The 60,948-nt window shown below is 38.1% G+C and overlaps 3 protein-coding genes and 1 pseudogene across 6 annotated transcripts; all 4 read right to left on the bottom strand.

The window, feature by feature from the left end:
* Positions 1–3,350: 3,350 nt before the first annotated feature.
* LOC137742562 (capsanthin/capsorubin synthase, chromoplastic) lies at positions 3,351–5,108 on the bottom strand. Its single transcript, XM_068482468.2, has one exon. The coding sequence runs from the start codon at positions 5,026–5,028 to the stop codon at positions 3,538–3,540; it is 1,491 nt and encodes a 496-aa protein (XP_068338569.2). The 5' UTR covers positions 5,029–5,108; the 3' UTR covers positions 3,351–3,537.
* A 7,081-nt stretch (positions 5,109–12,189) lies between these two features.
* Positions 12,190–14,481, bottom strand: LOC137742602 (vesicle-associated membrane protein 714). Of its 3 annotated transcripts, none has more exons than XM_068482510.2 (4): positions 13,974–14,481; positions 13,669–13,859; positions 13,167–13,330; positions 12,190–12,509 (listed from the first exon to the last, which is right to left on the bottom strand). In XM_068482510.2, the coding sequence occupies exons 1-4, from the start codon at positions 14,188–14,190 to the stop codon at positions 12,419–12,421; spliced, it is 663 nt and encodes a 220-aa protein (XP_068338611.2). In that variant the 5' UTR covers positions 14,191–14,481; the 3' UTR covers positions 12,190–12,418. The 3 variants fall into 3 exon arrangements, with proteins under 3 accessions (XP_068338611.2, XP_088536026.1, XP_088536025.1); XM_088679900.1 differs by lacking the exon at positions 12,190–12,509 and adding an exon at positions 12,574–12,967 and having other exon boundaries at positions 13,974–14,457; XM_088679899.1 differs by lacking the exon at positions 12,190–12,509 and adding an exon at positions 12,574–12,951 and having other exon boundaries at positions 13,974–14,457.
* A 2,355-nt stretch (positions 14,482–16,836) lies between these two features.
* LOC137742992 (uncharacterized) lies at positions 16,837–18,422 on the bottom strand. The gene is made up of 3 exons (XM_068482917.2): positions 17,928–18,422; positions 17,333–17,542; positions 16,837–17,127 (listed from the first exon to the last, which is right to left on the bottom strand). Exons 1-3 carry the CDS (start codon positions 18,420–18,422, stop codon positions 16,837–16,839), a joined length of 996 nt encoding a protein of 331 aa, XP_068339018.2.
* Positions 18,423–24,499: 6,077 nt separating this feature from the next.
* LOC137743859 (NAC domain-containing protein 90-like) lies at positions 24,500–25,895 on the bottom strand (annotated as a pseudogene). The gene is made up of 3 exons (XR_015952966.1): positions 25,695–25,895; positions 25,235–25,521; positions 24,500–25,046 (listed from the first exon to the last, which is right to left on the bottom strand). The product of XR_015952966.1 is annotated as an NAC domain-containing protein 90-like (transcript).
* Between the last annotated feature and the right edge of the window lie 35,053 nt (positions 25,896–60,948).

Here is a 60,948-nt window from a genome sequence, read left to right as displayed (position 1 = left end):
ACTTTTCGCTACCTTATCAGTTTGGTAGTTTTTGAAAAACTGAGTATGCGGCTGATGGAAGTAGTAACTGCATATCTCTATGGGGATCTTGATACGGAAATTTATATGAAGGTTCCCAAAGAACTTACTTTGACTGGATCAAATATTTCCAAACCCTAGAACACGCTCTCAATTTGGCTGAGGCGTTCACTCTATGGCTTGAAACAATCTGAAAGAATGTGGTATAATCGTTTAAGTGAGTATTTGACTAGTCAAGGATATGTGAACAACAAACTATGCTCTTGTGTGTTCATTAAGAACTCACATTCCAGTTTTGTGATTATTGCTAATATATGTCGATGACATGAACCTTATCGAAACTCTTAAAGAGCTCGATAGAACTGCCATGTACCTGAAGTCGGAATTTGAGATGAAAGATCTAAGAAAGACTAGATACTGTCTCGATCTCGAGATAGAGCATTGTTCAAATGTAATCTTAGTACATCAAACGAACTACACCTAGAAGGTGTTGCGCTGCTTTAATGAGGATAAAGCGAAGTCTTCGAGTACTATTATAGTCGTTCGTTCGGTATATGCAAAACGAGATCCTTTCCGGCCGAAGGAAAATGATGAAGAGATTTTGGACCCTGAAGTTCCTTATCTAAGTGTGATACGCGCTTTATTGTACTTAGCCCAGTGCACTAGACTCGACATCTCCTTCGCTATTAATCTTTTGGCAAGATACAATAATGCACCAACACGCAGACACTGGACTGTTATTAAAGACATTCTTCACTACCTTAAGGGTAATACGGATTTGTTCCATCTTTATGGATCCTCGAGTGATGCCGCACCCCTTTATCTCAAGTCGATTCTCGCCTTGTTGGTTATGCCAATGCAAGATACTTATTTGATCCACACAAGGCGCGTTCTTAAACGGGTTGTCTTCACCGTTGGAGGCACCGTAATCTCTTAGAGGTCAACTAAACAGACCTTAGTTGCCACTTCGTCTAACCATGTTGAAATTCTCACCTTACATGAAGTAACTCGAGAATGCTTTTGGTTGAGCGCAGCTGTGGGCCATATTCAAAGCTCTTGTGATCTTTACCCCGTCATTGATGTCTCGACGACAATTTATGAAGACAATGCAACAAGCATCGAACAACTCAGAAGGGTTGCATCAAAAGAGACAACACCAAGTGCATTGCGTCGAAGTTCTTCTTCTCACATCAAGATCATCAGAAGATTGAAGTCATGCAAAATCCATTCACAAGACAATCTGGCTAACCTCTTCACCAAAATCACTACCGAAGGCGAGGTTTCAGAAGCTTGTTCAAGAAATTGGTATGCATAAACTTTTCGAGTTGTAACATTGTTAGTTCTCTTTGGAATTGTGTCAAACTCAGGGGGAGTATCCTGAAATATACTTGCTTGATCTTAACGTACTTTTTTTTTCCTACAATTAGGAGCATTTTCCCCACTGGGTTTTTGCTACCTAACTAGGTTTTAATGAGACACCCACCTTGGGTTGATCATATCCCTGATGACGTCCCGTAGATGTTTCATTTGACTTTGCATTACTCACGCATTTTCCCTTAGACTATGGATTTTGCCCCTACTTGGGTTTTTACCATAGCCATAGGGTTTTTTGTGAGACTTACTTCCTTATGCAAGTTCCTACCTTATTGAGAATAGCGTGTTCCTAGAATCAGTGTCCCTCAATATTTATACACTCAAGGGGGAGTGTTGTAAACTTCTAATTTAAGTATGATTGTGTAAATCCTAGATTAGACTTGATTCTAGTTATTGTTTCCTATATGGACTTGTATTCCTTTGAGGAGAATGATTTCTTCTCTCTCTTATTACTATAAATAAAGGCACTGCGTAGGCGAAATAACGCACACATTCCTCTACACAACCCTACAAACACATGTCTCTCTATTTTCTCTCTTTGTGCCGCCAACCCCCTTCCTTTGTCAGATAAAATAGGCCATAACAATATAAATAAAAATTACTAACAAAAGATCTTTCATTACGTTAGGCAAATAAAACGCATTTGCTGATGGGAAGAAAATAGGATTGCAACGATGTGACACAAGATCTAGTTTGATTTGAGGAATTTTTGGATGTAATTGTTTATTTGTTACTTAGCAAAGGATAGAATTTATTTGTAATTTGGGGCAGGACATTCTTTTTCTCTTCAACCGGATTAAATCATTATTCAGCCCAAATAAAGACACCATATATTACACTTACTTATTTCCCCATTAGTTGATATTGTAGTTATGTAAAAACAAGTCGCCACTTAGTATCACAGTTTAGTGAAATTCATTTTCACTTATAAGTGAGAGATCTTAGATTCAGATTTCACCAAAGACGAAGTTGAACCTTATTATTATGGCAATCCCATTATAAGACTTAGGCCACTCATCAACCATGTAGATACTATTGTTTGTTCCAAAAAAAAAAAAAAAATATGTCAATAGAACATACTTAAGCTTTGTTCGTATAGACGCACACACGATGAACGATTTTAGAAAAGTTTTGAAAGATACGTCCCATGAACTTTCTTCAAGGTGTGTACCGTAACCATTTCCTAATAAAAGTACAAAATTGATCAGAGTATTCAACTCTCTCTTTCCAAACCCTCCGCAGATAAACACAGATTTTTTATTTTGAAACGTAAACACACAGATTTATTCATGATATATATGACCTTGTTACCAGAGTTTTAACCCCAATTTAGTTCTAATATATACGAAATTGTAAATCCAAGGGACCTTCCTATGTTCCCACAACTTGCAAAAGAATGGTTTGAAAAAATGCCAACGGGAGAGGCTCCGCTGTTGCACTGACAAAAAAAAGATGGATTTTGAAGGAACAAATTCTTGTATTAGTCGATTGTCGAAAATGATTTGCTCTGTAATTCACAATGATAATGTGTAGCGTGATATGTTGCTCAAATTTGAAAACCCTTACTAAGTCTTTCCTTGTTGACAGTTGAATCCAGAATTGAGATCCACCATAAAAATCAATTAACAATATGGAGAGAGAGAAATCAAGGTAGGCCCGGGACCATTCTGGTCGCTTCATGGCTCCGCCCATGTTAATTGAGTGACTCCCCTTTGAGTTTATGCACATCATCAAGCCTTCTCCTCCGGTACATCTGTTCATGTTATGCTGCAATGTTTCCTTCGTTTCGGACTCTCATTTTCAATGGATACCTGCGGTCTTCTATCAATAAGTTTTCGAGGTAAAATACGTAGCAAGTCAATTTTATCAGGTATGAGTGAAATGGAAAACGTAGAAATGAAGTTACATATAAAGAGAATGGCCTTCCGGAAGGAAATATTGAAAAGAAACAGAAGAAATTAAGAAAGAAGGACTAGCATAACCAACTACAGATTAAGAAATTGGGGAATTAAGTATACCATCCAAATAGCATTTTACACATGCTCTGTGTCTCAGCTGATCATTTGACAAGAGGATCACTTGTAAAATCAATGGAACGAAAACCAAACTCTTGTTACTCAACTAAATATTCCAAGTGTTACATTGCTATGTAGCTTCAAGTGCGAGATTGCCCATCAGTTTAACCAAGGGAACAGGACACTTTGTAACAATATCAAACCTAGATGGGGCAGAGGCTCGGGTAAACAGAGATAAACTCAACAACGCGAGCTCTCTCAGAGACAACCTTGACGACAGAAAGCCTTGCCAGTAATAAGGATTCAAGTCAAAGAAAGCGTCAAAGAAGCTTCTACTCCCATTCAGATCAAGCTTCAACAAAGTCTCCATACCAAATGAGTAAAAGTCCCTCGTGCATCTCCTCTCAATTGGCCACAAGGCATTCCATGCTCTATGATAAAGCGGTTGCCCTCGGATCATTCGGGTTGAACCAAGGCACTCTGCAATGGCCTCAGCCAACACCGGGGCTAGAGACATGGTTCTAGCCACCATGTACCCTGTTGAAGGGTGAACAACCCCAGAAGTCCCTCCAATTGACATCACTCTTTGGGGGATCCGAGGAAGCGGACCTCCCATTGGGATCAAACACTTCTCGTTTTCAATCACCCTCTTCACTCTAATCCCCAAATGCCTTAGCCTCGCAACCATTCGTTTCTTAATCTCCATATAAGACAACACGGGCCTACTAACAAGCGAAGTTTCTTCCAGAAACACCAAGTTTGAATCAAACGGCATTGCATATAAAAAAGTTGGGAATCTAGAATTACTAGTGCGCAAATAAGGCTCGTTATCGAGATGGGAATCTCTCCAATCCATTAGAAGCATCTTGTCCAAATCAAACGGGTGTTCTTCCACTTCAGCCAAAATACCATGAGCAATCTGATAGCCATGGTTCCTAGGCTTCTCATACTCTATGAAACTGCTTGCAAACCCACTAGCATCAACAATCAAGCTTGCCTTGAGCTCATTCCCATCATCGCACAAAATAGAGGACTCGAACTCTTCGTGTTCGATTTTCCAAACCTTAGCCTTATGAAATTGAACCCCATTGGAGAGACACCTCTCCAACAATAAAGTCTTGAGTTTCTTCCTACTAACTCTACCATAAGGGCGGTCCAAATACTTTGTCTTACTATCGTTCACATGAACAGAAGCCATAGGCCACGTTTTGTCCAAGCAACTTTCAAGATTCAAGCTTTCAAATTCATCAACCCAAACTCCATAGTTATTTGGCCACATAGAAAGAGGAGAAGGATCAACACAGCATACCTTAATGCCGTAGCGGGAAACTTGCTCCGCAAGGCGAAGCCCGGCCGGGCCGGTCCCGATAATGATCACATCTAAGCGAGACCGGGTTGACGGGTCGAATTGGTGGAGATCGAAGTGCAAAGACTCGGGTTTTGCCTCTGGTTTTAAGTCGAGAAAATTGCCGAACCTGCTGCTGTGGAATTTGGAGAGAGATTTTTTTGGAGATGGGTGATGGGTTTTTGGAAAAGGGAGTGGAGGGGTGGATGAGTGGAGGAATTGGGAAGTTTCGGCCGCTGCCGGCGGCGGTGGAAATGGCCAGAGAAGGGTGGCCATTAGAGCGAGAAATGAAGGTCAACGGGAAGTAGTAAGCAGTGTTATTAATAGATGCAGAACAAGAGAGAGCGACAGAAGGAATCTAATGTTTACTGTTAACAAGATACCTTTTCATGTTTTTGGTGGATTGCCTAATTTTTTAAGCAAAACTAATTAAAAGAGTTTAAAAATTTTGTGTTTTAACAATAAGAATAAAATAAAAGGTAAAGTGAATAGTACCAGGATTGACTTTTTAGTGTAAAAATGTGGTTTTTCGTTAACATAAATAGTACCAGGAGTTTTTCGTTAAAGTTCCTAACTTTTTATCAACAGATCTTGAAGAACCAAAGGAGAATTTTGATGATTAAATAATTTCTTTATAAGAATTTTTATTCTAAAACTTGAAACAAATGAAATCCTTAATAATTAAGTTTGTGTTGGGGGCCTATTTTACTGAGGAATTATACAAAGAGAGAGAAGAGCCGGCAACATGAGAGAGAAGAGAGAATTGGTGAATTCTGTGGCATGTACTTCTTACTATACCTTTATTTGTAGTAGTAAGAAAGTAAAAATATTTGCTTTTCAAGTAATACGTTATAACTAGGAAACTATACTATAGAATCCTATAAGAATTTATACAATCACATTTCTAACTACTTTAAGACTGCAACACTTCTCCTTGAGTGTGTAAATACTTGATAAATGTCTCATTAGGTTTTCAACAACGAAGTAGGAGCAGTTGATGAAGTCATCGACACAAGAGCGAATGCGAGTATCAAAACAAAAGGAAGAATGCACAAAGAGTTGAACTCACAAAACCTTGCTATGGTAAAATCCAGGGTTGGATAAAAAACCCATAGTCTAAGGAGAAAAATGAGACTTGCATTAAGTCAAAACTAAACGCCTTCAGGTTGCAAGTATAACGCACATAAAAGTATGACCAGCCAGGATGGGTGCCTCGTTAAAACCTCGTCAGGTAGCAAAAATCTAAAGGAAAATAGTACATTAAGATCAAATGAGTCTACTTCTGGATGCTTCCATGAGTTTGACAAAATTTATCAAGTGAGTCTACTTCTGGATGCTTCCATGAGTTTGACAAAACTTCCAAATGAGAACTACAAGCAATTCAACTCAAATAGTTTACGCATACCACTTCCTTGAACAAGCTTCTGGAAAGTAAACTTCGGTAGTGACTTTGTAAAGTGGTCGGCAAGGTAGTCCTAGGAACGGATTTCCTTGAATTCAATCTTTTGATACTCTTGTTGCTGATGTGAGAAGAAGAATTTCGGCGCAATATGCTTGGTGTTGTCTCCTTTAATGTATCTCTTCTTAATTTGGACGATACAGGTGGCGGCGTCTTCATAAATCATTGTAAGGACGTCAACAACAGAAGAAAGTATGCTAGTACTTCAAATATGCTCCATAATGGATCTAAGCTGAAAGCATTCATGCGTAGCTTCACGAAGAGTGAGAATTTCAGCATTGTTTGAAGAAGTTGCAACTAAGGTATGCTTGGTTGACCTCCAAGATATTGTGGTGTTTTCAACAATAAAGACATAACTTGATTATAGAGAGATGAGAGGGGTTAGCGGTTAAAGAAAGAAGAGAGAATTGATGAATTATGTGGTTTGTATTTCTCACCCCATTGTGTTTTTATTTATAGTAGTAAGAAATGGAGAATCCTTGCCTTTCAAGTAATACATTACAACTAAATAACTATCAAAAGATACTAAAGAATTCTATAAGGATTTACACAAAGGCATTCCTAACTAATTTAGGATTGCTAACAGTTTGATAATTGTAAAACATTTTAAGGCCTAAAAAATAAATTTCTTAGGTATATTGTATACACTAATATGTATTAGATGCTATCATCAAGTATTTCATATCCAGCTCCATTAAGTGAGAGGTTTTATATTTGACTCTCGTAAAATTACATTTTACCCCCCTCCAGTTTGGATATAATTACAACCTCATATATCATTTCTGAAACATTTTAATCTCATACATTCACTATTAATTCATTTCAATTTCATAATCAATTAGTCAATCCCTCAATTTGACTATTAAGTGATGACGTAACACTTATAAGGCCCACATTTTTGCTAACGTGGATGCCACTAACATGCCACATATGCTAATATATTTTTTTAGAACATAATAGACCCCACTAGGGCTGGGCATGGGCCGGGACCAAATTTGGAGGAACTTGACCCTACCTAGTTTTAAAATGTAACGGGGCGGGCCATGCTGGGTAAAGGGATTTTGAGTTTAGGAATCAGACCTAACTTGGCCCGTTTCAAACAGGTCGATCGGGGTGGGTCCACGAGTCCAATTACTTTTTTATTTTCAGTTTTAGGCATACTAAGATTAAAGCATAATGAGGAGCAGTTCTGGTGCAGATCGCGACAAAGACTTTGAAGTCGCCGAGCTGTTTCACGAGTTGATCGCCGAGCTGGACCGCGAGCGGCAAGTTCGCAAGGCGGTGGAGAATTCGAAGTCGGATTTGCAGGTTCAGTTTAACCTACATACTCGCCATTGCCCTACTCATCGTCGAACTAACGCCACTGGTCGTCTTCCTCACCACAGTCTTGCTAACCAAGTATCTCTCACTTGACGGCCTCACCACAAAGGTCGAGAACCCATTACCATCTCCCTCATCGTCAAACGACGCTCGCTTGAAGTCGTGCAACCTCTTTGTGGTTTGATTTCGATCGGGCTTGATGATCATTGTACCAAAATCGCAAGCCGTTTTCGTCTTCCTCTTCGTCGTCAAAGTAATCGATTAAGGCTCCGTCGTCGAAGTCCTTGGGAAGGCATTTGAGGAGCGAATGGAGAGAGGTGTCGTCGTCTTCGTCTTCGTCGGCATTACCCTTATAGACCATGATGGCATATAGGTCGGGTTCTGGGTCGGAGCTCTTGTGCTTGCTCTGTCGATCAGACTCGGAGTCATCTTCGTCGTGGATGACTACCGTTGAGTAATCAAGTTTGGGTGGGATTTTTTGGGTCTGATGAGTGGTAGGGATCAGATCCAGTTCCGATTGGGAGTGAAAGATAGGAAGATAGAGAGAGAAAAAATGTGTTAGCTAGAGTCTGAGAAACATACTCTAGACTTGCATAGATAAGAAGGGTGAGAGAGTGAGTTGTAGAGGCGATGTCGTTAATGACTCGAGGTTGTTGGACCGTCCATTGCAATTACAAACGGGCTGGTCTAGGGTCCCCTTTTCCTATACATCTAGAACCGCCCCACCACTAAAATTTCAAAACCCTGCCCAACCCCGCCCCGCCCAGTTTCTCTTATTAAAAAATTGGAATTGGCCTGTACCCACCCTAAACCTTGATTACCCGCCCCCGACCCACGGTTTTTATACCCATTTGCCCACCCCTAGGCCCTGCCCCACCTCTACTACTATTCACCTTCAACCTGCTCCCCTCCCTCGCAAAATGCGGAATTCATATTCTCCACGTCATCACTTAACAATTAACTCAACAAATTTTCTAACAGATATATGAAATTAAAATGAATTAATAGTAAATGTATAAGAATGAAATGTTTTAAATATTTTAAATATTTTGTATGAGTTTACAATTGATCCCAAAGTTAAGTAAGTAATATGTAATTTACCGTTTAAATTATTATAACTAGTTAATCCCAGTCAGTATGTAAATCTCGCCACAAATTCGAACTCTAAAACCTTCATTTCACCGATTTCTCCCAAAAATCCTCTGCTCATTTTCCACCGAATCCCCATCAAACCTCCCAAATTCACATCAATCCATAAGCTTCAGTTTCCCTCTAGGGTTTTCGGAGCTATGTAATTGTAGAGATAGAAAGTGGGTAGTCGTCAAAATGCTAGGAGGGTTGTACAGGGACCTTCCTCTGTCCTCTTCGACAGAGAAATAGAAGCCCTGCAATAGTGCGGTGTGGTTGAACAACACGAAAATGGCTGCACATACCCTCGGGAAGTCGTCGTCGATTTTGCCCTGCTGCAGACGATTTAATTGTAGAACACTATTTCGCATAGAAGAGGGCTATGCCCTTTTATTTTTGTTTTCGATATTTCCAAGATGGAGAAGGATTTGGATATTTTCAAGATAGATATTAAAGACTTTATATATATATATATATATATATATATATATATTTTTTTTTAGTTTGATATTAAATATAAGATCCCACATCGCCCAGGGGTATATTCTCATCTCTACCTAGTACGAGGCCTTTTGGGAGCTCACTGGCTTCGGGTTTTATAGGAACTCCGAAGTTAAGCGACTAGTGCACGAGAGCACTCCCATGATGGGTGACCCATTGGGAAGTTCTTGTGTGAGTTCCCAGAAACAAAACCGTAAGGATGTGCTGGGGGCCCAAAGCGGACAATATCGTGCTATGGTGGTGGAGTAGGCCCGGGAAGTGGTCCTTCCGGGCCGGGATGTGACAATTTGGTATCAAAGCCTAACCCTAGCCGCATATGTGCCGACAAGAACGTCGAGCCCCTAAGGGGGGTGGATTGTAAGATCCCACATCGCCCAGGGGAGTGATCCTTATATGTATATTCTCATCTCTACCTAGCACGAGGCCTTTTGGGAGCTCACTGTCTTCGGGTTCCATAGGAACTCCGAAGTTAAGCGAGTAGCGCGCGAGAGCACTCCCATGATGGGTGACCCACTGGAAAGTTCTCGTGTGAGTTCTCAAAAACAAAACCGTAAGGGTGTGCTGGAGGCCTAAAGCGGATAATATCGTGCTACGATAGAGTCGGGCTCAAGAAGTGATCCCGTCCGGGTCAGGATGTGACATTAAAAGACTTGGAATCCACAAAATTAATTTTCATAAAAATATGGAATCAATAATATTAATCTTCATAACAGTTTTAATCAGAAAGAAATTAAAATAAACATTAATTTAGTCCATCTCCGAGCAAACACCAAATTGAAAATAATATTTTTTTTCATTATCCTGCCCTTTAGTCCTACACTGCACCAAACGCTTCACTAGTTTAGTCCAACTTATTCTAGTCTAAACCAGTCTAGCTTAGTCTCTAAAGCTAATCCAATCCAAGATAATCCAGTACAACAAACACACCCTAAAACTCATTATCAATCATATTAAATAACCCTGCCCACTTTTATTATTTTCAAATTTTCTATCTAAAATTCCTAACTTAATCATCAATTAGGCCTTAAAAATAGGAATTTTATTTCTACAAATCAAATTTCGCAATTTAAAATGGAAGACTTTTTTTGTTTGTTAAAAAAAATGGAAGACTTTTTAAAATATTTTGCTAAGGAGAATTAAACTATATAAAAATTTATACAGACAATCATAAAACCAAACAAATAAACTAATATGCAAACACAATAAACAATATAGATAATAAAGGTACATGAATATATATATATATATATGTAGGTGCATATATATAGGTATACATTTACATAGGTTCATATATATAGGTGCTTATATATAGGTACACATATATACAAAAGTTCATATGTATAGGCACACAAATGTAAATATAGGAGCATATATATATATATATATATATATATATATATATATATTGATACATAAATATGGATTTATGTACATATGCATAGGTACACAAATTATGTATTTATACACATGCATATATGTACTGTTACCACTTCAGCAATTTTTTACACGTATTGAATACACATTAAGTAAAAATCTTTTATTTAAAATACTAAAATTAAAACAAAACAAAAGTTAATGATTATTAGCTAGATTTTGGTGATATATAAAGTCAAAGGACCAAAATCAGTATTTAATCTTACACCCAACTTTAATGTAAAATAGATCTTATTTAGGGATTATAGTCTAGTTTCCTATATAATTATTTTATTTTTTTCTGTTTTTTGTTTTTTCAAATTAAAAAAAAAAAAAAAAAAACCAATTACCACACGCATACTAGTATATAGATAATGTATCATGATTATAGTGTCAATATAACAAAAATGGTGAACTGTCAATTCCTAAATTATCACATGAGTAAAAATTAAATCCCTAAACTGTTATTTTTTTTTTCGGAAACATCAATCTTTGAATTATAAAAATTTGCCAATTACAACCCTAATATTAAATACAAAACTACTATTTTCAATTTTCTGTCAATTTAAGTCACGTCACTTGCATGTGATATGGGTAGATTGGCAATTTTTCATAAAAAACAATGTATGGGTTTAACTTTGGAGGGTAAATTAGATGTTTGGTTTACAACCTATATGAAACGTTAAGAGCTTCTAGATGAGCAAAGGACGGTATTACACTCTAAAATGTGTTAAGTGACTCAAGTTGATGAAAAATTGGATACAATAACTATGACTATAATAGTAGGGATGCAATTAGCAATTTTGAATGAATTTAGGAACTTATTTTACCGAAAAAATAATTCAGGAACCTAAATTTCACTGAAGTGATAGTTCAAGCTATATCTGCACTTCACCCTAATAGAAATACATCAATACGAGTCATGCTCAAACCATGCCAATCATGTCTTAAGGTCAGTCCACATCTGTATGGTCATGGCAGAATCTACAGCAAGGGATATTGAACACGAGTAAAACTTACGGTGCGGCTCAACGCAATGTTCACTAAAAATGAAATGATCACCTTTCTGGCGAAGAATATGTAAGACAGGCTTGACATCACAGAGTATGAAGTTCTAGACAAAGCCACTCGAAGAATAGGTAGGCTGCTTTCGACCAAAGGAGAAAATAATATGTAGGTCTGCTTATAAACGAAATGCTGCATTGCAGAAGCACTACTAGGTTGCACAGAGGTTATCAAAATCAGTCTCATTAACATAAACAGAAAACAGAAGACACCAAACCAGCGCTTAGCTAGGAAGGTAGAAGTTTATATGACACAACCACCACTCATTTACTCCCTTGTCAAGGCATCTCCAATGCAAACAACCTCCTACACGACTAACAACTGAGATGCTGCATATATAGGGTTTTATAACGGCAGTAGAAGATGACGTAAAATGTGTATTGAGGAGGTTTATCTGCAGATACTGGAACCTCGTGGTGGAATATGCATTTTGGTACCATCCACACCTTAGAAATCGTCAAAGATACCAATTAGTAGTATGTAAGTTTTCACAATCAATAACAATTTACTAATTACCAAAGTGTTTAAAAGTTACGGAGATGATATGAGACTGTTAGAACAACTTGACAAGCTTCCTAAAAAATATCAGCAATTCACTCCAAGTGCACAATCTACAGGATTATTACTGGTACATTGCAAAGCTAAGATATTTCACTTCCATATACACACAAAGAATTTGAACCATCAAGCACTGGAACCCCTTTCCGTACATATTGACTTGGATTATCTCAAAAGTAATTGTTCCATACCTCAGCAGAATTTGAACAACAAACGAATTAGTCAAGACCTGCAGGAAGGTAGTGTGATGCCTCCACAACAAGCAGCAATTATGATGTACAGAAGGATGACAATCAAGCATGTCAACAGGGCCCTGTAACAATTAGACAACCTTCAATGCACTGAACTGGAAATGGCAATACCAAACAAACAAATCAAAACACGATATAATATCATGCAGCTTCATCTTTACAACATTTGGGAAGTACAAAGGCTATACAGCTCAGCAAGGAAAAGCATTCAGTGCTTATGGACCCAAGGATTTTGGAGTCGAACATGAAATCAAAATATTTGATCTTGTTACAAAGTCGATGTCATCTTCAGAAGGCAGTGTGCATAATAGATTATAATAAACTTAGAGTATGATATTATGAACAGTGAAATTAAATTTATAGCCATTGAGTGATCTTGCTAAGCTTTCTCGACCATTACTTTATTAACAATGTCGGCTTCAACTATTGTAGGAGTTATCTTGCTCTTCAAGGTTTTAGATTCAGGCTTGTGATTGCAGATGGATACCATTACTACAGGCATACCTGCAACAGATTTCCTCTGTTTTTTCTCAATCAAATACATAGCCTTTATCTGGTCTGAGAAAAATTATTCAGAAAAGAGAAATTTAATGTTTGGTTTCGTTACTTAATGTTGAATTCTGACCACTTCTAATGATCTTTATGTTACCTTTTCTTCTTCCCAGAATATACGCCAACCATTCTACATCATATCATATTTGTAAATCAAAATGACTTACAAGAGCTTTGCATTTTTCATCCACAGAGCTCGACGAAGGCGTTTAGACTGCTTCTTGAAGTGAAATGCACTATCTTGCATAGTTGCAGTTTTGTCAACAAGTAGCTCAATCCGGTCACCCCTCTCCAATATCTTTTCGATGTTGTCCACCATTATAGTTCGTATCTAGATACCAGAAAATGACTGTTAGAACAAAATAAACATAAACTAGAAAGGCATTGAAGAACGAAACATCAACCTAGCAAATGAACAGAGTGCCGTATAACTTTGAACGCTACAAATTAAATGCTTCGGTATAATATTTTGTTCACCGAGACTGCAAACTATCTTGTGATGCCTCAGAAATTATTAGGTTAACAACACCAACTGACTTGCTTTCAGATAACAGATGTGTTCTCCTAAAACACTCATTTTACCCCCAACCAGTATAACGGGCAAATTGCGAAACAAGTAAGATAAGACGACCAAATGATCAAAATGCCAGAGAAGCACAGCAAAATTACCTCACCAACTTCGCTCCTCACACGGTTGAGAGTGTCGGCACTAGGATTACTGGAGAAAAACTCCATTTGTTGATGCAACACCCTCGAAAACTCGTCGTTCATTGCATAAGCCGGAGCATAAGGGGCAATTCTGCCATAATTCTTCATGAATCTCATATGAATATCCTCCAAGTACGAAAAGGGTATTCTTCCTGGATCAATAGCAATTCACCAACACACTAAAAATCCACAAAACCCACAAAAAAAAAAATGGAAGTTCCCAAATCAAAATTGAAGAACATAATCGAAGGAAATACGTTACGCACTGCCGAAGGTGTCGTTGGCCATGCAGAGGAAAGTGAGGCCATCGGCTCTAAGTATGTGGAAGATGTATCGATCTTGAGAGAAGCAAACCCTAGATTCGGCCTCCGACGGAAGCTTTTCGCAGATCCGCCGAGCCACAGCCCCCGTGTTCCCTGTAACCGCGCTGAACTCGGCCAAAACCACCGTGCCTCGAGCCACCACCGCGTAGAGTATCGCCATCGACGGTTCGTATCGTCGGGAGTTGGGGTCTGGGGCTCCGCAAGCTCTCTACTTCGATCGCGATCGAAGTCTCATGGAGCTGTTTGAATTCTGATTTACTGATTATTTTGTTTTTTTTATTGTTTGTTTTTTTGTTTTTTTGTTTTTTTTTTTTTGTTTTTTTGTTTTTTGGTTTTTGTTATTGTGAAGGTGAAGACCGGGAAGTAGACGATGTTTGCTGTCACCGGTGGCCGGTGAGTCCAACGAGACATTGGGGTTTCGTGTTTGATAAAATAAGAAGGAATCGTACACACCCTTGGTCCTACTAGTGTTTCGAAATTTGTTTCCATGTCCCTGTTAGTTTGTGTTTCTGTTAAGACTTGCAAACCAATTGAATTCTGATCAATTTACTGTTATTCATATTCGAATTCATTTCTAATCTAATTATTTATGCTTAAATGTTAAAATGGTTCATGTGTTTTAGTCATTCGGTTAATTTAATTCTTATGTTTTCAATTTGGTCAATTTGGTCATTGTGTTTATCTTCGTGAGCCAATTAAGCACATTTCCACCTAATTCATGTAAAAAAATTTACAAATTATTATAAACATATTTATAAAATTATAATTTATTTGATTTAAAATGTTTAAAATGAAATAAAATTAAAAATTAAAAGAAAAATTATCCTCCTCATAACATTACACCCTCTCTTTTCTGTGTCACAACCTTAATCAATTTTTAGATTGCAAGTTTTATTTTTTATATGTGTTATTTCTCATTAATTTGTATTTTTCTGTAAAAAGAAAGCGTAATTATTTCTTATATGATTTTTCTTATGAATTTCTTAAAAGAGATTGCATTAAATGTCCTTAATTGACTAACAGAGACAAACATGCGGACTAAATAAGCTAAATCGAAAACATGGGGACTAAATTGGTTATATGACTATAACATAGGGACCATTTTGACATTTAAGCCATTATTTTAAAATGGATCGAATTGATGAGCATCAAATCCGATTGTTGTTGTACTATTTATAAATAGTACGATAATCTATGCTATTTCATTTAAACTACGAGAAGAGATTCGAACACATAATTTTAAGTGCAAGGATAAATTCGCTTAACTAACTGACCACAACTCATTGTCGCATAAAATGGATTCTTTTACTATCCAAGAATTTTTTTAATACTTCCATGTATATAATAATAAAAAGATTATAAGAGTATTTTGCATGGGAAAGGGATCATCTCCATATCCCTTCCTCCTAATCCACCAAATCAAGGAATCCATACCGTTAAAATCTAATCCAACGGCTGAAGTTATTATAACTTTTAAAGTAGACCCCTATTTGTAGTCATTTGATCAAATTTCAACGGCACGGGTTCCCTAATTTGGTGGATTAGGAGGAAGGGATCTGAAGAGGATCCATTTCCTTTTGCATGCATAAAATAATTATATATACACACACACACACACACACACACACACACACACATATATATATATATATATATATTTTATTTTATTTTTTTAATGCAATAACATTATGAAACGTGAGGGTAAAGCCACTAATACAACAAAGACTCGTAAAATCAAACAAGTAGTAGAACTAATAGAGCATTGATAAGTACATAAATACCCTTATATATATATATATATATATATATATATTTTTTTTTTTTTTTGCCAAAGAGAAGAATATTATTAGTTACGAATAGAAATGTTTACATCAATAGCCTGAGCATTAAACAACCACTCTGGTTTAAAGCAATCCCACAAGTGAGAACCCAGCATACGTGTGACATAATTCGCCACCAAATGCACAGCCCATTACAGGCACGAGGAGTAAAGAGAAATTCTACATAACTCAATTGCTGTCAGATATGACCAATGTCCCATAACACACCTTTAATGCTAGCCTCCGGTAATAAAAGACCATTTAACATATCCACGAGCATCTTCGAATTAGTTTCAATCTAACCATCCTATAACCTTTCTCCATACATGCCAACAAAGCCCCCATCACCGCTTCCGCTTCCGCCATCTAGCTAGATTCACACAAAACATTCCCCACACCTTCGGCTCCTTGAAAAATCCCTGCAAAATCTCTAGCAACCCATCCAAATCTACCCCTCCCCGTTTAAGTGTACCAAGCTTCATCACAATTAACCTTAATTGTGCGAAATTGAGGCTTCACCTACCTTTCCTGAACCGTCCCCCCTACTCGACACTGTTGTCCATCTAACTGCACTTGATCCCCTCCACATTCCTCAATCTCACTCCATTGTCGCTGCAGAAGCTCTAAAGCAACTCGAGGCTCCACTATGCTCTTCTCAAATACCACACTATATCTACATTTCCAAATATGCCACAAACCACACACCACCTACCACATAAGTTTGTCTGCCTCCACCTCGTCACTATATTTCTTACTCAACCATTTCCAACATTCCAAAAAATCCCCACCCTCCACTGAAACCACATCCAACTGTAATGTCAAGCCAAACCAAAAAATTCTAGCAAACGAACATTTGAAAAAGAGATGTACTGTGTCTCCATGTCCTCCCCACAATGTGGACACCAAGTCTCCAACCAAACACCTCGACGTTGTAGATTAGATCGAATCGCAAGGATATTTTTGCGACCCTTCTGAAGAACTGGCAACTACCACACAACTAACCAAATAGGATCTTTAAGATGATCCTCACATGACTGACCCGTACCTTTTCGTCCCAGCTCACCATTCCACTCCATCTCTTGAGCCACCTTATATCCCGATTTGACCGAGTACATCCCATTCCGTGTATAGTGCCAAATGATACGATCCAGGCCTCCAAATTGACTAAACGGTAAACTTAAGATGATGCAGGCTTCCTCATTATTGAAACATCGATCAATCACATCTATTTCCCATTTACCATCAGGAACCATGAGTTCTTCAGCCCTTTGTGGCATCTTCGTAGAACATGAGATAGGGATAAAAGTACACGAAATAGGTAACCTTTAGAATTCGAATACTCCGTCCGTCTCCAACCCACCATCGTATGCCTCATTTCAAAATATTTTGTCCCTACAAAATACCCTTCTAACCCCAAGAAGTTCCTCTTTCCACTGGTGCATCCAAAAAAGAAGAGGAAGGGTAATATTTTGCTTAAAGAACCTTTGCCAACAGAGAGTCCGGATTACAGATAATACACCACCCAACCTCCGCTAGCATGGCTAAGTTAAAAGCAATAATTTCCTTGAACCCAAGCCCTCCAAATGTCATACCTTTCGCCACTTTCCTCCAAGCCATCCAATGAACCCCCTTCTGTGTTTTCTGGTCCCTCCACCAAAAGCGAACAATTACTTGTTCAATTTCCCTTGCCAACTGAATGGGTAATTGAAAACAGGACATAGTATAATTAGGCAAAGCAGTCGCTACATTTTTAAAAAGTACCTTTTTCCCAGAAAACCGATAAAAACTTTTCCGCCCATCCATTAATTCTCTCTTCTAACCTATTCCATATATCTTCAAACACCTTCTTTTTTTAGACCCCAAAATCCTCTTGGGTACCCAAATATTTACTGAAGTTCTCTTGATATTTAATCCCTAACACCTCTAATAGCCGAATCCTTAAAGCTTGCAGACAACAAGAACTAAAGTATGTCGAGATTTTCTCCAAATTCACGAATTGGCTCGACCCATTAGCATATTTTTTTAGTACACCATTAACATGTAACGCCTTTGTTGTTGTTGCTTGACAAAATAGCACCGAGTCATTCGCAAAGAAAACATGAGAAAGAGACTCGGCAATATGGCTAACAGTCATGCCCCGAATGCACCTAACCTTCTCTTCATTTTTTAGTAAGGCAGAAAGAACTTCAGCACAAATTAAAAACAGAAACGGCGATAGAGGGTCCCCTTGGCGGTTGACCCCTGCAAGGTGTGATGTTCCCCAAAGCTTCCCCTTTACTACCACACTATAAAAAATAGTTTGTACACACTCCATCACCCACTCACAAAAAGTCTCATCAAATCCCAATTTATGCAACATAGCATTCAAAAACAGCCATTCAACACAATCATAAGCCTTAGCCATATCCAGCTTCAACGCCATGAAATTGATCCCTTCCTCACTCCCTTGCTTCATAGAGTGAAGCAATTCATAAACCATCAGTATATTATCTGAAATTTGTCTCACTGCCATAAACGCCGACTGATTCAGACTAATTACCTTAGGAATCACTTTTTTTAATCGATTCGTCATCACTTCTGAAATAATCTTGTACACCACATTACATAAGGATATTGGTTGAAATTGGGACATTTTCCTTGGATTGTCCACGTTTGGAATAAGCACAATATTTGTGTGATTCAACTCTTTTAGCATTCAGCCAATTTGAAAGAAAGTTTTAACCATGCCTAGCACCACACCACCCACTATTTCCCAATGATGATGAAAGAACCCAACATTAAACCCATCTGGACCTGGTGATTTGGTTGGGTGCATTTGATACATAGCATGCTCAATCTCCGCATCGGTCACCCGAGCAATCAATAAATTATTTTCCAACCCTCCTATTCTACTCGGCACACATGATATAATATTCATGAATTAGATGCCCTGGCCGAAGAGAACAAAGATTGAATGTATTGCGCTGCAATACCTTGAATACTCTTATAGGTCATGCCTCCTTAGTCTAAAAGATTTGTCTTCCATTTTTTGAGCCTCTTGTGGGTAAGTAGGCTATAGGTGATGGCCATAATACAGTAATGGGATCTTCTCATGATCCTTTCCATCTGGATTCGGAGGATCCTTTCAATCTTAGTTGTCCAAAAGAAAATCGAACAGTCAGGAAAATGTTTAGTCACTATCGGAATAGGAAAAAGCTACGATGGTAACAATGGCCATCGGATCCTTTGCATCGAATTCCCCGTGATGGTGTTGACGACATGAGGGGTTGAGAGGGTGCAGAGGTGGAGGAGACGACAACGTTGTCAGAATTGTAGTCAAGATCGATAATTTCAAGGTCCTGTTCGAGGCAAGGTTGAGATTGTGGCTTTATGGACCTATTCGAGGAAGAAGATGAAGCTGCGATTGCTTCACGGCTGTGCTGGAGGTAGGCTTGCAGGCAAAATTTAGGATTTGAAGGATCCGGTTAGGAGGAATCCGGAGATGATCCTTTCCCATATAGGAATAAAATCCTCTTTGGATCCCTTCCATCTGGATTCAGAGGATCCTTCAATCTTAGTTATCCAAAAGAAATCCAAACGATCAGGAAAACGTTTTCCCGCCATCGAAATAAGAAGAAGTTGCGATGGCAGTAATGATCATCGAATCCCCGGTAATGGTGTTGACAACATGAGGGGTTAAGAGGGTGCAAAGGTGGAGGAGATGACGGTGCTTTTAGAATTGTAGTCAAGATTGATAGCTTCACGATCCTGTTCGAGCCAAGGTTGAGATCGTGGCTTTGTGGACTTATTCAAGGAAAAAGATGAAGTTGCGATAGCTTCGCGGCTGTGCTGGAGGCAAGGCTTGCAGGCAAAAATCATGATCCAAAAGATTTTGTTGGGAGGAATCCAGAGAGGATCATTTCGCCCTAATACAGGATTTCTTCCGTATCCATTACTGACATGTGGTGCAGAGTTGATAGTTGAGTATGCCTTCTACTTCATGGGTAAAAAATGCTTAGTTGTGGAGATCAAAAAGTGACCAAGGTCAAGCGCTTTAGTTAGACAATACGCTCAGTTTGAAACCTCTCTAGTTAATGTTGTGGGCCTTGCCACCTAGATAACCCATTACTAGTTTAGGTCTCTGTGGATTTCTTTAGGAGGCCCATTTTAGTGAAATAGTTTTTACTTTTTAATAAGGCCGAAAAAGCCATTTATTAACATAACTAAGAAGCATATGATCCAAAAAGTAAAAGTCTTGAATGAATCTTCAAAACTTCGAAATAGTATCTACCATAAAATTAACTTCTCTATGAACGTGTTTCTAAGTGATGTAGGTGAAGTGATTGGAATTCTAGATTTTTCAGGGCAGGTTGGTGTTGACTTGCCTTTGTTAGGCAGGTTGGTGTGACAATTTAAGAAGGGTTCGCACACCTTGCATTCAATCGAAGGACGCTTATTACCTATTGAGTTTGCGCGCCACGTAGGCTAAGTAGTCTTTAGAGTCAACAAATTTATAACAATTTTTTGTGCTCATATGTTATTGTGATCAACCTCCACATCTTTTGAGCATAAAAATAAGTGAGGATCCTTGTGATATCCCGTCCCTAAAATTATTATTTTATTTTATTCTTGACGTATTTCGAAGATTTGATTGGAACTAGTTCTTTATTTCTCCAAATTTAAGAAAACAAAGTGAGGGGTACTTTAGTCATTTCTAATTTTCTCAACCTTTTAGGTCAACTCTTGAATTGGTTAGGTAGAGTTCGATTCCATGAGCGCGTAGGCGTAAACAGATCTTATTTTTGAGTCCGAACGGAGAAGTTAGAGTCGTTTGAAGTTGGTGGCATTTTGGTAATATTACCAAATTGCTATAAATTAAATGGGAGGGAAACCTCCAGAAAGGAGGGAGAGTTTTTCGGAAAAATGGGGGGGAAGAGCTGCCTAACCCGTTTTTAGGGAGAAATTGACCCATAAACCCACCAAACTTGACCCGCTTGTATATTTTTCATCCGAGCTCCGTTTTGGATGATCTTGGTGTCCTTGGAAAGCTCTTGACGAGCCCTACATCTCTGTGATGTTAGATTTTCCATTTCTTTTCCATCTTTGCAGTTCGAGGTCTCAAAGTCCACGACTTTTCCGACGGTTTTATCATTTTTCCGGTGATTCCGGCAATGATTTCCTTTGAGTGAGGTATGAAACTTCATCTACTCTTCATAATCTTCAAGTGGGTATGCTTAGTTTGTGCTTTCGTATTCGTTTTAGAGTTGGGTGTTTAGAACACCTAGAAATCCGGTTTTCTCCGGTGAAATTGGACGGTTTCCGGTTAGAATTTATCGTCGGCCTAGTTGTGAAAAGTGTTTCCCTTGTTGAGCTCTAGCTACCACGTAAATTTGAGCTCCTCTAGTTAATGTTGAAATTGGGGGTTTGTAAAACCTCCATCTTGACTTCCACCGCGTGTGGCGGTGCGTGGGATCGTTCACGAGTGTTGTCTAGGTTTTAAATACCTTCTAGTGACCATGTGAACCTATGTTTAGCTTGGTTTCCAAAGATTCAATTGTTTGGTGTGGTGATCATTTTGGACCGCCACTTGTTTGTGTGATTGATGACAATTCGACCATTGGATCATAATGAAACTTTAGTATGTTATCCTCGAAGCATAATGTGGACTTTGGAAAGTTATGGATCATAAATTGGATTTGCGGATTGTTGTGGACCCCATCGTTGACCGAGAGTTGATTTATGGTCAACATGTCTCGGAATGTTCTAAATAATAAAATTAGTACCATGGGAGACTTAAGTGAAGTCTAGTGGGCCTACATTGGTTAGAGAGTGACTTGAACATGTGTGATATGGTTATTACCTTGATTTCTTATATTGGTATCATTTGTGAATTTGACTTGGTCTTATAATGTGATTCTAGTGAAATGTGATTATATATATATATATATATATATATATATATATATATATATATTTAGCCATAGACCTATGTTTATCAATCATGATTTGGCTTGTGTACTGATGATGATCGTGGTTTGTGAATTGACGTGCATATTCGAAAGGTGTTTGAATTACATAGATGGTATGTTATGATGAAATGTGATGTGAATATGAAATGGTTTTATAATCATTTTTCCTATAAATTGTTAATTTTCATATTTAGCCAATGATATAGTTATATGAAGTGGGATTTGACGTGCATATTGGAAACATGGTTTGTTTTGTATGATTGGCTTGATTTGATGAGGTGAGGGCTAGTGGTGGACCGTTAACCCATTGTCATGGGGTTTGTTGCTTTGAAAGATGTGTCAATGCTCGTTTCATTATTTCATTTCTTGTTTCGTTGAGCCTTTATAACTTGAGTAACTTGATTCATGTGTTGTTTCATTGATTGGTGGTTATGCAATGTACTCCGCGATTCCGTTGAGTGATGGTCCGGAATCGTATCCTGGTTTTGGTTCCGTTGAGTGGTCCGGAACCCAATGTTGTTGGATTCCGTTGAGTGGTCCGGAATCCTTGCTCTTGTTCATTCCGTAAGGTGATCTTAGGATCCTAAATTCGAGTAGATGGGAATTACCCACAATAGATATTGTGAAAATAAATTAGAATCGCCATGTTATTATTCATAACCCAAGTTGGGAATTATGTAGAGTTCATTAACTAAATTCGTGAAATGATATGTTATCTCACTGATTGATTAACGTAATTAAGTATTAATATTGTGCTTTGTGATTCCTTGATATGTTACAAGCTTTGTATTGAGATATAATGTTGGAAGTATAGTGATTGGTAAGATGAAGTGAAATGTGATTTGACTGGTGTATGGGAAATAGTTGTGACAAGTGATTGAAATGCATATTAAATTGCTTGGGAGATGTGAGGTCTAGTAATTGGCCGATAACCCATTGTGATGTGGATTTGTTGCTCGATATTGTTTCGTTTCGTTGAGTTTTTGGGAATTGAGTAGCTTGAATCATGTCTTGTTCATTCGAGCCGTTGTTATGTTTCTTGGACTTCCGTTCAATTCGGTTGGGTGGATTGGAACTGAGTTCTGTTTGGATTCCGTTGAGTGATGGTCCGGAATCCCCTTTGGAGCCTTGGTCTGTTGGGTGGTTCAAAAAAATCTCCTTTTCCAAAGATGTAGTCATCAACTGAATTGTGTTGCTCTAGCCTTGCGTTTCGACTTGTTGTATGTGTTATTGATTGATGTGATTATGGAATGACGTTGGATATGAGTGGAGTTATCATGACTATTTTAGTTGATTAATATTTCTAGAGAATAGTATGTACTTTGTTAATTCTTAAATATGCTACACGCTATGAAACGCGAATTTATGTGGGAAACGTGGTGATTTATGTGATGGATGAAGTGGAAATGTTAATCGTTATGTGGGATTGTTATGTTGGATATCATTGTTATTGTTATAATTAGACTTGTTGATAAATGTGGCTCGAGAATGGTATTGTACATCATTGGTTCTTTGAAATGATATATGTTGTGAATTGTGGTATCATGTTGTGACATAATGACCTATATATTGATGGAGGGGAAATCATGATTTTCAGATGGGTTGTTATGTAACCCTGAGTCTAGTATTTTCATGCTTGTCAAGTTCTATTGATTGATTGAGAAATGTTATACCTTTCGACTTAATCGGACTGTGTTATATGTCAATTATTGTGCATGACGAACTACGAATGGCTTGATCCCTGTTTAGGGTACGTAGGCAGTCTAATGGGGAGGTTAGATGCAGCCATAAAGCATACGAAAAATAACTATGTGATTCGATTATTGAGTTGTGCTTGCCCATATCTCGGAGGTGAGGTATGATAGATACGGATTTTTGGTGACGTCACGTGTCAATTCTGGACGTATGTCGGGATTGGGGCGTGACAATCCTCGCTGGATCCTTTAATCACATTTGGTCATCGTACATCGTGCGGCTAATTTTTGTTAGATACTATTTATATTCAATTTTAAATATAAAATTTTACAATGATTTCTGACTGCACAATGTACGATGAATGGACCTAATTGAAGGATTCTCAGGATCTTCACAAAGAGGATCCAGCAAGGATCCTCTTGGCATAAAAATGCTTTGCACTGTGTCTTGGTGGTTGGATGCGGTTCATTTGTAATTTGCTAACGTTTTTTTCCATGCAAGGAACCAGACAACGGAACGCTTTTATTTCTTTTGAGTTAACAAGCCCGTGTGAAAGATTAACTATCTTGGTTATCTGATGTGCTGTAATTTTTTTTTCTTTTAATTACTAAGCATCCTTTAAAAAAAATAAAAAAATAAGCTGGTATTCTTCAGAGTTCTAACTATGATCTGCCATTTTATCTATATGGTTGAAAGGGTCAAGATTCAAGTGTCTCTTCTCCCCATCTCTCACCCACTTCTTGACTTTCTCCAATACAATTTTATTCTCTTCTGAAATTACTTTAGAAATGTAACCTAATGACGAAATCGAAATGAGTTGGAGTGCCAGCGCAACTCTATTTGATTTGTTTATTGACATTATTTCCATTTTCTTTCAGATTTCGAAGACTTTCTTTTTCTTGACCAACTGATAATATATTAATAAAAAAAAAAGAGATTACAAAGGAACAATGCTTTTTAACTCTATAAGTAAAATTATAATAGGAACAAAGTACAGATGGTCATCTCCAAAGTCAAATATCAGCCTCAACTAATCTAACTATTTATTTTACATGAATTTGAATGGTTGACTTTCTTCTAATTTTTCGCTCTCATTCTTCTCTTATACTTGACAATGGAGTAGTCACAAAAAATTTACATTTTACTGCATCTAAATTAAGTTATACCTATGCTTTGCTTCCTCTAATAGCTTAGCTTGATGCCTAATCCAACTGATGCATGTTTAAAAGTTGGTTTTGGGCTGCTTATGAGAGAAAATTTAGTTGTTCCCATTCCCATAGAGGTTCTTCAAAACCTTCATTAATCTCCCAGTTACTAATATTAATCCCTGCTGACGTCTCCGGGAGATCACCAAGCTCTCCTGAATGTGAATAAGTTTCATCTGATGCGCTTGCTTTCTCCATCATTGTAGTCTTCAAAGAAGAAGTACTTGCTCCTGTAGAGTCACTAAATTTTTGTTGTGCCTCTCCGACTGGATCCAATGGCCGTCTGTCAAATGCTCGAGAACTCCCAGATACCACGTACACTCGACACAATCTGAATTCATGCCCCAACTATAGGGAATAAAATGTTATTAAGCGTGATGTGAAGAAAATTTGAAAATGATAATGTAATAATGTGATTGGTTCTGATAATTTTGAATCCAGACCTCGAGTGCAGAAGCGAATGCTCTTAAGTCATATCTAATTGAGCTGCAAATGCATTACTGTTCGTATTGTCAATTGAATTATCGTGCACATACCTTGGGTGTATTGGTAGTTGAGTTGTCTACTTCAATGGCTCTATACTCATTCATCTTCCATTTGGTTTTTCTTCCAGTTGGAGCTTTGCCTTTATAGAAAACCATGGTTTTCTTCACTCCAATCACCTTGTTATCTGAAGAGTAAACGTAGCCAGGTGAGCCGGTGGCCTTCCAGTACCCAGAGCCAGTAGTCCTGTTGGGCCTCCCTCCTTGAGCTTCTCGTTGTTGCCTCGGCGTAAAGAAAAACCATTGCTCTTTGTCTCCACGGCACAACTCCCCCGATGACACTACAACATATATAGAACAAACTTACTCACATAAGCACTAGCTACCATTATATTAGTATGTCGTGTTGGATTGAACTACATATCCAATCATCCAGTACTCTGGTGCATGCCATGCAATTGAGCATAGTAGAACATATATAAGAGTGTACGGATTAATTGAAGATAGAATGTACTTGGAAGGTCCCAAGGCTCTTTACTGTAAATTTCTACAGTGGGGATTACGCGGCAAGTATCTTCTCGCTTCCCTTGGAGCTTGTTATGCAGATAGAAGGAGACCAGTTCTTCTTCTGTTGGATAGAAGCGATAACCTGGTAGCAGCTCCTCCATGTTTTTTGTGTTATTCTGTATGTGTATATATTTTAGTTTGATATCCGTGTGCTTGGTAAGGGAGCTATTTATATAGATGGAGAGGTACAAAATAAAAAATAATGGGGAGAAAGAGACAGTCACCGAGTTAGATTGGAAAAATGGGGAGGCCTGTGGATCGGTGGAAACGTTCACGCGTTTAGGTCAGAAAATAATTGCTACTTTTTTATTTAATGTAGACATGATTATTCAGCTAATAAAATCTCCTTTGAACTAGTCAGCTATACTATTCAGTTTAACTCTATCAAGAAAGGAAAACAATTAAAGGTCCAATTCTTTTGTGGGTTTGTGGTCCATACGACGTAACGTTTCCAACATGGTCACCGCCAATTTTAATAATAAATGCAATTTGTAGAATTGAAGTTAATCTTGATATCTGTGGTTTTCTGGACGCAAATATGTGACCTGAGTTTTAGTAGAGTTATTTGGATTTTTCTTTAATACTATATATTACCGATGATACGTACCATTGAACTCAAATTTGAACTATTCACTAAATAATGTAACCATGGGTCTATTGCTTAAATTTAAACTCACTCTCCTCTCCTCCCCTGGTGAAAAAGAAAAAAATCTAATCTCTAGTGGACACAACACAAGGTGGTAGACAAAATTAAATAATATTACAAAAATAATGAATATATTGAAGATTTATTTATGCTATTTATCTTTACTTACAAGCATAATGTTTTAAGTTTAATTTTCGTGAACGGTAAGTTTGATATTTAATTATAATGGCTAAGTCATTGTGTGACAACTCAAATCTCCCCCTTTTTAATGTAAATGCATCGTCGTATGAAAACAATATATATATTAAAATTTTAAAGTTGTCTTAACTTCTTTGCATATAAATAAGAAAACATTAAATTTATAACTCTAGTTTTGTTGGTGAGATGATGCATCTTTGTGTACATTTGATGAGGTAGCATTGTAGGCTTTTCCATACATAAGCTCTTTATGAAAATCATAATTTAAAGAAAAATTGACATACCCCGACCGAGATCAAGGCGTGTTGGCCGTCACGTGGAAGTGACGTAGCCACGTGCACAGTGCGGAAGCTAATAAAATAGTAATACAAATAGTATGAATAAATAAAAACTAGCAACATAAGGTGATAAAACAAGTGCTAGCGTAGGTGAGACGCTAAGTTCAGAGCAACAAGCCTACAGCAGTCCAAAAGAAAAATGATTGGACAACAGTACACCCGAAGGTGACCTTACGCTGGTGATCGTCTATCAGAAATGCCGGGAAAGCCCTCTGGGAAACCACCGAACCTGCTAGACAACTAGAACCTGGAGGGGCGCAAAACAAAAGCGTGAGTGGGCAAAAACAAAGCTTTTCGAAAACCATTTAGTAAAATACATTCTAACCCCTCGCCGTAAAACCTATATACTTCCCAGAAAATAAACATGTATACGTATGTATAGATATGCCAAATATGCTCAAGAATATGCCATGTCGGAATCTCAGAATGAAATGCAAGTGCTCAGGTATAAATCATAACAATAACATATAATCTGGCAACCGGAGTCACCTAACGTGACTTGTACGGCTGCATGTAGAGCTCAAATCTCAAACTCAATAACTGAACCTGCCCATGAGTCGGAACCACCTAAAGTGGTCTGTACGACAGGCCTGGGTGTAACATATATATACGCTCAAGTGCTACGATCACGTGAAGGCTGTGCGAATAATCGCGGGTCACCTACAAGTCGGAACCACCTAATGTGGTCTGTACGACAGGACTGTGCACCTAACTTGGATCCAAGCTGAGCATGTGGTGCGGGAGGTGAACATCACGTGAAGGACTGTGCCCTACACTGGGCGAGAGCACTAACACCGGGGGTGCAGGTTATGAGCTCTCTAAGCATCTCAAACCACTACTGAAATATAAACATGAATAACACTTACCTGGTACTTACCTGTGCGTCCACAGCTCCCAATATGCATATGTATATATATAACCAATTGATAATGCAACTAACGACGCATAAACAATGATAATGTATTGCATGGCATATAACTAATAAACATTTAAATCAATTTCTAGGAAAAATATAGTATATAGGTATATACGGAAAACCAAAAGCCCATTCACTGGTATGTGGAAGGGTCGTAGCCCCCCTGCCTCAAGTGACCACGCTCGTCCTCGGGATACGTATCACCTATATGCGAAACAACTATAAAAACGTTAATTTTAAAGCACATAACCAACTTCTCGTAATAACTTCTCATACATTGCTCAAATTGGACAAATGAATATACCAACGTGCTCTACACAACCTCAGGATCACACCCAAATTTTTAGAAAAACTTTTCACCGCCGCACGTGCCCCCACGCGCCGGCCACGCGCAGGCACGTGCCTGGCACGCTGACGGCGTCAACTGACGCCGTAGGGAATATTCCGTTAGTTCTAACGGATTCCGTTAACGGCGTCAGGAATATTCCGTCAGACTTGACGGAATATTCCGTCTCCTTCCCCGGCGAACCTCCGGCACTGTCGCCGGCGCCGGAAAATCGCGAAAACTTTAAACTTCGATATCTCGTCCGTTTTTCATCCAAATTTCATAATTTTGGCACCAAAATGAAGCCTAGGACTAGGGGAACACAACCATACAACTTTTAAGGGTTAAAAACCATGGAATCTCACCTGCAAAATCGATCCAACTCCGGCCAACTTCGAACCCAACGATCCCGACGTCCAAATCCTTCAAACAAACTACTCCGAGTCTCCTTGGGACTCCACCAAGCTACCTACAAGCTTCATTTTCCTTAAAACATGAGAAATCACGTTTGCATGAATAGTACCCAAATCGGACATCGTCGAATCAACGTGAAAACGATGGAGTTCTCACCTGAAAAATGGTACGACTGGACTCCCACGAGCCTCACGAGCTCGAATGTGTACTCAGTTCCTTCGATCTGTGGAGATTTAGTGTGCTTGTGTGTGTGTCCGTACGTTTTCGAAGAAAAAGGGAAGGAATGGGGCTCGGGACAATCACAGGGAAAGGGACAGAGGGTTAGGGAGAGTGAGAGTGTGAGTGTGTGGCCCAACACATGCCAACACAACACAAAACAACCAATAGACGTAAAAGAAGCGAACTAGGGGCAAAATAGTCTTTTCACACGTGCGTTAAAACGTTTTTGGGACGGGCTGTCACAAAAACACTTTAAAACTAAATAATTTTGAGAAAAATTCAAATTATTTTGTAAAATCAAATTAAATATACAGCTAAGAAAATTTATTAGAGCATAATAAGGAATAGATAAGGAGTTTTTTTTTTTTTTTTTTTTTTTTTTTTTTGCCACGTTCTTGAAGTGTTTTTTGCTAATTTGGCATATTGGCAAAAAAAATCAAATTAACAAAATCCTTCAACGATTTTTTTTGCCAACATGGCCTTCAACCGTTATATTTCATTTGCTAACTTTCTTCATGTAATAGTTTTAAAGTTACTTTTTGATAAATTTGAAAGTATGATGTGTCGAGGATCCTCTGTGTAAGTTTTTATCATCTTTTAGAAATAAAAAAAAAAAGTTGATAATTTCTTGTAACAAATTTGAGATCCCTCCCTTGAAGTTTGCTTATACATGTAAACACATGCTCACATACAAACAACCCCTTCATAAGAGTAGTTCCCTCGGATGAATAGTACAAAGAGCTAGTTAGATCTTATTCTTTAAGAAACAACTATATATAAAATCTTTAATTATTTGACTATCACCATGAGCATTTCATTGTTTTATAGAAAAACATCGTGTTGGTCTATTATGATGTTATATATAGTTAGATAATAATTCTTGATTTATTTTATCATGACAAGGAATTTCAATTTCGATATGAGAAATTGAAAGACAACTTTCAAATTAAAAATAAGAATTTCATATCACCATTCCAGACATAATTTTCAGTTTATTTTAGTACACTAAAACAAAATCTTTTCAGGCAGTTTTTAAATTTATTTATTTTATTTTTATTACAAGGAATATTTTATGTCAATCTACGCTAAGAGGTTGAAAAAGAATTTGAATCCAAAATGCAGAGGGTTGAATGGAAGACTCTAATTACCAAATCAATTCACCACTTACAATTTTTTTTGAATTGTTTTACTCCACAATATATTATACCAAAAACATATACATATTTTTTTTCCCAAAGGATATATAAGTAAGCATGATGAGAAAAAAAAATCTAAGAGCATCTCCAATCCATATGTGAAATGTGATGTAGAATGCCCAATGCCATGTCGGACAAAAAAACAGCGAAATGTTATAAGCTGACGTGGATCGATTGCATTGCCTTTGGTTGTCATTTTTGGCAGCATAAGGTTTGGGCGCTAAATGCTTTTAATTTATTTTTTAATGCACGGTTTCCTTTACCAATAAATGGAATGAAAATTAAATCATTTTTAATTATTTCTTAATAGTTAATGTACCATGAGGCCAAACATATTAATAAAACAAATATTTGACACATGTACTTCAAGGAAAGAAGATTAAACATCAATATTTAATTTGTTACATAAATTATCAAATAAAATTTTGACAATAATAATTTGACATGTCCATTAGAGATGCTTCAAGACAAGCAACATTTCGAGGAGTGCCAAATATAAAAACATCGACACCTAAATAAAATGAGAAATTAAGTGATATGCATAACATAAAACTGATAAAATTTGTATTAACTTTTCATATTCTTTATTAACTATATATATATATATATTTATTCTATTAAGAGAAGAGGGCTTGTCAACTTTTTGCTCCTTTTTTTTTTTCAATTTTGCCCTCACTTTTGAATACACAATATTGACATTAGAAGGGCAAAATTGTAATTTTGTACCTTTTGAACTTTTTCCCCCTTTTTTCCTATTTTACCCTCACCTTTTGATACACTTTAGTTACATAAGAAGGGCAAAATAGTAATTTTGTATCAAAATATTTACATAAGATTTATTAAGAGAAATTGTCTCACCATCATTTTTTTTTATACAGGTAAGTGAAATCATGATGTTTTTTGGATAATTTGAATGAACTGAAGCGGTTGCGCTTGAGGAGAATGTGAAAGGAGATAGACGGTTGTTCATACACACAAAGTATGTGCTCTCTGCTAGTATTTAATACTTAAAGCCTAATTTTCCACCATGGACTCATTCTTTTCCAATATCATATATCATTATAAAGAGTAAACAAAATGTCAAGTACCAACAAAGACTCGGTCATGTAGGGCAGTAAAGGGACATAAATCTAAGAAAGGGAAACATACTTTTGTGTGACATCTTGTATTCCATTAAAATCCAATCTTTGCACGCGTGACTTGGGGAACAATTCTCTTCGTTTACCTCTTCACACCCGCGTTCAGGTTTTGTGGTCATCCAACTTGCATGCATGGGGTCTTCTTTCTGGCCTTCTAGTCATCGTTTGGTGTGTGACTTTAATTTTTGACTGTCGTATGTCCCAAAGGTTAAAATGACTGGACAAATTACAAATATTGAGGGCCTCATGCGGGTGGACTTCCTTTGACACTCAAACGCCATGGTGGGGGTCAATTATACAGACAAACATCATTGTATTTTGGATTATTTATATTTTCTATAGCATTCTTGAAGTTCTTCCGTAACAAAAACCATTTAGTCTGCCATTAAATTGCTGATTTGGAAATTAGACCCGTACAAGCAAAAAATGCTGATGCTGCAAGATAGAAAACCATATGAAGATTTTGTATATAGTACTATTTATAAAGGATAATACTTCTTGTGTATTACATACCATTTATATACAAAGATTTGATCCATAGTCTTGTAAAAAAGCGTATGAAAACTATAAATAGCAATTTAATGGCAGACAAATCGAGCTGCATATTTTACCAAAATTTCAGATTAAATTAAATAAAAAATCCAACAAAATTTAATTACAAATTTTGATGTACCCTGGCCCGGAATATTGTTAGAAAGTCATTGTAACTAGATAGGAATGTTTTTATTTAATTGATTTGTAATTGATACTTTCTGTTATCGTGTTCCTAGTTTCTAGGTCTTCTTGTTGTACAAGGAAAGGTATTGTAGGTATTGTATATATTGAGCATTCTATCAATGAAAGGATTATTCTGGCTAAATACTTTTTCACATGGTATACAGAGCAGGTTCCAAACCCTAGCTCTTTTCTCTGCCGAAACCACCAGAACCTTTTTTTAGTTCGTTGTCCTCATTCTCCATGGTTGACAGCGACAACACCATTATCAAGAAGGGCGACGGCGAGAGTTTTGCCGACCCTTATTTTCTTCATCCTTCAGATCATCCTGGTTTGATTTTAGTCTCCAAAAAATTAACTGGGGACAACTACAACACTTGGTGCCGAGCTATGGAGATTTCTTTAGGTGCCAAGAACAAAATTGGTTTTATTAACGGCAAGGTGAACATGCCATCTGAAACAAAGCAACCCGATGCTTACGCCGCATGGCAGAGGTGCAATAACATGCTGCTTGCATGGATCATCAATTCCATTGAATCTGATATTTCAGATTCAATTCTTTACTTGAAGACAGCCTATGAAGTTTGGGAAGATCTTCGGGAAAGATTTTCTCAAAGCAATGCTCCACGAATTTTTCAGCTTCAAAGAGAGATTACCTCTCTCACCCAAGGCCAACACTATGTGGCTGTTTATTACACAAAATTGAAGGGTCTTTGGGATGAGTTAGCATCCTATAGTTCTTCAACAATCTGCACTTGTGGCGCACAACATGAAACCAATAGACTTATGCAGTTCCTCATGGGATTGAATGAGTCTTACAGTGCTATTCGTGGACAAATCCTATTGATGAATCCACTTCCCTCCTACCGACAAGCGTATTCCTCGATCATCCAAGAAGAAAAACAACGGGAGTTAGGCACTGGATCCCGTAGTCTAACTGAACCAGCAGCCATGGCGGTTCGCCATCAGCAGCACTCTTACAAGAAGCAGCACTAACAGTCGCAGACCAGCAGCAACAGTCGACCTCCTCTTCACTGCTCTTACTGCGACGCTAAGTATCATACCGTTGAGACTTGTTGGCAGAAGAATGGTTATCCACCAGATCATCCCCGTCACAATCCCAACAAGACACACAACTCCAAACAAACTGGTGGTGGCAGCGGCTTCTCTCGTGGAAGTTCTTCTGCTTATCACGTTGCTTCTACTCCCACCATCAAGGATCTTCAAGCTGCCGTGCCCAACCTGTCCGAGAAACAATATGCAGATATCTTTTCTGCCTTGACTTCCAAGCATGACAAACCACAAGCTGCGAATGAAGCACCACAAGCCCATGCCGCTCTCACTTCTTCACCACTCTCAGGTTTGTCTCCGCTTGTTCCCGGTCGATGGATCATCGACAGCGGAGCAACGGATCACATCACTTGCTCGTCTAGTTTATTGACAAATTCCATTAACAATACCTCTTTGCCGCCTGTCTCACTGCCTAGCGGAGAGAAGGCTTCTATTACTTCGATTGGCAATATTCAATTAAGTGATTTACTACAATTGAAAGATGTTCTATGCGTGCCTTCTTTCCAAGTTGATTTATTATCTGTTGGAAAAATTACAGATGGGTTACATTGTTCAGTGACTTTTTTCCCTTCTTGGTGCATTTTACAGGACCTGATTTCGAAGGTGACGATTGGTGTTGGTAAGCGACGGGGCAATCTCTATTACCTTGTGGCGTTGGCTTCTACTTCCTCTCTGCAAAACCGACCCTCCTGTCACCTCATTACCGTTTCTGCTGACCTTTGGCACCGCCGTCTGGGGCATCCTTCTCTTGGGCGTCTACAATATTTAGCAAATCAAACCTTACATTTCCCTTTTGAATCAAGTCATCGTTGTCATGTTTGTCCATTGGCGAAACAAACTCGCCAACCTTTTAGTCGTAGCTCCATTTCAACTTCTAGTTTTTTTGAACTTTTGCATTGTGACATTTGGGGTCCTCATCAAACTGCCTCCCTTACTGGTGCTCATTATTTCTTAACTATCGTTGATGATTTTTCTCGTTTCACCTGGGTTTTCTTAATGCGACACAAACATGAAACACAACCTACCCTCAAAACTTTTTTTGCTTATATTGAAACTCAATTTCACACCAAAATCAAACAAATTAGAGTCGATAATGGGGGTGAATTTTATTCCATGCGGAATTTCTTCTCTGACAATGGGATCATTTACCAACACTCTTGTGTTTACACACCACAACAAAATGGTGTTGTAGAACGCAAGCATCGCCACATCCTAGAAACTGCCCGAGCTTTGCGTTTTCAGTCTCATTTACCAATTAAGTTTTGGGGGGAGTGTATTCTCACCGCCACTTATCTCATAAACCGTCTTCCTACACCATTACTTTCCAGAAAATCACCATTTGAGATCCTATACAACAAACCACCTTCTTATTCCCATATGCGTGTTTTCGGTTGTCTTGCCTATGCCACGTCTGTCCATCCTTCCTCCAAGTTCTCTCCGAGGGCTCATCGATGTGTCTTTCTTGGTTATCCCCCAGGTCAAAAGGCTTATAAGCTTTATGATCTTGAGACACATAAAATTTTCACCAATCGGGATGTTATTTTTCTTGAAGACATGTTTCCTTTTGATCCATCCACCACCGCTGCATCCTCCCCTCCCTTATCCGATTTATCTCATTCCACACCTTTACCCATCCCACTTGATCCCATCACCCTTGACCATTCCACCACTACTCCACTAGATATTGTCCTCCACACTTCCACACCGCTTGACCCACCGCTTGACCCATCCCCACCGCCTGACTCATCCTCACATCCTCCCACCTTTCACCCCCTCACGGACCCCCCCACGGACCCCACCCCTGACCTTCCTATTTCTACTCAACCCACCCGTTTTTCCACACGCCACAGGGAGCCCAATGTTCGTCTCCGTGACTACGTTTGCTCGCAGGTGATGCTGCCCCCACTCCAATCTTCGTCGCCTTCGTCATCCGGTTCCACCAAAGGTACTCGTTATCCCATTTGTAATTCTATTTCCTATCACAGATATTCACCATTGCATCTTTCTTTTGTTGCTCACGTTAGTCGAAGTGTAGAACCTTCTTCTTTTGCTGAGGCTCTTCAAGACCCTCATTGGCGCGCAGCTATGGATTCCGAACTTGAGGCACTTTCTTCCAACAATACCTGGACTCTTACTCCGCTTCCTCCCGGCAAGCGTCCCATTGATTGTCGGTGGGTCTACAAAATCAAGCATAATGCTGATGGTTCTATCGAGCGTTACAAAGCTCGTTTAGTGGCCAAAGGATTCACTCAGGCCGAGGGGATTGATTATCATGACACTTTCTCTCCCACCGCCAAAATGATCACAGTTCGCTGTCTACTTGCTCTTGCCGCTGGTCAAGGGTGGTATCTTCAACAATTTGATGTTCATAATGCCTTTCTTCATGGCGACCTTCAGGAAGAAATTTACATGTCCCCTCCTCCTGGTCTTCGGCGTCAGGGGGAGAACCTTGTATGCCGCCTCAACAAGTCCTTATATGGTCTCAAGCAAGCCTCTTGACAGTGGTTTGCAAAATTCACAGAAGCTATTCTTGCCACTGGTTTTACTCAGTCCAAAGCAGATTATTCTCTCTTCACCCAAAAGAACGGTACATCCTTCACAGCTTTGTTGATTTACGTTGATGATATTATTATTACGGGCAACAATTTAGATACCATTAATGCTCTTAAACGGTTTCTTCATACTCGCTTTCGTATTAAGGATCTTGGCAATCTGAAATATTTTCTGGGTATTGAAGTTTCTCGTTCAAAAAGAGGACTATGTATTTCACAAAGAAAGTATGCCCTTGAAATAATCAAGGATTGCGGCCTTTTGGGTGCAAAACCAGTAGGATTTCCAATGGAGGAAAACAAACTTTCAAATAAAGGTGAATTACTCAAAGACCCATCTTTGTATCGAAGATTGGTTGGACGGTTGATTTATCTTACTGTTACTAGACCAGACATCACATACTCCGTGCATGTACTTAGCCGTTTTATGCATCAACCGCGTCAACCATATATGGATGCAGCACTTCGAATTGTGCGGTATTTGAAGTCTGCACCAGGTCAGGGCTTATATTTTCAGTCAGATAATAAGTTAACTTTGAGAGCCTTTTGTGATTCGGATTGGGCTGGTTGTCCGATAACTCGACGTTCTACGACTGGGTATTGTATATTCTTGGGGAATTCGTTGATTTCGTGGAGGACTAAGAGGCAGAAAACGGTCTCACTTTCTAGTGCTGAAGCCGAATATAGGGCTATGGCTGGAACATGTTGCGAGCTCATTTGGTTACGGTATTTGTTAACAGATTTGCATGTACCCATTTCAGGACCTGCCATTATGTCTTGTGATAACCAGGCAGCATTGCATATTGCTGCTAATCCTGTCTTTCATGAGAGAACACGCCACATAGAGATGGATTGCCATTTCGTTCGGGACAAGATCTTAGACGGCTCTATAGCTACTCGATATGTCAGTTCTTCTCAACAATTGGCAGACATATTTACAAAGGCCTTAGGCAAAGAAAAATTTTCATCCATGTTGTGCAAGTTGGGAGTTCTTGACATCCACTCTCCAACTTGAGGGGGAGTGTTAGAAAGTCATTGTAACTAGATAGGAATGTTTTTATTTAATTGATTTGTAATTGATACTTTCTGTTATCGTGTTCCTAGTTTCTAGGTCTTCTTGTTGTACAAGGAAAGGTATTGTAGGTATTGTATATATTGAGCATTCTATCAATGAAAGGATTATTCTGGCTAAATACTTTTTCACAAATATAGATCCGCCTGGACACTCGAATCTAACTGTGCTGGCTTCGTCACCTAAAATAAAGCATGGTTGATGTGTAAAAGTAAGAATAAATTTAAACTTTAAATAAATAAACCAAAGTGCACAACACAACTTGTATGGACACGTGGACATTCCGGATTAGGATGTGTCAAATTCATCTGAATAATTTAAAAAAAATTAAAAGGTTCAAAGGAGGAATAAGAAGAAGAGTTAAATACTAATAAAAAAAAATGAAACAAAAGATGAAACTAAAATCAATTAAAATTTTCTATTCAGGTTGAACATGCATGGTTCTCTACATAAGCATTCTATGACATATTAAATACCTCCCTTTGTACAAAAATAGAAAGAATAGAGGCATAAAAGGTTCTTGCTGAACTTATTTTCATAAAGAATTCATTAAAAACGTGACATAAAAATTTGACACTACATGATACATACGTCCCGACGTTAAAATTTGGTTAACTGTTTACATGCATCCCAATGTTTAGTTTTTAATTTAACAACTTCTTCATCACATTTCAATTCTTCTTCCTTAGAGAACATTTCAATTTATACGATATATTGGGATCCTGATTCATACAATATAGTAACTCTAGTTTGGCCAAATTCATTCATGTACAAAGTGTTAGAGAGGTTAATATTTTTGCTGGAACTAGACTTTTGTTTTAAACAAAACGATGAAAACACATGTGGCGGATTGAAAAACAGAAAATGAAGTGGCTTACATCTGGCCAAGAATCCATATTGAGCTCCACAAAGTCATAGGCTATATCTCTTTTAACTTGAATTTGTTCTTTCTCAATTGGCCCCTAAACCAACCATTCCAAATTAATTATAACAAATCAATAGGAAGGCTAGTAATTTATTGATAAAGTTCATCATATATAGACTTCCTCTTACTAATTTATGGTCAAAATTCAATCACAATCCAGCAAAGATAAAATAAAGATAAAACAAGTTAGAGATAAAATAAAATTCAATAACGATAGTACTACGGTGTAGTAGTGTTCCTCTTCACTTATAAATGAGAGGTCTTAGGTTCGATTATCGCCAAAGACGAAGTTAGTTAAACCACATTATTATGGCAATTCCATTGTAAGATTTAACCCACTACCTCATCCCTTTAGTGTAGATATTATTATTCGTTAAAAAATCTAAAGACTGAATTGCAAACTCAAGCATTACCATGTAATGGATAGTAAAATATCAGTACCTAGTCCATCAAATTCAATCACGATCGGCTCCTGACCCAGACTTTTGAACAACGATTTCACCACGGATGAGTACCTCATGACACAGTTTAAGAAAAAAAAAAAACCCAATTTATCATAGGGAAAACTAATGAAAATAACTTGAAAACTTTGAGTTTTTATGACAAAATAAAGGGTAAAGTAAATAGTACCAAAATTAATTTTTAGTGTAAAAATATGATTTTTCGTTAAAATGAACAGTACCAGAGACATTTCGTTAAGTTTTCTTCATCGTAAGCTTTTCAGGCCACTGATTTTTCTACCAAAATAAGCAAGTCGTCAAATACGAGTGCACTTCCTAATTAGGCCCCACACTTTTGTTACACGTTCTTCATGGAACCTAGGGGTGGTTCGGTATGGGATACCGAACCGAAAACTATATACCAAATACCGAACTGAAAAAGTTTGGGATGAGATTTTAGCAACCGAAACCGATCCGAAATTTTGCCTTTCCCGAAGTTCGGTATTCCCGAATGTTTTTCGGTTTTTCGGTACGGTTCGGGACGCAGCCAACACCAGCAATCTCCAGTGGCTTCTTCACAAGCCTCCTCCTGAGAGAGATCTTAATACCATTCTCCTCCGCCACCTCCACCATTCTCAGAAAGCAACGACCACGGTGACAACTCCGAATCCACCTAGCTCCCAACCCCACACCCACTCCTCTCCACAATCACATCTTCTCATGCCATTTCTGCACAAATCCTTTAGAACCCACAAGCAAAAATCCAATCTTTTTCTTCGAGCACGGCGGCGACTCTGAGTCCACCTCGCTCCCAACCCCACACGGCCACACCCACTCCTCTTCACAATCACATGTTCTTATGCCATTTCTGCACAAATCCTTCAGAACCCACATGCAAAAATCCAATCTTTTTCTCTCGAGCTTCAGTGATCATCAAATGGAATTATTTGTTGTGGGTTATGAATCGTGCATGCGCAGCGCTGAGGATTCATAACCCAGAGACGAGAGAGCTTCAGAGAGGATAGAGAGAGAAATGGGTCGAGGCCAGAGACGAGAGAGCTTCTTCCTATCTCTGCTTCCCAACACGAAGACTGCTTCTCTCATCTGCCTCAAGAATCAAGATTCAAAACCAAAACAAAAGCTTTGTGCTTTTAGTTTCCAAAAAAGCTTTGTGCTTTTATCCCAAACCGACAAGGCATCACCATCACATGCCTCTTCCATATTATTTTATTTTTGTTCCTTTGCTAGTGGAACTGAAAGGCTCTGCTGTTTATTTTATTTTTTCATTGTTCTTTGCAGATGTAGCGCTGGAAAGTAGGAACCAAAAACAAGAGAAGATTTCGGGACTTCGGGAATACCGAAGAAAAGAAATCTGGAAACCAATTCCATACCGAATATTTCGGTATTTTTCGGTATGGGATTACCAAAGTTTGGGATAGTTTCGGTTTGGGTTTGAGATTTTTTCGGTTTGGTTTGGGATTTTCGGGAATTTTTTCCAGCCCTAATGGAACCTATGCTATTTTGTAGTTGCTGTTGCTGTCATTTTGACTGGATTTTTTTTTTTTTAAATATATCAGTGTTTCAAAGAAGTAAGGAGAAAAGTACATTTTTTGGTAAGCTTAGACACAATAGGGAATCCAAATAGTAAGCTTTGTAAGGCATCGATGAACGCCATACCATGAATGGCATCAATTGGGAATACACCACGTGGGACCTATCTTCCGCTTCTTTGATGACAAGTTGTAGTTACCGAAATTCTTACACTAATTTGTCAATGGGTCTTGGACGAAGTCTTACATTTGACGTTGTGAGCAGACTACCTTTGATCTCCACCTCTAGTTGAAATACGCCATGTGGACTACAAACTCAAGATGACAGTTCTATCCTTGACTTAGTGAGCAGACTACCTTCTCCACCTCGATGGGTCAAGCGTAACTGCACATCGCCAGCAAGCCCGCTGCAGACATTATGGTGTGCTTTGAGCCCATGAAGTCTCTTTCTCACCTCTCTGCACATTGGGCTGAAGCAGGTTGGGAATGGCTTTTCAGAGTTCGCGGGTGTTTTCCTTTGCTACGGCAGTACAAGTCAACCAGAGAAATCAATAATTGCCATTTTACTACTCAAAATTCACAGATAATCAGTTTCCCACAAACACTTTTCTGACTTGGGCATTAGAGGCCCTTTGACAAATACCCTCCTCAGGTGTTTCGGTCAATTAGCCTAATGGTGTTAATTATTTTGAAAAAATTTTTTAGTAGATTATCTTTGATGGAAATTTGTATCTTATTGATCCTAAAAATTACAAAGCCTATGTGGCGCACAAACCGAGTAACTAAGGAGCCTACTACGTCATTTGGTGGTTGATTGCTGATGCGGCGCGTACCAACTCGCTACTTAGCTCGGTCAGGTGAATACTTTGAATGTGGTAGTTGTGTAATGGAATATGCTCCTAACTTCTGAAACTAGCGACTTTGGCCGAGGAAAGAACACTCTCGGCCTTGGGTTCTATAATCTAAAGACAAGGTTATGCCTTATGCTACCAAATTCAATATCCTGCACCAGGTTTGGTCGTTTCAATTATATTTGTAGAAATATAAGCATGCTGAATCAGTCAAACTATAGGGACAAATATATAAAAAGATGGGTCTCTTAATGTTGAAAAGTAGTTTGGTTGTCAATATGCCAAACTCTGAATGTAACTTGGGAATATCTGATAATAGAACATGCCACTTCGCCTGAAAAGCTAATGAAGTGGCCTCGCTTAAGGAAAGACTCAAAGACTCTTCCCCGGCAGAGGCTTGAGACAAATAACAAGTTGAAAAGAAGACCTTGTTTTTTAACCAAGATATCAAGATTCCTAGTCCTAGTTGATTCTACGACTTCATTGTTGTTTAACCAAACTGTCACCTTTGCCCGTTGCCTTTGGAAAATTCTGTTTAACGAAATTATCATCGTCTGTCGGCTGCCAACTCCAAACCTGTTTAACCAAATTGAATTTCAGCTGACTTGTTAGTGAAGCAATTACTATTTTTCTTAGGGGTGTGAGATGGTTTCGCATAGAATGTTGATTGTGTGTTGAGTTGAAAGTCCTTCCCTAGTTGCACAATGCCTTGTATTTATATGGGAATAAACTCCTTGATATTCAAGTCGTACTACCGTAGAGTCTGATCTTTGGAATATTATCTTGATAATCTTGAGATTATCCTCAACTATTTGGTGCTATATCTCTCAAGTGATGCTTCATGTGCAACCATGCAACTTTCATACCCACATTCTTCTCCAAGTACATGCAAGCCCTGTGAAGAAAAAAAAAAAAAACCTTTATATGTAGCTTATCTAGATATCTACTATATCACACTAACATCCCACATAAACTTAACTGTATCAAAATGGAATTGTTCAGATAAGCCCTTCATAAAATCTCAAAATAATATGACGATATAAAAATCAATGATAATATGTTATTATTGCCACTTAGTACTACAGTCTAGTGATATTCCACCATCTAATGGCCTCATCCAACAACCAAAAACATTTAGCCGAGAGCATGCAAAAGTGAATTCAGTTCAAAACATTGCTCTCCAGTTTCCTTGAGCTTCGGTCTGCATGCCAAATAGTTAAGGAACCTAATCTTTCAGCCTTAAAAAACCCCTTTTCTTTTTTCTCTGCTGCAAACTTCTACTCTAAACCATTCTCTCTCTCTCTCTCTCTCCCTCTCTCTCTCTCTCTCCCTCTCTTTCTCGCATTTTGTTAAAACAGTTGCTTGTTACCTCCCTTATTTACTTATGCATTGGCCTTAACAGCTGAATGATTAAGAAAATAAAAGTTTTTACAAACAAGAATAAAAGTGGCATAACCATGATGAGGATGAGCCTAACGATACTTTATTTCAAGCAAAGATCTTTTGATACTGAGTGGAGATCTTTTTATAACATTGTTTCCAATATGATTTCGCTCCAAGCCAAGCAAAGGACCATCTCCAACTATTCTTGACTTGGTCAAATATTTTTGATTCTCGGCCACTTAATGCATTGAGCTATTATACGCTTCGAGTATAATCACTTGATTCATAATGGCTTTTAATTCGAACAACTTAGTCGAACGAGATTGCTCCATATCGACGGTATCTCTAATAACCATATCAATTGATATGGTTTCTTTGTCTGAGGTCGTTTCTCTAATTACCATGTCAATTAAATGGTTTCTTCAGCTGAAGCTGTGCTTGGCCTTGTTCATGACTAGGACATTCCTTCGACAAATCATCTTTTGAACTAATTTCTACACTGGCTCCGAAACTTGAACTATTTCTTTTGAGCTGATCAAATTTTCTATCTTAGTCGAAAGATTAGGCGGCCTAACTTCTTCTTCAGTTGTATAGACAATATTCTTAGGCTGATGCTTGATCAAGGCTGAAGTGAGAATTCGGCCCTCAACCTTTTGATCTAACCTTACTTTAAATGGGATTGACTTGTATCCAAGAACGAAAGGAAAATGTTCGTCATCTAGATAGACACTAAGACAGGCCCTGTCTTCTTTTACCCATTGTTCTTGTAAAGTGATGTGAGCTATTCCCTTTAACATTTAGGTGAAGAATTTTCTCATTTCTTCGTATGCATCAAGAATCTTATCCACTTCCTTTGCCATTTTTGCCTCTTCGCTCTTTTTGAATGTGTTTCTCCAGTTGAGCTCGAATCTCATCCAATCAGTTGAATTGAGCCGAATTAAGATATTGAAACATCATTTGAACTTCGCAATTTTAGCACTTTGGTCCCATTGGGCACACCAAAATGTTGATCCTAAAAGTTATAAAGCCTATGTGGCATTCATGCAGAGTAATTAAGGAGCCTGCTACGTTCTTCAATGGTTAATTGCTGATGTGGACGTGCTAACATGTCACCGAGCTTAGTCGGGTGAATACTTTGGATGTGATAGTGGTTTAATGGAATATGTGAAGTCAAGACTTTTAGGTTTGGCTTTCCTTGTCAAATTTTGTAATTGAACCTCACACATGCTCAATCTAGCTTTAGAATATACTATAATTATGGGTTGTTGCTGCTAGAGTAAATGTTTAAGATGTGGCACATGTCACCTCAAAAGGTTTGTTCATGCTTGTGCATTTCATATCTATATTTGTGTTGCATTCTGTCTAGTTTGATTGTCTAGTTAGTTTTGCGCACTAACTTTTAGCTATCTTGGCACAGAAATTAAGACAGTCTACATGGGCTGACTAACACTTTTATGATGGTGGTCAGTTTCTGACCGTTGATCTGCCTAGATCTCTTTTGCAACTGACAAGTGTCCTTAGGACAAGTTGGCTGATGGAAAATCTGATTTCCTTGGATATATTTGTTCCTTAGGGTTTCAGATTGTGTTTTGGGGTTTTTAGGATTCATTTTAGTGAGAGAGATAGAGAGTTGCCTTAAAGGCTTTGAGTTTGCCTCTTCTCCATTTATTAAACCCTAACTGCCAAACTTTCTTCATGTATTCAACACCAATCATTAGGAAGTAGGTTGTCATTGTTTTTATGGTTTTGCATTGAGTTTCAAATCCTTATATAGACCTGTTTTTAGAATTCACATCAATTTCCTCATTCCAATGTTTGACTGGAGAAACTTACAGGTCATTGAATTCAGATTTTACATAACCATCATTGTCATATCATTTGCACTGGTTGTCTTGGTTCTCGGTGCCACGAGGTGATGAACTCAAAAGGAGTTGCCACTTCATGAAAACCGTAGGAGTTCATCTCATGTAAGGCAATATTGCACAAAGGTAAAGCTGCTCCATAGATAGGACTCTAGAAATTGAGCTTTGTGTGGATCTTTGTATGAACATTTGTTTACATTAGTAGATTGGACTCAATGGTAATTCCCTGGTTTTTTTAACCCAGAGGTGGGTTTTCTGGCCATAAACTTCTTATGTTGATTATTGTCATTCTTGCTCACATATCTTGTTAAAATTTGCACGTTACACATTGACTCTAGGGTTTGGAAATAGATATGTGTTGTCAACTAAGTTTAATAAAGTTTAAAAGTACAATGAACTAAACCTTGTTGTTAAGTTAGTAAACCCGGTATAATTGTTTATTCTCGAGTTTGGTAAACTAACAAATCTAATCTTAGTTGACCGGTGACACTGACTAGTCAGTCAAGCATATATCAAATTTTAAATTGCAGGATATTCTGCCTAATACCAATTTCAATTGGTATTAGAGAAGCCTTTCTCTAGATATACTTAAAGTGATCTCTGGGAGTGATTGGTATTGGGTGGAATCTCGCCATTAATTGTGAACGTGTTGTTGCCTTTTACAATTCTCCTCCATACTTTGATGGAACTAGTTATACTGCATAGAGTGAAAAGTTTCAAATCTTTCTAGAAGCTCAAGACTTAGTTAATGTTAACTATCTTACCCTGGAATGAAGGACACCATCAAGAAATGTTAATGGTGAATCTGTGGTTAAGCCTAATGGTGAATTGACTCAAGGAGAAATTTCTTCTGGCATGGCAAATAGGAAAGAAAGAAATGCCATTGTTTCTACCATTTCATCTAATCAGTTTGCTCATGTTCGTTACTGTACAACTACCAAACAAGCTTGAGACAAGCTTAGAATATTTCATGAAGGTGACAAACAAGTGAGAGATCGAAAGCTCCAAATGACTGTTTCAAAATTTGAGGATTTGAGAATGCTCGAGTCTGAGACTTTCTGGGTTTTCTATGAGAAAGTTAAAATGTTAACAAATGAAGCCTTGGGGTTAGGAAAGCCTATGATGAAACAACAGTTGTTCAAAAGATCTTGAGATGCTTGCCTAAGAGATTTCAAGTAAAGAAGGCTACCATTCAAGAGTTTCAGGACTTAAATGAGATTAAGATTGGAAAATTTGTTGGAAACTCATCACTTACGAGATGGAGCTTGACATGGATAAAAGTGACTCTAAAAAGAGAAAGAAAGTGGCATTTCAAGGTGTTGAGAATTGTGAGGTTGTTGGTGATGTGTGTAGACATACCTTAGAAGATGATTTAGCATTATTTATCAAACAATTCAGAAGAATTCTTAAAAACAAAGGAAAGGAGAAACATTGAGCTGGAGTGAAACACAAGGGGTTAGCTAGAAAAGGTGACAAAGGTTTGTCAAAGGTACTTGGTCCCTGCTTTGCATGTGGGGGAAGTGGCACCATGCTGCTAAATGTGCTAACACCAAATTTCTTGGACAAAGTGTGAAAAAGCCAAGATGGCCACCTGGAGTGATAATGATGACCAAGAGTCTATCTTGTGTGACAAGTCATTAGATGATGAAGAAAATATTGTTGCTTTGTTGCTTCAATACAGGAAGTGTCTCCAAGTGATAATGATACTGTACTAAATGATAGTGAAGAGATGACTTATGTTGAATTATGCATTAAGTATGATACTCTCTTTGATGGAACCTGTACCACAAAAGTGGAGAAGATAGAGCTGACTAAGAAGATTTCTGAGTTGCAAAACGAAAACAAGTCTCCGTCTAGTCAGATCTGAATTGGATGAAAAGATTGGTTCTTTCAGGACTCGTGTTAAGGAGCTAAATAGGAAGGAGTCTAATCTTAATGAGAAAGATGATGTTATTGCTAGTCTTAAAGCTTAAGTTCAAAGCTTAGTGGTATCTCATTGATGAATCAAATTCATGTGTTAAAGGCAAATAATGTGTTGTATCATGAGGCTAACTAGAAACAACTAATTGAATTAAATGAGGCAAATGATAAAGTTATTCATCTTACCATTGAAGCTGAAAAATTTGACAAGATGCGGAGTGTTGGGAAACCACATGGTGACAAATGTGGTCTTGGATATGTACAAGGTGCCTTAAGCTCAGTGACCACAAAATTGAAATCTGTGAAAGAATCTATTCCTGTAATATCTAAAGTCAATTCAAGTTCGAAAACTAGATTTATTCCTACATGTCATCACTGTGATGAATTGGGCCATACTCGACCGAAGTGCAAGAAACTATTCTCTGTGAAAAATGATACGTTGAAGAATTAAGTAGACCGATTGGTCACTGAAGTCAACAAAATCGCACAACTTGTGTAGTCATCTAGTTTGGAGAGTGTGAAGCCTCAATCTAAATGGACTCAGAAAGTCTCCAATTGATGTTTGGTTGTTCTCAATGCACTCTCTACCACCAAGCCAAATGTGTGGTATCTTGACAATGGGTATTCTCGTCACATGTCTGGGGACAATGATGCCTTCGTATCTCTTTCGCCTTTCAATGGTGGTTGTGTTGTTTTTAGTAGTGGAGATAGGTCCTAAATCTCGACAAATGGGGTTGTAAATATTCCTAGTGTACTAATACTTAAGAACATTAGTTACGTGAAAGGTTTGAAGTCAAGTCTCCTTAAGCATTAGCCAACTATGTGATGAAGTGGCAAATGAAGTTTGCTTGTCCAAGAAAGGTTGTCGAATTGTGGATGAACATGGAAAAATATTATGGTTCTTCCAAGATCTGGTGGTAATTGTTACATTCTTGATGCTTTAAAGGTTGGTGATTCCTTAAAGTGCAACAAAGCAATTATGATACTAGTGTGTTGTGGCATAAATGACTTGGCCATATAAACTTCAAAGATCTTAATAAGCTGTTTATTAGAGAAGTTGTAAGGGGTTTACCTCATCTTTCAGTGTTTGATTCCTATGTTTGTGGACATTGTCAATTGGGAAAGCATACCAAAGTAACTCACAAAAGGTTGAAGGATATTACAACCTCCAAGACTCTACAATCGGTGCATATGGACCTTGTTGGCCTAATCCATACACTGTCTATTGGAGGAAATAAGTATATTCTTGTAATCGTGGATGACTTCTATAGGTATGCTTAGGTGTGTTTCTTCAGGGAAAAATCAGATACTTTTCAACAGTTCCTCATCATGTATAAAGTAATGAAGAATGAATCTCTGTCCAGTTGTCCCTCGCTTGTCAGAATCAAAATTGATCATGGTACTGATTTTGAGAATGCTCAATTTGATGAATTCTATTCTACTCATGGCATCAAACATGATATTTCTACTCTTATCATTCCTCAACAAAATGGGGTTGTTGAAAGGAAAAATCGTGTTCTGATTGAGATGACTAGGATGATGTTAAATAACAAGAATCTGGCAAAGCACTTTTGGGCTGAAGTTATGAGCATTGTATGCTACATCTCAAATCATGTGTTTCTTAGGCCAAGAACTGATGTGATTCCTTATGAACTCTGGAGAGGTAAAAAGCCAATAGTGAAGTACTTCAGAGTTTTTGGTAGTGTTTGCTATATTCTGAGAGATCGGGAACACCTAGCTAAGTTTGACACAAAGAGTGATGAAGGAATCATTCTGAGATACTTTAACATAAGCATAGCCTATATAGTTTACAATCTTCGAACAAATACCCTCATGGAATCCATAAATGTCAAAATTAATGACTCCATTGTTCCTCCTGCTCTAGATGACACGCCCCGATCTCGATATTCCCCAAACACCCGAGGGTGACGAAAGCCATTTATTGAGTGCAAATGCTGAAAACAAAGGGTAGATAAGACTTATAAATATAAAAGAATAATGAATATGCATTTAAGGAACGTGTTCAGAGCATACAACTAACCAGACCACTAAAAGAAATAATATAAAATTGAATGAAACAAATGATGGATCCTACACCAAGAGGACTCGAAGATGCCGATGCAGAAGTGCCTGGACATCAGGATTGTATGCCTCGATTCTAAGTCCTGAAGGGAGCGCAAAACAAACATAAGTGGATCAAGTTGATATATATATATATATATATATATATATAAAATAAAACATTTATCAACATACTAACCCCCAGGTTTTATGAAAACACAACCTAGTATGCTGTGCAATGTCTCAAATCATAACTCATATATATCGTAATCACTAATGAACGTCCAATATCCCTCCAGGCCCCATGCCGGCTCCCCGTCTCTGAGCAAATAGTCAGAGGAAAATTACCCACAGGCCTCGTGCCAGCTCCTCGTCCCTGTGCTAATAGCCAGAGGAAAAACACTTCAAGCCCTATGCCAACACCATAACCGTCACCCGTGACGAACCGGAATCCATCCATTCGTCCCGTAACGGAATTGGGACCACTAGGTAAGTACAAAACCATTGAACATATATATATATATGTATATATATTGAAAAGCAACTTCATAGTATAAATCCATCCATCATCTATACTATAAAGAGGTGTTTTAAACATGTTCTAAATATCATATCGCTATCCATCAGATATTTTATAAGAGCACGGGTTATAGGAAAAATATTAATAATTCAAACTAGCCTCAGTAAGCATGTTATCTCATAAAACGTTTCATAAAACATAGTCATTAAATCATGCTTTTCATGTATGCATTTCTACTATTAAAACATGCATTTTAGAAGGGGTTCACTCACAGTACTTCGCCGTCAAAAGCCATGCAAGCTAGTGAAGATTGAATTGTCACAATAAATTGCCCCTAAGCACATAAAGGGTACAATTAATAAAACTCTATTATAACAATTGAATTTGGGAAAACAGACGACAAACGGATTCAGGAAGTCAAATTACCCTAAGAAGGGTCCCGGTTAAATTTCCAAAAAAGGTCAACACGGGAATATTCTTCGGAAGATTCTAGGAATATCCTTGGAAGGTTTCAACCGGGTTTAGGGCTTAGGGTTTGGAATTAGGTTAGGTTTAGGTTTAGGCAGGTTGGGCTTAGGATAATGGGTTAATGGGTTAGGGTTTAGCTATTTAGGTGGGCTGAGATTTAATGGGTTTAGGATTAGGTTTTGGGTTACTTGGGCCTAGGTGGGAGGCCCAAAGGCTAAGGGCTTGGGTTTTAAAAGAAAAGGGCTGAGGAAAATTGGGTTTAGGGCTTGGGCTCGAGGCCCCCAACAGCTCACGGCCTAAAGGCCTTTAAAAAATAATTTAAACATAACAAATAATAAAAAAGGGCTTGGGCTTGAGTCTGAAACGGGCCTAGGGCCCGATGTCTTTGAGGTGGCCTGAAAGGCCTGAGTTCCTTGTGTTTCTAGGCTTGGCAGGAACGGCCTGAAGGGCCTGGGTTTGGTGGGTCACCAGACCTCAAGAAGAAGGCTAGATTTTGACCGGAAAACTGAACAAAATTTAAACGTTAATAACTTTGTCAATACTCAACGAAATCGAGTGATTCAAAAATGGAAATCATAGCTCTCAACGAGATGAAGAGAATGGTACCTCACACAATATATAAATCGTTGTGTTTGGCCGAAAAATTCTTCGAAAGCCACAGAGGTCGCTGGAAACTGAATAAGATTCAAATGCATATAACTTCTTCAATACTCAACGAAATTGAGTGAAGTACTTAGCGAGATGAAGAGATTGATACATTGCATGTTGGCCAACTCACTGTGGTTTGGCCAGAAATTGGCTCAAATGCTGTCTGACCTCGCTGGAAAATCTGAAAAACGTCTTCCATAGTTATTTTGGTGTTTACCGTACCATAACAACTCAAACACTATCTAAACACAATAGTAAGCACGATCTAAGGAGATTTAGGTGTGCTTTGCACTCACCTCAATGGAGATCTCGTGCACAGTGATTGTGTGCAGTGCCGAGATGGATACTAAAGGTGAGGGAGAGAAAGATGAAGCTCAAATGATGAAGATGATGGTGAAGTCCTCACGATTGTTGTGTGTATATATTTATGGGTGTGTGTGTGTTCTTGTCGGAGAGAAGAGTACCGAGAAGAAGAGAGAGATGAGAGTTGTGAAGAGTGAGGGAAAGAGAAAACTCAGGGCGAGAAGAGTGAGGACTAGAGAAAGCTCAGGGAGACTGCCCTGTGGCAGCTAATGAGGGGGGACCAGGGACAAACAAAACAAGGGTGGGCCCCTCGGGCACACCATTTAAGACACAAAAATCATTTTTAAAAGGAAAATATCCCTAAATTTAGTGAAAATACAAAAAAATACCCTTTTTGTTCCATAAATCCTGGGACGGGTTGTTACACTGGATGCTGACAATGTTAATTTGTTTTTTCCTCCCTTTAAGGATAAAGCTGATGTTTATGTTGTGTCTGATAAGTTATTAGAAAACGACATAAAGTGTGTATCTAGTTCTGAGCAAGATTCCTATACCATGTTCAAGGACAAGCCAAAGTGGGCCAGAATTCATCGAGATAATGAAATAGTGGGTCTTGTTGATAAAGGTGTTAGAACTCGAAGGAAAATTGCTAATGAAGTTGCTAATGTGTGCTATGTGTTCCAAATTGAGCCCAAGTTAAAGATGCCTTAACTGATGAGGAATGGATTTTAGCCATGCATGAAGAGTCGAATCAGTTAGAAAGGAATGAAGTCTGGTCCTTTGTTGATCGTCCATCAAATACTAATGTTATTGGCACCAAATGGATTTACAGAACAAGTCTGATGAGTTAGGAAATGTGATAAAAAAAATAAGGCTAAACTTGTTGCTTAAGGATACTCTCAACTTGAAGGTGTCGATTTTGATGAAACCTTCGCTCCTATTGCTTGTCTTGAATATGTCAGACTTCTTTGTGCTATTGCATACCATTTAAAGTTCAAGCTATTTCAAATGGATGTCAAAACCGCATTCCTTAATGGATATCTTAATGAATAGGTCTATGTGGAAAACCAAAGGGCTTCGAAGATCGTCACAGGGAAGATAGGGTGTTTAAACTGAGGAAAGCCCTTTATGGTCTTAAAAAAGCCCCACGTGTATGGTATGACATATTATATTATCATTTTCTTGCTCATGGTTACACACGTGGCTCAGTTGACAATACAGTTTTTATGAAGAAGGTGAAATCTCATGTTGTGATTGCTCAAGTATATGTGGATGATATTGCTGTAAGACCCACCTTTGATTTTCTTGTGAAGCAATTCATTGATATAGTGACTAATGAGTTTAAAATAAGCCTTATTGGTGAACTAAACTACTTTCTTGGACTTCAAGTCAAACAAGAAAAAGATGGCATTTTCATCTCTTAAGCCAAGAATCTAGTGAAAAAATTTGGTCTTTAAGGATCAAAGACTACAAGATCACCAATGAGTACGTGTGCCAAAATTCACAAAGACTCGAGTGGTAAGGATGTTTACCAAACTTTGTTTAAAAACATGATTGGGAGCCTACTCTATTTGCCTACAATTAGATTGGATATTGCCTTTGCAATTAGGGTGTGTGCTCAATTTCAAAGTTGTCCTAAGGCGTCTCTTCTATTGGCCGTCAAGCAGATTATCAAATATATGGGTGGAACTACTGATTTTGGGCTATAAGACATGACACAAACACCAACTTGGTTGGATATAGTGATGTCAATTAGGCTAGGTGCATTGATGATTGAAAGAGTATCTCTAAGGGAGCTTTCTATGTTGGGAACAATTTGGTTGCTTGGCATAGCAAGAAGAAAAATGGTGTCTCTTTGTCAACTGCCGAGGCAGAATATGTGGCTGTCAGGAGTTGTTGCACTTAATTAATGTGGATGAAGCAAATGCTCAGTGACTACGATATCCCTAAATCCACCTTTCTTGTTTATTGTGATAACATGAGTGCCATTGATATCTCTAAAAATCTTGTTCAATATTCTATAACAAAACATAAGGCATCATTTCATTAGAGATATTCTGGAAGGTAAATTCCTTACATTAACCTTTGTGCCAACTGAAAGACGGCTAGCTGACATCTTCACTAAAGCCCTAGATAATCGACGGTATGAAGATCTTCGATAGTCTGTTGGTCTTTGTGACATGAATTGAATAGGTTGTATAGCCTTGCTTCCAAGAGTTGAATATTTTGTCTAGTCTCTGTGCACATTTTTGTGTAGACAGTTATCTCATAAGATAATTTCATTTCTACTCTCTATATACATCTCTTAATTGTCACACATTATTAGTAATATGTGGATTAGCCTTGGATAATTATTCAATGTGATGTCAAAGGTTCTCCATATTCTCTTGGGTGGCCTCTGCAAAATCATTTTTCTACTCATCCAAATCTTGAAGTGATTTTGAATTTAATGTTACTTTGGTTCTAATTGAGTGGTAATGACTTTACTTACTCTATAATCTGAACCAAGTGTCAATTCTCATCTTTTTTTTTGTCTTCTCCCCAAATTAAAACAAATTCAATTAGGAGAGTGTTGTAAGCAAAGGGGTGTCTTCAAAAGAAATAATATATCATCAAAAATAGAAAAATCCCTTTATTTTGGCCTTCCATGCAATGTCATGTGTAGTGCTTCCAAATCCCCTTTGCAGGTCATATTTCAAAAAGTCTGAGAAATCAAATGGTGATTCATTAAAATTTCACCTCATTCCAATAACCTCGGCGTTTCTCAAATTGGTGCCTCACTCAAAGTTCTTCACTAAAGTTAACTTCTCTTCCAAGGCTTGTGCCTTGTCTTTTGTGAGTCTTGTCCTATGTTCATATTATGTAAGAAGTGTTGTCTCTTAAAGTCAATGGATTATTAAAAATCCTGTTATCTTTGAAAATGCTTTTGAGATTAAGTGCTTGGTTCTATGATTTTAAGATGGCTATCACCAATCCTATTTCCTTACCTTGACACATCACAGTTGCATCATGAGCAATCTGTGTATTATTGTCTTTGTATGCCTTTGAAGAGTTGTGTTTTGAGAATTGCATTGCATATTGTTTTGTCAAACACTTGTCTTATCAATATCTCTTGGAAGCATTGATATTCAAACTGTTTTCTCATTGTTCTCTTCGTGGCTTATAGTTTAGCTCTTTTTTATTGGTGCAAGGATTTCAACTATCAACTTGATGTCTATCATTTTAACATGTTGTCTTCTTTTGTTTAGGGACCATTATGTCTTGTTTTTTTGTTCAAATTTGCCTTCTCATGGACATCACTCTTTTCTACTGAGTCACTGTTCCTCGGCATAAAAAGTGCAAACTTTATGAATCCTTTTTGGGGGAGTTGGTTCATTTACATGCACTTACTTGTTGCTGCTTCATTTTACTTGAGCATGCTTATATGATTTATTACTTGTTTTGATCCATTGTGCTTATATTCTCTTGCCTATTTGGACTTTGCGTATGATATTCTACTTTTGTCTTTGTCTTGCCATGACAAAATAGGAGAGTAAAATTTGTGTTTTTTACCTTTGCAAGTTCTTTACCCATGATAAATTTCACTTGTTCTTGTCACGAGTTTTTTTGTTTTTTTTTTGTTTTTGCAGGAGTTGTTACTTGGTCTTTTTTATTTTATTTCTTTTTTCTATTGATTGATGTTCTCTTGAATGTGGTTTTGAGTGAAATTAGTCATAGGGTATTTTGTCAAGGAAAGCCAAATGGGTAGATTGTGAAGTCAAGACTTTTAGGTTTGGCTTTCCTTGTCAAATTTTGTAATAGAACATCACACAAGCTCAATCTAGTTTTAGGATATACTTTGATTATGAGTTGTTACTGCTGGAGTAAATGTTCAAGATGTGGAACATGTCACCTCAAAAGGTTTGTTCATGCATGTGCATTTCATATCTATATTTGTGTTGCATTTTATCTAGCTTGAGTGTCTAATCAGTTTTGCACGCTGACTTGAAGCTACATTGGCACACAAATTAAGACAGCTTACATGGGCAGATTGACACCTTTCTGTTAGTGGTTAATTTTTGGCCATTGATCTACCTAGATCTCTTTTGCAGCCAACAAGTGTCCTTGGGATAAGTTGGCTAATGGAAAATCTGATTTCCTTAGGTATATTTGTTCCCTAGGGTTTCAGATTGTGTTTAGGGGGTCTTAGAATTCATTTTAGTGAGAAAGAGTTACCTTAATGGCTTTGAGCTTGTCTCTTCTCCATTTATAAAACCCTAACTGCCAAACCTTCTTCATGCATTAAATACCAATCATTAAGAAGTAGGTTTGCATTGTTTTCATGGTTTGCATTAAGTTTCAAATCCTTATATGGACCCATTTTTAGGATTCAAATTAGTTTCATTCTTCAAATGTTTGACTAGAGAAACTAACTGACCATTGAATCTAGGTTTTACATAACCATCATTTTCATATCATTTGCGTTGATTGTGTTGGTTCTCGGTGCCATAAGGTGATGAGCTCAGGAGGAGCTGCCACTTCATGAAGGTCGTAGGAGTTCATCTCGTGTAAGGCAATGTTGCACAAAGATAAAGCTACTCCATAGATTGGGTTATAGGAATTAAGCTGTGTGTGGATCTTTGTATGAACATTTGTTTACACTAGTGAATTGGACTCAATGGTGGGTCCTTGGTTTTTAAACTTAGAGGTAGATTTTTTTGGCCAAAACCTTCTTGTGTTGATTATTGTCATTCTTACTCACATATCTTGTTAATTTGCATGTTACACATTGACTCTAGGGTTTGCAAATAGATATGTGTCGTCAACTAAGTTTAATAAAGTTTAAAAGTACACTGAACTAAACCCTTGTTAACTGGAGTTAAGTTAGTAAACCTAGTGTAGTTGTATATTCTCTATTTTGGTAAACTAACAAATTTGATCTTAGTTGATCGATGAAGCTGACTAGTCAGTCAAGCACATATTGAATTTTAAATTACAGGATATGCTGCTTGGTTACAATTTAAGAATACGCTCTTAACTTCTGAAATAAGCGTCTTCAGCCGAGAAAGAAACACTCTCGGACTTGAGTTCTATAACATGAAGAGAAGGTTATGCCATTTGCTATGAAATTCAATCTTTTATACCATATTTAGGCGGTTCAACTATAGTTGTAAAAATATAAGTACACTTAATCGGTATCAAACTATAGGGATAAAAATACTCAAGGGAGATGAGTGTCTTAATGGTGATAGTGGTTTGACTGTTGATATGCCTAACTCTAAAGTCATTTGGAAATATTCAATCATAGAACACTCCACTTCGCCAAAAAAGCTAATGAAGTGACCTCGCTCGGTGAAAGAAAAAAAAACTTCTTGACGGTAAAGACTTAGGATAAAACAAGTCAAAAAAAAAAAAAAGAGAACTTGTTGTTTAACTAAACTGTCAAGACTCCTAATTAGGCTGAGCTAATTCTATGACTCTTATGTTATTTGACCAAACTATCACTATCACTGGCTGCTTCTTGGAGATTTTGTTTAACTGAACTTTCGTCTGTCGATTGCCAACTCTAAACTTGTTTAACCAAATTGAATTTGTGTTAACTTGTTTATTGGAGTAGTTAGTAGATTTCTCAATGGTGTTAGCACGTTCCGCGTAAAACGTTGATTGTATGTTCAGATGAAGGTCCTTCCCTAGTTGCACAACGCCCTGTATTTATAAGAAAAAGTTGCTTTATATGCAAGTCGAATTACTATAGAGTCTGATCCATGAAATTAGGGGTGGGCAAACGGGTCCTGGGCACGCGGGTAAGGGTAGGTATTAGCAGTTCAGGGTGGGTACGAGGCGGGTCCTAATTTTAAAAAAGAGAAACGGGGCGGGGCGGGCCTTTGAAATTTTAGGTTTGGGCCGGTTCCAAAAGTATAGAAAAACGGGTACCCGGACTGGCCCGTTTGCAAGAATACCCTTGTGTTGGGTACCGTCTCCCAGGCCCACTTCTTATTGTTCCTCCTCACGACAGTTCTCAATCTCGAGAACTCTCCACACACACGCACCCCACTTCCCCGTGTTTCCCCCTCATCCAATCTCTCGAACCTTCTCCCTCATTCCTTTTCTTTGTTTCTCCCCCTATCTCTGCAACTCTCCTTCCCAGAGCACAGACACACCCCACCCACACCTACACCCTACCGAGAAATGATATGCTGCCGCCGCTCTCCTCCCTTACCAACTCCTCTGTCTCCTCCTCCGATCTCGATACCGAGGTAACTCATTTCCCACATTTCTTCCAATTTTGTCAATTTCTTAATTTTGATTTACAAAATTTGTGAAATTTTACATCGCAGGTTTGGCTTCTGGCATTCCTTGTCTGGGATGAAAATGGTTTTGGTTGGCGGGTACTGCTTGAGTCCTCCAGCTGCAGGATCTCCACTCGGTTTAGGTACTGCTTGAGGACGTTCTAGTACATGGCGTAGATGTGCCCCACCAACTCTGCCGCCACATTGCCGAAGCCCTTGTACTCCATCCACTCTCAGATTTGTTTCTGGGTTTTGCGTTTTGAGTTGAATCTAGCTCTGTTTGATCTTTAATTACAATCACATTTATACAGATATAGATATTAGATATATAGATATAGATAATGTAATTTTTTGTTGAATTGGTGTTGTGAGTGATTGGTTTGAAGAAAAAAAGATGGAAATTGAAAGTTCACCCTACTTCTGTCGAACTTGGTAGTTGATGGACTCGGTGAGCTCATCTTTTTGCTCTTCCTTCACAGTAGTAGCCATTGGAAGAGAACTCTGAGGAGTAAGACCCCTCACCATCCCAACGAGCTCGTCAGGAGAGCTAAAGAAGAAGAGAACAAAACCCATGAGGGTCTTGATGTCGGAGAAGATCTGGAGGATGAGCGGAGGCGATCAAAACCAAGGAAAAAAAACAGAAAAAAAAAAGTAAGAGGACTCGTGGACCCGTCCCAAACCGTCCAATTTGAAACGGGCCGGGTTAGGTCCGGTTCCAGTGATCAGATTTACAATACTCGGCCCGACCCGTCCCGTTTCCTTTTTAAGCAGGTCTGGTCCAGTCCCTCTAAATTTGGGCCCGGCCCGGCCCGTGCCCACCCCTACTTGGAATGTTATCTTGAAATTTTTGAGATTGCATGTCCTTAACCATTTGGTGCTATATCGCTTAAGTGATGCTTTCTGTGGAACCATGCAATGTTCATACCCACATTCTTGTCCAAGTACATGCACGCCTTGCCAAGAAAAAAGAATACCCTTATTTGTAGCTTGCCTAGAAATCTACCATATCACTGTAGTATCCCACATAAACTCAACCATATTAAACGAGAATGGTTTAGAAAGTCCTTAATAAAATCTCAATATAATTATCATGCTTATAAAAATCAATGATAATATCTTGAAGTAATTAAATTAACTGATTTTTCCATTGTCCAATGGAAAAAAAAAAATGGCCGGGCTAGGAGCGTGCTAAATTGAGTCCAAACATTACACTACTGGTTGAGACTAGGACTCAATTCGGCCAAAAATATGAATTTAGTCTCAAACACATCCAGAGTAAGATACGCAAGGAAAAGCGTTCGTGTGTGTGCAACACATGATGAGTTTTGCTTGATTGATATCCATTCGAAAAGTGTAGCTTAGGTGGTAAATTGATAAGATATTAACCAAAAAATGAAACTGAAATTCACTGATTTTAAAAATGGTTGATTGTACAATTTGAGTGATATTTGTACATACATCTAATAATCCTGGAGGTGTTTGTTCAATATTTTGTTCTTTTATGATTTGTCTTCCATAAGCACAAAAATGAAACTTGCCGTTGCCATATCATTCATCTGACAACAAACGTAACCATCATTCAAACAATATTTAAATTGATGCAATCTTGAAGCTCCAACTGTAAATTGCTTCACTAACGCAGAGGTTGGTTTTTTTTTTTTTTTTTTTTTTTTTTTTTTTTTTTGAACAAACGATATTATTTACTCTAAGGGGAGATGGGTGGGCTTAGCCTCACAATGTACTAGCAATAATGTGGTTCAAACTCACCTTTGGCGAGAATCGAACCCAAGACTTCTCACTTACAAGTGAAGAAGAATACCACTGAACTGTAGTACTAAGTGGCATCAATGACGTAGTTTTATACATAGCTACAACACCAACTCAGATAATCATCTAAAAGGTTCAAGGATCATATCCCTACAAGATGGATATCATCCAAGAGCGTGATTTTGTGTACAAGATGGAACCAATAACAATTTATGCCATTAATGTATACTTTTAAACTTAACTCTGCCTGTGTAAGTTTATCTTACATTGCCGGTCCTAAGCCCGGATGAAGGAGGAGAGGGAGGGCGTCAGGTAGTCAATATCCGGCACTCCTATCTTATGTCTAATCCTTATGATAATGAATCCTGAACAAAATTGGTGCATTGTGTGGCTTGAGCACAGTGATAAGTGAGCAAGGGTCGCTATATCTCCATTGGCGCTTGGATGCAGAGTTAAATGAGTAAAGGGACCATATAAACTTCTTTTTGAAAGACTCCACTCAAAGTTGTTTGGAAACATCTGCTCCTATCAACTTTACACATGACATGCAAAAGAAGTACTTTGACCTTATTAGACAGGGGAGGGTGAAGAAGCTAGGACAGGAGGGTATAGTTCAAGAGAGTAGAATGCATTTAGGAAAGTGGAATATAGGAACCTTAATGGGAAAATCTATGGAAATAGTGGAAGTTATGGTGAGGATAAGGATAAGTATTGTGTTCCTCTAAGAAACTAAGTGGGTTGGTCTTAAGGCAAAGGATCTCAAACTCAGGTTTTAAACTTTGGTATCCAAGCACAAATAGAGCAAGAAATGATGTTGGCATCATCGTGGACAAGACCTTGACACAAGATGTTATAGATGTCAAGAGGGTAGGAGATAGAATTATGGCAATCAAGATTGTAATAGGCCAAGAACACATCAATGTGATTAGTGCGTACGCACCTCAAGTAGGGTCGGATACGAGTTTAAAGGAGAAATTTTGGAAAGACCTTGGAGACTTGGTGCAAGGAATCGCTTAGATGGAGAAGGTCTTTATATGAGGAGATTTAAATGGACATGTGGGCAAGGAGACATGCAACTATGAAGGTTTTCATGGTGGCCATGGTTTTGGGGAGAAAAACATGTGATCACCTACAAGAGTGGGTAGTCAAAAATACAAATAGATTTTCTTCTAATGAGGAAGAGGGATCATATAACTTGTAAGGATTGCAAAGTTATACAGAGAGAGAGCTTGGCTAATCAGCATCATTTGTTGGTGATGAATGTACATATCCAAAGAGAGAAAAAAAGAAAAAGACCTTGAAGTGCCCAAGGACTAGACGGTGGAATCTAAAAGGAGAAAAACAAGCCATTTTCAAAGAGAAAGTAATCACCCAATAAGTTTAGGATAGAGAGGGGGAAGCTAGCCAAATGTGGGATTCCATGGCTAGTAGTATCCAAAAAGTAGCAAAATGGGTATTAGGAGAGCCCTCCACACCAAAAGGAATCTTGGTGGTGGAAGAAGGAGGTACAAACAAACGTTAAGGCTAAGAAGGAATGTTGTAAAGCCTTATACAAGGATAAGACCGAAGCAAACGGTGAAAGGTATATAATAGCGAAGAAAGAGGAGAAGAAAGCTATAAGAGAAGCTAATCTAGCAACTTTTGATGATATGTATGAGTGACTAGATACCAAATAAGGAGAGTTGGATATCTATAAACTAGCTAGAGCAAGAGAAAAGAAGACAAAGGACCTAAACCAAGTGAGGTGCATCAAGGATGAGAATGGAAAAGTTTTCGCTACAGAGAATGCGGTCAAAGATAGATGGAGAGGTTATTTTCATAATCTTTTCAATGAAGGACATGAAAAAAGTAATTCTTTGGGGGAGTTGAGTAACTCAGAAGAGTGTAGAAACTACTCCCTTTACCGCTAAATCAGGAAGAAAGAAGTGGTTGTAGCTTTGAAAAAGATGAAGCATAGAAAAGCAGTGGCCTAGATGATATGCTGATCGAAGTGTGGAAAGTCTTGGGAGAGACAGGTATAGCATGGCTCATATACCTTTTCAATAGGATTTTGAAAACAAAGAAGATGCCAAATGAGTGGCAAAAGAGCACTTTGGTGCCTATCTACAAGAATAAGGGCGACGTACAAAATTGCATCAACTATAGGGGTATTAAGTTAATGAGTCATACAATGTAGCTCTGGGAGAGAGTAATTGAGTATAGACTGAGGCAAGAGACACGGGTCTCGGACAATCAATTCAGGTTCATGCTAAGGCGCTCAACCATGGAGGCAATCTATCTTTTACGAAGATTGATGAAAAGATATAGAGATATGAAAAAGGATTTGCACATGGTCTTTATAGATTTGGAAAAAGTGTACGATAGGGTCCTAAGAGACATTCTTTGGAGGATTTGAGAGCTAGAGAAAGGAGTACGAGTAGCATATATCCAAGCTATAAAGGATATGTATGATGGAGTAAGGACTACCATAAGAACTCATGAAGGACAAACCGAAAGCTTCCCCATAACCGTAGGGTTACATCAAGGCTCATCTTTAAGCCCTTACCATTTTTGTATTTGTAACGAATGAGTTAACAAGACAGATTGAAGATGATATTTCTTGGTATATGTTTTCCGCAGACAATATAGTGTTGATAGATGAAAGTCATGAAGGAGTAAATGCGAAGCGTAATCTTTGGACAAAAGTGTTGGAATCTAAAGGTTTTCGCCTAAGTCGGTCAAAGACAGAGTGTATGAAGTGCAAGTTCAGTGTAAACGGAAGCTCAAATGAGTTAGGGGTGAGGATTGGAGATCATGAAGTTCCAAAGAGCGACTGCTTTTGCTATCTAGGATCTATCTTGCAAAAGAATGGAGAGTAGAATGGAGACTTCAACCATAGAATACAAGCTGGATGGATGAAGTGGAAGAGTGCATCCAGCGTGTTGTGTGACCATCGTATGCCACTGAAGCTCAAGGGAAAATTTTATAGGACGACAATAAGGTCGGCAATACTTTATGGCACGGAATGTTGGGCGGTGAAGCATCAACACGTACATAAACTTGGTGTAGCGGAGATGAGAATGCTCCGTTGGATGTGTGAGCACACGAGAAAGGATAAGATTAGGAATTACGATATTCGAGGTAAAGTAGGAGTGGCTGAAATTGAAGGAAAGAAGAGAGAAAATTGGTTACGGTGGTTTGGACATGTGAAACAAAGACCTATTGACGCTCCAGTTAGAAGATGCAATTATGGGACAGAGGTTTAGGGCTAAATGGGTAGAGGAAAACCTAGAAGGACTTTGGAAGAGACTCTAAAAAAAGACTTAGAGTACTTGGATCTAACGGAGGACGTGATACATAACTGAGGGTAATGGCATTCTAGGATTCATATAGCCGATCCCACTTAGTGAGAAAATGCTTTGTTGTTGTTGTTGTTGTAATGTATACATTTAAACTTA

The sequence above is a fragment of the Pyrus communis genome, chromosome 11 (genome assembly GCF_041283825.1).
Source record: "Pyrus communis isolate YQ-2024b chromosome 11, ASM4128382v1, whole genome shotgun sequence".
NCBI lineage: Eukaryota > Viridiplantae > Streptophyta > Magnoliopsida > Rosales > Rosaceae > Pyrus > Pyrus communis.
The sequence above is the reverse complement of the archived record's forward strand: the minus strand, read 5'-3'. Positions and strand labels throughout refer to the sequence as shown.

Excerpts from the sequence above, each read along its gene's own strand:
- LOC137742562 (XM_068482468.2), bottom strand. The coding sequence starts at position 5,028 with ATGGCCACCCTTCTCTGGCCATTTCCACCGCCGCCGGCAGCGGCCGAA.
- LOC137742602 (XM_068482510.2), bottom strand. The coding sequence starts at position 14,190 with ATGGCGATACTCTACGCGGTGGTGGCTCGAGGCACGGTGGTTTTGGCC. Across the intron at positions 13,331-13,668 it reads TGAGGAGCGAAGTTGGTGAG|ATACGAACTATAATGGTGGA; the intron begins GTAATTTTGCTG and ends TCTGGTATCTAG. Across the intron at positions 12,510-13,166 it reads ATGAAAAATGCAAAGCTCTT|GGCCCTGTTGACATGCTTGA; the intron begins GTAAGTCATTTT and ends TAATTGTTACAG.
- LOC137742992 (XM_068482917.2), bottom strand. The coding sequence starts at position 18,422 with ATGACGAATCGATTAAAAAAAGTGATTCCTAAGGTAATTAGTCTGAAT. Across the intron at positions 17,543-17,927 it reads TTTTCTTTGCGAATGACTCG|TTGGCAAGGGAAATTGAACA; the intron begins GTGCTATTTTGT and ends TTACCCATTCAG. Across the intron at positions 17,128-17,332 it reads CGGACTCTCTGTTGGCAAAG|ATGCCACAAAGGGCTGAAGA; the intron begins GTTCTTTAAGCA and ends TGTTCTACGAAG.